The sequence below is a fragment of the Mustela erminea genome, chromosome 7 (assembly GCF_009829155.1).
Source record: "Mustela erminea isolate mMusErm1 chromosome 7, mMusErm1.Pri, whole genome shotgun sequence".
In the NCBI taxonomy this organism is placed as follows: domain Eukaryota; kingdom Metazoa; phylum Chordata; class Mammalia; order Carnivora; family Mustelidae; genus Mustela; species Mustela erminea.
Window position 1 is genome coordinate 32,832,224 of NC_045620.1, and position 72,089 is coordinate 32,904,312.

The following is a 72,089-nucleotide window of genomic DNA, read 5'->3' on the forward strand; positions in this document are numbered from 1 at the left end:
AAGTGTAAAAGTATAAAAATAAATAAAAGTATAATTAACATATAGCACATACATCCATTTAAAGATAGCAGTGTTTGGGATAATAACTTGATTACAATTTGATAAAATGATCTAAGAAGATCAGTGAGTTAACTGAAGTTTTAAGGAGTTAAATATATATATATATATATATATATATATATATATATATATAACTTGAGTTCATATATATATATGAACGTGAGTTCATATATATATATATATATATATATATATATATATATATATAACTTGAGTTCATAAGTTATATATATATAACTTGAGTTCATGTCCCAGCTTGTCTTGCTCATAATTCTGGTTGGGGAATAGGTTCTGATACATAGTAAGTGTTCAATTGATATATCTGAAAAAAAATAATAAATGACCTCTTAAGAAAGTGTAGTTAAGCCTTTCTGAACCCCAAAGTCTGCATTTCTATTTTCCTAATTGACAGTTTTTCTCTAAGTTATTATCAATATTAAATGAGATAGGAGATATGGACTTGGTCTACAGAAGTTAGCATCTAAAATTGCAGATTTGAATCTAAAATTGCAGATTTTAGAGAGAGATTTTAGAGATTCTCTTTAAAGAGAATCCTTTCCTTAGCCTGTTTAGTCGTTTTTCAGAGGTCTCTTGCTATCTTCTCACACTTGGATTTAACCCAAACCTGCCATACAGCACCAGTGATTCTTCTTAAAGGGTTGACCTGTTATATTTACACACACGTAGTCTTTGAGGTAATCTTGAGCCAGGCTCTTGCTGATTACATTTCAGCTTTTCATGCTGTTGTCCCAGAAGATGTTGACGTCATCTGGAGACATAGTAGCGCCGTCCGTCCTCAGAGGTTCAATTCATTCTGCTATCCGGAAACTCTGTCGACAAGGCGGCCAGTGTTAGAAATTAAGCTTGTGACATGCAGGACATGGTGGAGTGCAAACATTGGTCAGTGCTTCCTCTCCCAGCCACAGAGGAAAGCCACACTGATTGGTATTCAGGAAAGGGACCTCCTGTTTCGAAGGATTCCTTCATGCTGTTCAGCAATGCTGTTTAGGGTGGATTTTCCCATTTGAACTGCAAAGCTTAAACACAAATATTAACTACCTGAAGCTGCAAATAGCAGCATAGTACATTAAAAAAATAATGAATATTTTAACCAGCCTTTGCCCAACCAAGAAAAATATTATGCAGAAATGAGGCTGATTTTAGAAAAATGCCCAAGGAAACATTAAAAAAAAAAAAAAGTTGAGTTTCCTTTCAAAGTTTGTTTTTGCTAAACATTCACAGTTTTGCTTTTTTCCAATCCAATTTTATTATAAGAAAGGTCTCCCACATGTGTACCTGGCATTCCTTTCAAAATAATCAGTAATGCACAAAACCTTTGGAAATGGTGGGTCAGTTCCTAAATGTGGCAGAAAGAAAGGACAAAATGTATTATAAATAAGCAAAGGCACTTCTTTGCAAGCACATATGTTTGTCACCCCTTCAGTTATAGGCAGACTTTCATGTTCTCATCATTTTGACTATTTAATATTTTTCTCACCTTGAGAATCCAAGTTCAACTGATTCTTCCCTGCAGATTTTCTTCACAATTAAATCACTGAAGGTACCAATCACGGTGGTCATTGGAAGACTGACACTTTGGAGCTGTAATTCTAGGTAAAGGCAATGAATAGACATTCTGTTACACCTGTTGGAGAGCTTCCTTGGCATTCATTTCTGTCCTTGGGGAAGATCAAAATGAAATTATCAAAACACACTCTTCACGAATTCTCATCTCAATCCGCAAAATAGAAATTTTAGACCAACCTTAGTGAGTAACAAAATGCTTCCAGAGCATTTTCCAAAGCTTGTTTTTCTTAATACTTAACATTAGCTCATTAGCTCCTCATTTACAATCCTGTGAAGTTGGTTAGTATTAACCCATTTTCCAGATGAGGACAACATCACACAGAGATTAAAAACTACCCAGATGGGTGCCTGGGTGGTTCAGTCGGTTGGACATTCAACTCTTGATTTCATCTCAGGTCATGATCTCAGGGTCATGAGATGGAGCCCTGCATCAGGCTCTGTGCTGGGTGTGGAACCAGGTTAAGATTCTCTCTCTTCCTTTCTCTCTGCCCCTCTGTCACCCTCTCTAAAAAACAAAACAAAACAAAACAACCTACCCAGATGGTCAAACTAGGATTCAAATATCAGCTGCCCTAGTCCAGAGCCTATACTTTTGTAAACTCCCTGCTCTGCTGTAAATGAAATTCAGTTTCATATTGGTTAAAATGGCTTTCCCTGGTTTGCTATTAATCCACCATCATTCAGGGTTTGGGCTGGTTTTGTTTTGTTTTGTATCTGATTTGTGGATTGTACATTTTATAGTTATAATGGTAATAAAACATGGGTCAGGTTACCTTGATTCTACTCACAGCTTAGCTGCTGGCTCTAAATGACTCTGGGTATTGCATGAACTCAGTTTCTCTCCTATAAAGCAGATACAATGGAGCATTCCCACCTGCCTCAGGGTTTTATCCTCCAAATCCACTGATAATAGATTTAAAATGTTATTACTGATGCTTTTCTCCCTATGTAAGAAAAATGTACCAAGCTAAAGTTCCTAGCAGTTCAAGTTAACACTTGAATATTAAACTTCTAAATTTTTTTTACCTTAGAGGATGTTGAACCTTTTGGGGAAAGAGAAATTTTAAATTATTGATGAGTTTTTATCAAATTTTCTGCACCACATCAAGAATTACTACCAAGAATAAATTGTAAGGGATGCCTGGGTAGCTCAGTCGATGAAGCCTTTATTTCGACTCAGGCCATGATCTCAAGGTCATGAGATCGAGCCCCACATAGGGCTCCACGCTCAGTGGGAAGTCTGCTTGAGAGTCTCTATCTCTTCCTCTTTCCCCCAAAACAAAACAAATAAATAAAATCTTTTTTTAAAAAAGAATAAGTTGTAACATGCATTTGGAGAAATAAAAGCCAATAGCCACCTACATTTCAGTAATATCAGAAATGTAGGAACCATCAACAATGATAGTCCAATGGTGAAATTAATTTCAACTGCCAACAGATTCTTCATGCCACTCTTTAAGGATTGCTAAATCTGTTTACAGGGAACCACACCCAGAAGAGTGCCACAGTTGGAAGGGTCATCACAATATTTGTGAATCCTTGGCATAAATGAATTTTCAGACTATTTTAAGGCAATTTACTATTTTTATTCCTGAGCACTTATTTGGAGATCTTTTTCTTCTTACCCACATAGGAATGTTTATCTCTATCACTGAGTTCCTGTTTTTTAGTTCCATGCTTATACAAGTTTCTTCTCACCCCAAGCTTGGATTCAAATTCCTCTGTTTTACATTGTTTGAAATAAGCCTTTATCCTGTCCTTCTGTCTCTTGACTAGTGTTGTTCCATAAAGATGAAAATGTACTATAAATGAAGGAAAAACTCAAATTTAAATATCCTACTCTATTATTTGAAAGGGATAATTCCTCTCTTTTTCCCTTCAGTACAAGCATCTGAAAGGATGTGGTCTTCATGGCTGGAAAGCCAGAATGGTTTTATTTGAAAAATTGGGCCCCCACTCAGTTTGTGTTACTAAGCACTGTGCTTGTGGTTTTTGTAGTTCCTTCCTTTGGGGATTACCTGAACCCTGCCATACTTAATAAATTTAGTCTTTTGTTCCCTTCTCTGATGTTTTATGGTGACAATGGAGCAGGAACCACCATAGTGGACAAAATGATTTGTTTATTAAATAATTCTATGAATATTTAGTGAGCACCTTCTATATGCCAAGATCTCTTTTATGTCCTAGGGATTTTGCACTCACAGGTCAAATACTACTGCTCATACAGCACCTACATTCTAAGGATATTGGACAGAAAAAACAATTGTCAATCTTAATATTTGTCTATCTGAATAAGCAAATATATAAATTAATGAATAATTTTGGATTATGGTATAAAAGTAGAGGAAATTAAAATGTGATAGAGTTGTTTGGGTTGAGAGAGAAATGCCTTATTGGGGTCAAGGTTCTGAGAGAGGACTTTTAGAGGGCTACTATAATGATGAGAATGACTAGCCACATGAGGAACATTCCAGGGCAGAGAGAGCACCACATGCAAATGTGGTGAGGTGACAATTACTTGGAATGTTAAGAATTAGGAGATGAAATGAGCAAGGTGGAGATGACACAGATGAGGTGTAAGAGGTAGAAGAAGATCATGTAGCATATATGTGGCTTTGTAGATTGTGGAAAGGAGGTGTGGATTTTAAGTATAATGGTACAGAACAGTGATTCTCAAACTTTGTTCACATCAGAACCACCTAGGTGACTTGCTAAAGCATGCATTAATGGGTCCACCCCCAGAGATTCTGACTCAGGACCTCCAGGGTAGAACTTGAGAATTCGCATGTCTAACAGGTGATGCTGACACTGCCACTTTGTGGGCAACACTTTGAGAACCATTGTTATAATGGGTATCTATTATTTGTGCAGGCTCAGAATAGATTCCACCACTGTTTTGTAACTGAATTTTATTTTCTTATGGGAAAAGTCCCTTTTCTATTCTTAGTCAGACTTATGTATTCCATTACCTTGGTCACAGTAATGACATTCAATGATGGACATATGACTTGGCAGTCAGTTGAAACCCACTCCACAGACACTCTTGCAACTATTGGAAATGAAAGTTCCCAAGCCACTGGATGAGAAGCAGGTAGGCAGGGGAAATTTCCCTAGTAGTTAACCCAATGTAGAGGAGCACTGAGCTAAAAGATAGCAAGACACTGAGCTTTGATATTCTCAGCTGAGCTCCTGGATCCAGCCATCCCTAAATCAACTCTATTCCTATACTTTTCAGTTACACGACTCATTTTCCCGTTTTATACTTCTGGAAATTTCTCTTTGGTTTCTAAAACCTACAAGCCAAAAGTAAATACAAATAAAAAGCTATTATAGATATACCAATTATTTTATTTAGATATATGTTAGTTCATCACAGAGAACCAGATAAGAGAGTTTAGATGGCTCAGTACTACTCTGAATATTTATGACATAAAAAACCTTTGTACAAGCCAAACTTGAGCTACTTTAAAATTGAAAGGACAATAAATATAGTACAAAAAACATTGGAGCTCAAAGAAAAAATACAGGACTTGATGGCACCACAGCCCTGCCAGCAGAACTGTCATCCCCATATTTCCATAATCTCACCCTAAATAAAATTTTTAATTTTATGGAAACCTCATGGTCTTCATTAGTCAATGCATGCTTTTTATTTTTTATTTTTTTTATTTTTTGTTATTTTATTTTATTTTTTATTTTTATTTATTCATTTTGTTTTTAATGCTGGTCCCTTTCAGCCATGATTTTCATTATAATTATATATGGCAGCTTCCCATTCAATCTTGGTCTAAATATGATCCCTTCAAAAGCCTTTCTCGGCTGTCCTATTTCAGGTAAAATTTCCATACTCTTTCAAGTCCAACTTTGTCTAATCATTCTATCTCAATACTTTCTGAGAATTTAGTATTTCCTCAAATTATCTTGTTTATTTGCTCATTATCCACCCCTTATAACACAACATAAACTATGTAAAAACAGTAGTATCTCCTGTCTTATTTATTGGTGGGTCTCTGTCAACCAATTGATGAATGAATTAGTTACACATTTGGTAGAGTGGAAAAAATAATGAACTCATTGCACGGTTTTGCTTTTCTTTAAATAGCCTTTAAAAATAATAGACTTTTTTTCATTTTGGAAAACAGGTTTACTAGTGAAGTTATTATGCATATTAATATCTAGAATGATATTATTTTTTAAAAAAAGATACAAAAAAGTATTTATTATTTTTTATTATGTACTGTATAGGGACTAACATAATAAACTATGTTTTTTTGAGCAGTTTTAGGTTCACAGCAAAATTGAGAGGAAGGTACACAGACTTCCCATATACTCCCCACCCCCACAAAAGCATAGCTTCCCCATTATCAATATCTTGTACCAGAGTGGTACATTTGTTACAATTAGTGAACCTATATTGACACATCATTATCACCCAAAGTCCAAAATTGACATTGCGGTTTACTCATGGTGTTATACTGTCTGTGGGTTTGGACAAATATATAACGACATATATTCATTATTATAATACCATATAGAATATTTTCACTGCCCTGAAATCCTTTCATATTTCTCCTATTCACTGTCCCCCCACCCAACCCTGGCAAACAGTGATCTTTTTACTGTCTCCACAGTCTTGAGTGTCATGTAGCTGGGACCATACAGTATATAGCCTTTTCATATTGGCTTATGTCACTTAAGAATGTGCATTTAAGATTCCTCTGTGTCTTCTCATGGTTTGATAGCTCATTTTTTTTAGTGCTGAATAATATTCCATTGTCTGGATGTACCACAGTTTTTATTTAAACATTCATCTACTGAAGGACATCTTCATTGTTTCCAAGTCTTTATTCAGTCAGGTGAGTGGGAAAATATGAAGACTGTCTATAATTTTGCAATTACATGTTACCTTTATGATTTCAAGATGTTGCTAGTGGCTCATTGGCCATATGTGGATCAAAGTGTTTTTCTGCAGTGGTAAAGGATTTGTGCCAACCTGTCTATGCTTCCTCTCTTGTTCAACCTCAAGACCACTTTGGCCTTGGCTTGTGGAACAGGGTGTGGGCATTGGCAGACCTCAGACATTTTGGAAAGGAAGTTGTTTTTTGGGGGCAGTGGTAAATCTATTTTTAGAGATGTTATTTCTGAGGTGACAGAAGGCTATTGAGCATGACATCTACATGTATGAAATTGTATGTAGTTAGAAACATGGTATTGCAGATAGAGAGAACATAGTTGGTCCTAAATATTTCAGAGTCATAAGAATGACATCTTAAAGAAAAAGTGTAGATGAACACAAAATACAGGTTGGTGAGCATTTTGAGGAGAATAAAAGACAGATAGGATTATATGTAGAAAGGGTCACTGAGGGGCAGTCTTAAAAATTATTGGTAATCTTCTCTTCCATAATCTGTGTGGTGTGTTTTCCATTATTTTCAAAAGTCATATATTTAAGTTAATAGAACATTTAAAAAATAATATGGATTGCCTTTCTAAAAAATGTTCAATGACAAAGAGTGAATTTTTAATACTTCAGATGTCTTTTTTAATTTCATAAAATGTGCTTGAGGCACTTAGTTGAGAGAATTCAAGTGAGTACAATAATTTTCCTTAGTTTCCAGCTATTTCAGGAACACTATTTTAGTTATGAATGAAGTGATGATGATATTTTTCTCAATTCTGTTTACTTGTGTGTAAATAAGCATAACTCTTTGAGTTTCCTTTCTCTTCATATTAATGCCAACTCCTCTATGAAAGATGATTTCCCACAGCATAAAGATACCCACAGCATAAAGAATGGAAGAACCTGTCCTCAAATTAGAGCCTATATTGATGAACACATGATTTAAAGCATGACCTATGTATCCTTATCACCATAATAATGCTGCATAGCACATCACCTCAAAACGTATTGGCTTGAAATATAAGCATATTTGTATCCTAGTTTGTAGCTTGGCTGGGGGATTCTTGAAGTCTTGGATGGGACCGTTCTTATGCTTGTGGTGTGCTGTGGATGAGCTAGGGGGCTCTGCTGATCTTAGCTAGGTTCTAGCTATGTCTGGGATCCACCTACTGTCAGCTAGCTTGTCTGGAAGGAACCCCGCTGGAAACACTGGGACAATTCTGCTGTGCCTTGCCTGTCTTATCCTCTAGCAGGTTAATCTGAGCATTTTCTCATAGCAAAGGTAGAAAAGGAATGTGGAAGAGATGTTCAGGGACTTCCCTAGAGTTCTAGTATATTTGTACAGCCTCTACTGACACCATGTTTACTAACAGTTTGCCAAAGCAGGATCAGGAGATAGATCGGAACATTCTGCCCAGAGTGGGAGAACACTACACATGACAGGGCAAAGGGCACAGATTCAGGAGAGGGTGAAAAGTGGGGTTATTGATGCAATGCATATACCACCACATGGCCTTGACCATCCCTTCCCCATGCCTTTCTGTATCTTCTCCCTGCCTATCCAGCTCCTACATCTTAGCTTTCCTCTTAAGCTCAGGTCATGTGTCCCTGCCTCTGTAAGTGATCCGCTAACCTTTTTTCCATCCAAGACCTTGTGGTGCTCACCATTAGCTTCCATCATTACTCTTTTTTATCTACATTCTTGAATGTTACTGCATAAAAGACTATGCCAATCAGACAATGAGGGACTGGTGTATTAACTCCTCCCTGGACTTCTGGTATCTTAACATTTGTTTTTGCTGGTAATTGGATATAACCCATCAATCCCTCCCTTCCTTTGATTGCCTTTTTTCCTTCCTCCCTCCCTCCCTTGTTTACTTCCTTCATTAGTTTTTTTTTTCTTTTCCTTTCTTAATTTTTAAAAAATTTTTATGTAGAAAAAAATTTTTTTTTTCTGTAGGTACATGGATTTTAACTTATCAAGGATAAAGACACTCAAAACTCTTTTCATCACAGTTAATTAGATTTCTGACTCACTCTCCATAGCTAGTATTTCTCCAGGCATATTACTTATGCATACCCCCCAAAACAGGTGTCAAAACACATTAAAGGCACAGCTTCCTAAAACATCAAAGACTGGTGTTCTTTATTTTTTTAAGTGCCACCACAAAGCTACAAACCTGTCTAAATTAGTCATGTGAAGTGTATTACTGTCAAGATGTAGTTAATTCAGGTGCCGCCCTTAGTATTGATCTTATTATCACATTTATATATAAGTAAAATTCTGCTTTAATCCAAATTCTGAATCTGAATAATTTATGCAGAGACCAAAGTTATGGCAGGCTAGCAAATAATTTCAGGACCAGAGATGCCAGGTAAAAGCAAAGAGCTGGAAAGTAGAAGAGAAACAACACAAGTCTTGCTAGGTGGAATGTTCAAGACTCAGGCATGTTAGATATCAAATACAAGTCTTCAGTTTCTCCGTGGAAGGTCCAGGGTCTAGACTTTCCACCGTGGAGATGACCATAGCCTATGCCAACAGAAATAAAGATATGAAAAAAACAAAAACTAAAAACCTAAAAACAAAACCCATATGTACTTTATCACAGTTGAGCTGTGTGTTAGAGTGGGAAGGGTAACTCTAGAACACACTTTTGGGGGTGCTTGGATGGCTCAGTTGGTTAAGTGTCTGCCTTAGACGCCAGGGTCATGATCCCAGAGTCCCTGGACCCGTCCCTGAGTCAGGTTCCCTGCTCAGCAGAGAATCTACTTCTCCCCCTTCCCTGAACCCTCCCCCTGCTCCTCTCTCTCACACTCTCCCTCTCAAATAAATAAAACCTTGAGGAAAAAAAATGATAAAACACACTTTTGAACCTAAGTTCAACTGGTCAAGAAATGTACTATTTTTATCCTCATTATACAGTTGGAGAAATGGAACCTATAACAAATGAAGAAGTTGAATGCCTTGTCCAACCAAGTTCACACAACTAGCAGGTGCAAGAGAATCTGAACTATCTGCCTTTAGAATCACTTTCTTTTGCTTCCTCAACAGATAACTGAAGGCATCATCTTGTCATATATCATAACCCCGACCCCCAGATTTACTGAGAAAGGATTTCCTCACAAGCAAAAGTGAGTCTACCAGAGAGTAAATACAGAGAGCTTTCCTTGGATTTTAAAGATTTGTAATCCAGGTTAATTAGGTATCTCATTACAACCTGTTACAGTTTCTTGAGACAAGGAGGAAAAACAAAATGAAGGTGATGAACTTGGGGGGAAATGGGGTGCATTTTTAAGCATGCCCTCTTTTTAAAGAATCTTCTAGTTTACTCTTTATTCTCCCACTTAAAGCCAATGGTGACATTTAACTTAGTGCCTGATGAGAGAGGATCTCTTTTCCTTCTTTTTTGTCTTTTGATTTCTCCTTTTTCTTGAATAAACTGCTCCATGAGCAATCCACCACCCCCCTCCCGCCCCCCGCCCCTATGTCCTAATACAGCCGGGATATTCTCTCACATGAAATCAGCCAGGTTGGTCCGTCTGCTCTTGCTCCCACTGTTCTCATAAGAAAAGAGAGGAAGGGGGCTCGATGCCTGGAGTGTGTGAAAATGGGAGTAAGGTGAAGGCAGAGTGTGGCAGGTATTGTCCTGAGGGCATGAATGGATAATCACTCCTGTCACGGCAAATAGACTCTGTCACAAGGAATTCCGTGGTTTTCCAGAGGAAATGAGCTTTCCCTGCAGGCTGCCAAGCCCAAATGAGCTCCTTACAGCACCTGCAGATCTGAGCATCAAGCAATTATTCCACTATCTTGCCTAAAAACAAAGACTGTGCTACCCTTTGACAACCTCTGACCTTTTCCAGCTAACATAAACTAATTATATTTGCAGCAGGAGGGGAGGAAGGCTTTCGTAGGCCTCCGTGGGAGTTGTCCTTCATGCTTTGTGCCATGTTGTCAGTTCTGGCAATCCAAAAAATGACCACCCTTCAATCAAGGGAGGTGCTGGACGAGCGCTTAAAGAGATACAGGGAGGACCTTATCACAAATAAATCTCACTGCCCAGGATTTCGCAGTGTGCTTGAGTGGTCCACACTGTCCATTTAGCAGTGGTACAAGGGAGCCATTGTTAAGTGTCACTTAGCAGCAATTACAGCCTGGTCGAAACAGTTTTTTTGTTTTGTTTTGTTTTGTTTTCGCACAACTTGTTAATGGGCCTGTGATTAGGTGTAAGGAATAACCCAAGCCACGGGCACTGAAATGAGGTTAGAGGTTAATTGAGACTTTCTATTCTCCACAGCCTGAGATTTTGCAACCTTTCGCTGAGAGGACAGTCATGAACAAAAAGGAGATAATATGATACAATTAGTTGGAAAGCGGGAGGGTCAGAATTCCCAGATGAAAAAAGAAAACTGGCCAAGGGAATCAGGCCAGAGGGACCACCTGGACCACTTCGGATGCCAAGAATATCTGTGGCCATTCATCTGGTGGACGAGGCGGAAAGTGGTGTACCCGCCATTCATCACACGGCTCCTCTCTACCAAAGAAAATACAAGGTCAATGCTATAAACAGTAGGCACCCCAGAGTAATTGAAATTCCAGAAACTGCCTCATTAGAAGGGCTCACAGGCAATCAGGTTTTTCTTTTCCTACTGTTGGTATATTGACGTCTTTGAAATTGTGTGGCCGGTCTTCTTCATGGTGGCTGAAGATGCAGGGGGATTTTCTGGGAGTTTTTGAAAGACTGTGTCTAAATAAACTAGTGCCTTCGAAGGTGAGAGGAAGTGGCCCATCAGGACTTCTCTGACATGCGTGCGGGGGCAGGGCACACCCAAAGTCCACACCTGCTCACTCCCTCTTCACTCTGTCAACAGGGCCTCTCTTTTTCTATTCCTTCTATGTCGTAATCAACATTCTGTGTCTTAAGTTCAGCAGCAACTCTTCTTTATCTAGAAGCCCAGGCCCTTGAAACTATTGTTGGAGGTCTCTGGGATTTAATATTTCTTCGTTTTTCTTTTAAACCTCCTCCCTCCTCGCCCCCGCCCCCAACACAAACTTTGACACATCCAGCTGGCAGACCCCTCTGACTGGAAGTTGACTAAAAATTGCCAACTCATTTTCTTTCTTTCATTTTTTTTTTTTTTTCTTTCCAGTGCAGCTGGTGCCAAAATGTGATGATTTGTTTTGCTCCAGTCACTGAAGTTTTTGTTTTCTTTTATTTCAACCCCCTGCTGGCTTCCCAACTTGGTGCTGAGTCATCTGGTGCAGGTGTTCTGAGCGGCTGGTATTTATGTCACTCGCAGATGGTTTGGGTAAATTACACGATGTTCCTGCAGCCCCGTCGAGGCTCTCTCGGCTCTCTTTGATCCAAGGGGCTTCCTGTGGCTCCTGCACATGTGCAAGACTTCAGGGCACTGGGTGAACTCTTGGATGGATTCTATCCAAAGATGGTTAGGTTGCTCTGGGCCCCACAGACTGATGGGCTCCGACTCAGGCTAAGAGAAGTTGACTTGAACAGAGAACCCTGAAATCACAAGGCACCACAGCTTAACGTGCACAAGGAATTACATGCTCAGTGTTCAGTAGAACATGAGTAAATTAATTCTACATCTGTCTAAGGAAGTTGGGATAAAAGAGCTCCGTTCTGTCTCTGAAGAAGGGGAGGGTAGTCATGTTGAAAAACTTGGTTCTCTAGTAGAACTATCTTAAGTCTTAGAAATATATAGTTAGTGATTTTTCTTGCCCATTGTCTAATCCAATTGTCTCTAGCTTCCATTTCCATGCTCAGTGCAAGGGCCGGTCACATAAGAATCTCAAAATCTCCTTCATTTATACTTTAGAGACAGAGCACCAGTGAGGAACTTGTGAATCCTTGCTTCTTTCCATCTAAGAAAGCTGCCCTTTATCATAAAGCAGTACACTCCACTTGGAAAGGCTCCACGAATTACCTTTCTGTGGAGATTTACAGCTTAGCAAGGGAAGTCTCTGGCCATTGCCAAAGACATGAAGTACTAATAGTATTTCAGAAGTATTTTCAGAAATAGGCATGGGGAAAAGAGTGCCTTCCCAGAACTGCAGAAATCTCATCACTGTAGGATACTACATTGAATCTCCCAATGACCAGCCTTCTGAGGGGTGTCTCGGAAAGAGTGACTTTCAGTGCTAAAACCAAAACAGTCCTGGGCAAATGGTGACCACCTTAATGTGTGGGGAGCATGTACCGGAAAGCATGCTAAAACACAAATTTCTGGGCCTCGTCCCCAGAGATAATGATTCAGTGGGTCTGGAGCGGGGCCTGAGGATTTTCATTTCAAACACACACCAAGGTGATGGTAAAAGTGCCAGAGAGGGGTTGTATTTTGAGTTGCAAGCAGCTAGAACATCCTTTGCGACCCTCTAGCGACATCCGAAGAGGAGATTACACGTATGAGAAGATCAAAGCGAAGAACACAGTTGCTAGAGCAATGCATAGTCTACAGAAAGGCATTATTATTTTTTTTTTTACATAGTGAATTACCCTGAGTATAGCAGGCAGTTGTTGCCATAAGAAACAACAGCCAATCTTGATGGCATAGGACAGTAAATATATTCTCACATTCCCAGAGCGGCAGGCCCAGTATGGCTCAGCCAGAGGCACTCTGTTTCACTCTGTAGGTTGGGTGCAGGTGTCTTCAGCATACCTCATTCTGGCCACCTGGCACACGTTTTTCTCAAGGGAGCGGTCACAAGTGGAAACTTGTGATGTTTCTGAACACTCGGGCTCAGGACTGGCACAACAGTTCTTTCACACACGTTCTCCTGGCAATAGCCAGGCAAGCCCCAAATTGATGGAGTGGGGCAGGGCTTTCTCCCATTGAAATGGGTGAGGGAGTAAATATTTGCCAAATAATAATCTAATCTATGACAGTGATCTCAAAGTTTGAGAATGTCCAGCCTAGTGACTGAAATATAATTGGTACATGATATACAGAATATACATCCAACTTTCAGATTCTCTTAACAGAGAGAAGAGACATAGTTCCCAGGTAGCTGAAGTAGTTACTAAATACTATAATACAGATCCCAGTTACCCTCATTTTTAAAAGCAATCTCCTTGATATTTCACTGTATTTCATTGCTTTGTAGGAAACCAACAGTAATATAGAATACACAGTGTTAACCTGGTTACAAGTTTTGTATAGGAATAAGGGTATTGTAATTTATTTTATTTTAGTTTATTTTATTTGTAATAATCTACATCTCATATTCAATAATATCCTTTCCTCTGAAGTTCTTAAACAGTTTGCATTCAATTAAATAAACCTACAGATTCAATGGCTTTTCCCTTCTTAAACATTACAAAATATTTCATGTTACAGTAAGTATCATGCAAGGAATTTCCAGAGAAAGCACAAATAACTACCAAAATAAGTAGATGGATTATTTAAGAATCATGTCGATTACAATACAACCATCTTGTTCTTTAAACAGGTGAGCTATTCTTGGTTTTTAATGAAAGGCTTTCAATGGGATTTACCCATATGTTGGGATTAAGGGGTATTTATTATTATTGGCCAGACCTTCTGGAGGATTGATATTTTCAGAATATCGGTGGTATCATCCATTGCTCACTGATTAGGACTTTTCCGGCAGAACAGCAGAGCATTGGTCTAAGCAAAAAAAAAAAAAAAAAAAAAAAAAAAAAAAGACTTTATTAAGGTTAAGGAAATAAATGTGTTATTTGTATGGCTCAAAATACATAAACATTCATCACTGAGCCCCCCCAAAATATCTATTATAAAAAGACTAGCTAATTTTTTAAACTATGCCTTCAATCAGGATCCAGGTTATGCACCATGGTATCTGTAGCTTTTTGGCTGGGTCACAGTGACCTGCACATAACCCTGGCAGGAAGCCCCTGGACACAGTGTTTTCATCCCTTTGGTGTGCCAGTGTATCAAGAATCCACAGTTCTCATTGAAACGACCAGTGGCAGACTAGTGCAAATAGGTCATCAATTGGGATTTTTTTTCTCCAAAAGGGACTAATCTTGCAACTGCTATAAAGGATGAAAGGTAAATTCCTGTTTGTGCTGCTAATCACTCCAAAAATTTTATGCAAGAGAAACCTGCTTAAAATGAATGACTGTAGCAGCTTTGAAGGGGAAAAACAAGGAAAGGATCATAATGAAAGTATAATATGCAGCCTCATTAATATGCAGGGAAGGAAGGATGGATGTTGTTAACAAGTATCTGCTACTCAAGATGACTCCCCTATTCAATATCATAGTCCTATTCGTTTGGAACTATTCAAATTAAAATTTAATTAAAATGAAAAATTCAGGTCCTCAGCCAACATTAGCCACCTCTGCTCAACAGCCACAAGTGGCTAGTGGCTACCATATTGGAAAACACAGATATACAACATTTTCATCATTGCAGAAATTTCTGTTGGACAGCAATGAGCTAGAATGTCTTGTTACTTGGGAAGTGTTGCACTTGCACTTAGTGCTTGCATACAGAAAACTGTTTTTTTTTTTCTTTTCAGTAATTCTGTGAAACTCTTTTCTCAGTTCCAGCTCTATAGTAAGGATTGCCCTAAAATTTGAACCTAGAGAATTGCCTTATCATTAATGAATAAACTGCTCATACTGATATGAATATCTCTGCTCCTAATGGTCATTATAGAACATTCATAATGTCCAGGAGAGGAAGCTGGAACAGGCTGCTATCTGGAAAGACGACGATGTACCATGCTAACTATGTCAACAAGGGTTTTTTTCCCCCTGTTTAGGAGATCTGAGTTTTAATGAAATATGGGATATGACAATCTAAGGGTACCAACTAGTTTTTGTTTTTATTATTTCTGCATCTTCCCTGTATTCCTTCTTGGATATATAGGGTCAGACCTCTTATACTATTTCTTTTCATCTTCAAGAATTGTAATGTTGTAAATGTTTACTTGACTCCATCTTTATGATACTTGACAACTGGAAAAGCAAACCAATTCTTAAATGCCATGACTCCCAAGTCCCAAAGGATTCAAGTTCTGATTATGGCCTTTAGAGTAGACAGACTGGGACTCAAATTTAGTTCCTACCTGTGTCAGAGGGAGTATGGTTCTTGTTACTCTTCTGTTCCAGAATATGCTCTATCAACCACCGCTGAATTCTAGGCGTTTTACAAATATTGTATCATTTGATTCTCACTTTAGGGAGTAAGAACTATCTCTGGATTACTTTGAGAAAAAAAAAAAAAGGGTTAAGAGAATAGAAGAGCTGACCCAAGATCACAATTAAGTAAATTTATTTAAACCTAGGGTAACTGTTTCTGTTCTTCATTTTTTTTTTTTCTTACTGAAAGCTATTTTTATTAAGACAACTACCTGGAATTAGACAGTAGACCCTGCCAGAGACTGGGGGCAGGGGAGGATTTGGGAACAAGAATAAGGACCATGTCCAAGAAGAAAGTGGAAATGAAAGTACAGGGTATTTGAGCCTTCACCAAAGAGGCTGAGATTCAGTAAGAACAGTTGGAGCAGACTCAGGAAAGGCAGGTATTCAGTTAGAGGATCCAAGCAGTCAGAGAGAGGTTGCACTTAGGAAATTCGTGGGTTCCCCAGAAACAAGGCTTAGGACCACAAGACTGGTGTTGAAACCACTAAATGGGTGTATTAGGCTCCTAGTTTCCTTCTGAGATTAAGTTAGATTCTACAGTTTGGATATGGATTGCCATTGGAATAAAGAAAATCTATACTGTCTTCATTTCACCTAGTGAATGTCAGTTTAGCCATAAAATTTCAGAGGAAGAAGATGGCAAGCATTCATTGTTCTGAGTGAGATAGCCCTGTATACAATCAGAATTAGAGAAAGTCACAGAAATACAAAAGGAACATATAAGGAATTTTCGAGTATTATACTTCAGGATTGTTGGTAATGAAAATATCCTACCCTACTCAGTTCATAGTAAATTACTCTCATATAGGACATGGGACCAAAATCTCAGAACACCAAGGAATGTCCAGCCCTGTTTTACTGCAGGAAAAAAAAAAAAAAAAGTTGCCATAGTGTTTCCATTTGGAAACTTTTTCTTACGTTACTTACACAAGGTAAAAATATAAGCTCTTTAGCACCTGAAATTGTTAGTGAGGTATAACTAGGGTGACAGTATAATTTATCGTCCAAATAGAGATACTTTTGAGAATGAATGTAATTATTTATGATTACACCAGAACCACAGGTGTAAACCAGAACTGTCCAAGGCAGAGTGGGGCACATTGTCCCTGCAGGTAGAGACCCCAGCTGCATTCAGTTGGATTCATAACATTTCCCCACCTCAGTTGCGGAATATGACCCAAAGGCTGCTCTTGTCTGTCAGCTGATTTACAAGCTGATTGAAATAATGATGTAAATGCACAGTGGTGAAGATGCCTCAAACCCATTTTAAGTAGAAATAACTAGTGTAAAGAAATCTGTAATTGATCATTGTTGTCGAGTTTTTGGGTTTTTTTTTGAAAAACAGTCCCTGGATTCACTATGTCTAAAGAAAAGTGTCCAGGAACCAACCCTCCTTTTGCATGGAAAAGTATTTCTCTTTAATTCTTTAAAAACTGATCAGTTTCCCACTATCGTCAAGGCATTGTGTTTGATATTCTATTTCAGATGCGTCCTTAGTTACTAGGGGAATTTGGGAACATTGTCACAATGTTTGGCGTGTATTTAGTGGGTGGAGATCTGGAATTGTAGATGTCCTGAAATGTGTTGGATGATCTCCCGCGATGAGGAAAAAAGAAACATCTCAGGTCCCATTTGACATTCATGTGCATGAAAAATGTGGTCATAAATACCTAAACCTAAAATTTAACTCCATTCTATATATAAATACAAATACCTTTTTTACAGTGTTTAAATTATAACTATCATACACATTGAGGGAACGTGCCCTTTGTTTTCTCTGGCATTTCATCAAGAATTGTTTAGTGTTTCAGAGACTCACCTCACAGAAGGCAACACCTTTCATCATAGCTGAGTGGCAACATAACACACCTGCATTTAACTGATATTCAAGGTGACCCTTGAAGGAATATAAACATTGGCGGTTTAATTATATCTTATCATGTAGTTATGCCTAAGCATTTACATGTTGAAATACTTATTTTATCACAAATTATTTTCCTCTTAATTTCTTTTACAATTTATTTTTGCAATATATTTAGAGCATTATATTGACTTAAAGTAAGTGTGTGGGGAGGTTTATATTATCTATGAATTTAATTTCAGTATAGTAAATGCTATGTTATAAAATCTGTGGTGTAAATAAAGACCTTTGAGTTGGATAGAATTGTGGACCAGGGCTCCAAGGTGGTGTTAACCCACAGTATAGCCCCGGAATTGGCAGCAAGGTGTTCATTAAAAACGCAGATTTTTAAGCTCTACTCCAGATCAACAGAATCAGTTTCTCAGGTGGCATCCAAGCGATCTGTGATTTAACAAGTGTTCTAGGTGATTCTTACACATGCTCTTATGCATGCAACAATTTGAGGACTATTGCTCTAGGTAAGACAAAGAGGAGTCATAACTTGTCTTCAAAGAAGTCTGACAGGAGGCATAACTCCTACTTGAGTTAGTGATACACTGAAAATGACATAGCAACAGCAAAAAAGCTGGGGTCTGAGACAAATTTCAACTACACAACCTCGATTAAAATGAGCAGGACTCATGCTGTTAAGACTCGGTACAGTCCTAAAAACATACCCAGCAGAGTACTTGAGCTGTTCCAAAACACGTCATTCTCTACTTTTTAACAGGGAGCGAACAGCTGGGATGTGTTATTAGTAAGCCATGTTTTCATAGGCTTTCTGGTTTTCTTTAGCCAAAGTCTTACAACAGTCCTCGGACAAATTAGTGCCTGAAGCTATAGGAAGTCTTTAGTAGTGTTGGAGAACTGCTGAGTAAGTCAGGTCTCAAAGACAGCATGCCCACACGGACTGACTTTGCCACCTTTGGCCTCTCCGCCTTGGAAATGCCTTCACAACCAATTACACTATTCTCAAATGTCTATTTACTTTTAATGACTCTAGTTAAATGTTAAGAGTTATTCCGATGACCCAGTTCAAGACCAGCAGGAAAAGCTTAAACAAATCAATAGATTAAACTACGAAGCTCTCAAATAAATGAGCAAGAATCAAATCGACATTTTAATAAAAGAGCAACAGATTGTTGAGTGCCTATACGCCTTGGTGGTACCAAGCCAGACCTTACCTTTCAAAAGATACTAAAGAGATCAACATGGAAGCAATGTTAGAACGTGGGATATGGAGGCTTTCTGTTTCTAGATGGACTCACATCCACTTGTGCTCCAGGGCACTGTGTATTTTGTTCCAAATTGTCAGCCCAGTGACCTCGCCTCTTGTATGTTAACCAAAACAATTCTCAGAGATATTCTTGTATTTTGTTGTAGGGAGAAATCCTGAAACATTATCTCCTGCCACACAGAAGAATGCGGACTGCCCAAGATTCTTCCTTGGAGTGCCTCTTACATCGTTGGGACCTACATGGGTATTTGGTTTTAACTTTTATTTTCAGTGTCACTGGCCAATTATTATCAAATCTCAGCAAGTCCATTTACATCAGATTTCAAACCATTGTTTAACGCCTGTCGTTCATACATGACCATGGTCCATATTATCTAGTATCCATTTTTTATGGCCCATGGGCAATTCCTATAAGTGTACAATGCCCACTTGGGAGTGAGAAGAGAGAGAGAATGGTGCCAATTCTTTTAATAATTCAAGATGCAGAAATCTACACGCTAAAGTCATTTGGATAAAAGCATAAACTCCTTACCTTACTTTGGCTAGAGACAACCTCACATTAACTTTCACATCCCCTTTGGTACTGAGAGCTGCTCAGGGAAGCATTTAGCAACAGGTGGTCCTGGTTGCACTTAAGCAATTGCCCCGAAGGAACGACACATGCTTACACTGGAGATTCCCAGGCCAGTAAACCCAGGACAAAATTACAACTCCCAGTGGTCAGCTCATTTAGTTTTACACAATGGAGTCCATCCTCTTTGTTGGGGATGGAAAATGTATTCCTCTTAGAAAAAAAAAGTATAGTGTAATGGAAGGAGGGGTGGAGAATCATTGAAAATTAACAGACTCAGGAGATAATAAAAGTTCTGCCAATGATCAGCCCTGGGATTTGGGTCATGGATTTAAAATCTCTGTTCATTAACAGTGTCAGTGTGTATAAAAATTAAAAAGTTTAAAAATCCTACATGGCCCATGAAAGGACTTTAAGAGTGCACACATGCATTCATTTGGATAAAAATTTGGTGCTTCTCCACATATGCTTTCTACAGATTTTTGCAAGGGGAGATATGACCCCCAAAATTAAAAATCATGGAATTAAACTTCTCCAATGAAATTTTACTACCCTAGTGTTCTATTTAGTTCATTTCAGAAAAAATTTATTGAAAAGTTTTTAAAAGCCAGCAGACTATATCAGGCTCTTGAAATACGTGGACAGACAATACATAGACCTTGCCTTACAGTTTACTCTCCCGTGGATGTTCAATCCCCAGCAAAGAGATCCCTTGTACCAGACTTCTTGTCTTTTATAATCTGTGTTTCATCTTCATTCCCAACTAAAATTTTGTATTCAGTCCACAGGTGACTCTTATTCACAAAATCAAATATATCGCCAAAAATTACCTGCATCCTCTGATTGTTTATTACAAATCCAACACATTGTACTTGACCCCAGACCTCTTGAACTGGAATTTGCATTTTAACAAAAAAAAATATTCTTATACATGTTAAATTTTGAGAAGATCTGTCTATAATACTAAATAGTTCCATTTTACTCTTCTAAACTGAAGAAATAACCGTTACAATCCTTATTCTAGAGAAGCCTTAACTTTAAGGTCATCATTACTTTTGTCAACATAAAGTATTCAGATTTCTTATAATCACTTAGAATAGTAAAAAAGTGGAGCTAGATTATAGAAGGGTGGGGAAACTACCTCCTTATTCCTGTGTCTAATTTCTGGGCTTAATTTGTCAGGTTAAGGAACCGAATCGATATCCTTCGCATTACTGTGATTCATAGCAATTGCTCAGTAAATTTTGAATGAATGAATACCAAGAACAATACAACAAAAGAAGTTATCGGGGATATTGGTTAAAAAGAAAGGAAGTGACTTCCACTCCTGGCCAAGATGAATAACAGAGTAAACACGATGTTTACCCTCCCGTCTAGAATAAGAGAAAAACAGACAAAATGTATGAGACACCAGTTTTCATGACACTGAACATGAGACAACATCAGTGATGCCTGAGAGCTGGTGAAAAAATTAGATGAGCTTTTCCATTACCCCCGATGACTGCCTTAAGATAGTTTCCAGGCCACAGCGCAGTGAAGCCTGTTCAGGAAGAGCCCAGCAGACTCTTTACTGTGAGGAGACATTGCTGAGAGTCTGCAGAGGACAAGGAGGTAAAAGTGACAGGACAAAGAGCCAGAGAGGAGAGTTGCACAGAGAGCCCTGGAGGTCTCCTTGTGTACTGATCCATTCATGTGTATGTGGAAACTACTTGACACTATGTAACTGGACTCACAGGAACCGGAAATACTGCCCATTCCCATTAGCCAAGGTAGAAAACCTCAAGATTCATGGGGTGGTGCTTGGCATACACAGGAAGATCTTGCCTCAGTAGCAGGGAATAATCAGCCTTGAATTGCACATGGTACAAGTCTCCCCTAGTATGTCTCAGAAACAAGACAGAAAGATTAAACTGTTTCCAAGTCATTATCCCTAAACAAAATTCAAGAGTATTTGAGAAATACAAAATTGTTTCATTATTAAGCGCTTGAGATGGTAAAATTCACAATGTGTGATATCCAATCAACTCTTAGTAGGAATGCAAAGACTAAGGAAGATATAGCCAACGGGGAAACAAATAAATCATGCCAAACCAACCAAGAACTGATCCAGGTGTTAGAATTAGCATACAAGGACCCCATTAAATTTGAATAAACTAATTAGTATCTTAACAAAACAAAACAAAACAACACAGGAAATGTCAGAAATTTCTTCTTTTAGAAGAAACATCACCACCTGGTGGTATTTCCAGGTTTTGCTGATAAAGACTTAAAAACCGGAAGCATGGTTTTTCTTGGGGTTCACAAATACTTGTATAAATGATACAAACACTTGTGAAAATAAACAGAAAATATATATATAATTATATAGACTATTTATACAAGTAGCGTTCAACCACTTGTGTAAATTGTGTATACATACATTATTGTATGCATACACACACGGGTATATATAGACACATTTATAAATAAGTATTCATTCAGAACTATGTAATTCAGAAATGTAACAAATAAATAGGCTTCCTAAAATAATTGTTTTTCTGAAAGTTAAATGTCATTCGTTATCCAGTGGGAAAGACATTGTCTTCTTTGTAACAATTTTATTTATTTTTATCTTTTAATGTAATTTAAATATCTTATTATAACTACTCTCTAACCTATTACCTGGCTTAAGTGATTTCAATCTCATTTTCTCATATATTCATTTGTGTGTCCATTGTTTATCTTTTGCTATTAAAAAGTATGTTCCTTGAAATTTTGTCTTCCCACTGCATCCCCAATACCTAGAATAATCTCTAGTATGTTGTAAGCACTGAATAAGCAACATTTAAATAATTGCTTCACATTCAAAGATGAGTCCTGGTGTTTCAGTAATCAGATATAACTAGGATATATATAAAACAGGGGTGCCTGGGTGGCTCAGTGGGTTAAAGCCTCTGCCTTCGGCTCAGGTCATGATCCCAGGGTCCTGGGATTGAGCCCTGCATCAGGCTCTCTGCTCAGCAGGAAGCCTGCTTCCTCCTCTCTCTCTGCCTGCCTCTCTGCCTACTTCTGATCTCTGTCAATAAATAAATAAAATCTTTAAAAAAATTTATATTATTTTTGTGCAGTTATGTGTATATATTATAATCCCAAATCCATTATATAGTAAATTTAACATAATCAGATATCAACTTTGTTGGCCAATTTTAGTTTCTAGCCAGGCAATTTTTTATTTGGCAATTTTTATACTATAAAATAATAGTTAAAAATATGCTTGTGGAAGAGGGCCTGGGTTGGCTCAATTCACTTAACGGTCTGCCTTCTGCTCAGGTCATGATCCCAGCTCCTGGGATCGAGCCCCAGGTCAGGCTCCCTGCTCAGCTGGGAGGCTGCTTCTCCCTCACCCTCTGCCCTTACCCCAACTTGTGCCAGCTCTCTTTCTCTTTCTCAAATAAATAAATAAGTAAAATCTTAAAAAAAATATATGCCTGTAGAGCCAGCCTGAGATCAAACTATTTGCTATGTATATTGATCCAGCCTTCTACTGGGCAACATAAACTACTCTAGTATTTTCAGCAGGGAGAGGTTTTTTTTTTTAATTTTTTTTAAAGATTTTATTTATTTGACAAAGAGAGAGATCACAAGTAGGCAGAGCAGCAGGCAAAGAGAGAGGTGGGGGGGGGGAGCAGGCCCCCTGCTGAGCAGAGAACCTGATGTGGGGTTCGATCCCAGGACCTGAGATCATGACCTGAGCTGAAGGCAGAGGCTTAACCCACTGAGCCACCCAGGCACCCCAGCAGGGAAATTTTAATACAGGTGTTTGATTACCCTGGGAATAGATGGTTTAAGAAGCCAAAAGAGGAGCTAAGTTCTCCAAAAGATCAACAAAAACAGGAAGACATGACCACAGTTCAGGATGAAATTTCAACATACAGACTATGTTGCAGGAATCCAAGAGTTAAGGTAGAAGAGAGAATTATCCTGACCACCTGTAGAAGACAAGCTTATTTTACCTTTGGGACCATGGGCAGAGGGCAGAGGGGCTGTCAGATAAGAGCTGGAGCCCTATGGCTCTTACACAGCTTTTGACGGAGATACAGTCAAGGTAGAGATAACGGGAGAAATCACACTTGTTTGCTCCTTTCTTTTGCCCTCCATTCACTTGCTCTTTCATCCCATTGGACATAATAGCTAAAAGCCATTTGGCAAGGAAATCTGCGAAGATTAGTTCTCAGGAGTTCACTCTGTAGGTTCTAGTTATCCATCTTTAAGTTGGCTACATGAGCATTTTGTCCTCTAGCTTTGATTCAGGGCCTTTCCACAAATTTTCTCTTGCTCTAGAGTAATCTTATTCAACCTCTTCTCCTGGTTATACCTTATCCTCATCCTTCAGGTTTTACTCTATGTGTAGTAGAAGCTTCCTCTGCTTCCTCAGAAGAGATTAAGCTTTTCTATTAGACATACTTTTGGAGAATTTACTACATCCTTGAAAATAGCACCAGAATTTAGGATTATGAATTTACTTGAGCACTTGTGTCGAAAATGTCTTTCTCACTGGGTAGCATGTTCCATGAGATCATTTTTTTCCCACTGTGGATTCCTCAGAATCTAACACAAAGCTGGCAGTCATGTATTTGTTGAATGATATTTCTCTACCCATATCTTCTTCCCTGTTCTTTAGCGTGATCAGGTCCTAGGCTTCCCAGACAAGCCAAGTGCAGCCTTGAAATTTTATCTCAAATTCCTAGACATGCAGAAGTACCAAATTACCATTCAAATCAGCTTACTTAATGGAAATTCCAAAAGGGAATCCCTCAAACACTTCACAACTCCATAGAATGTTTTCTACAAAAATCCCAACTAAAATATTTAATTCCATCTAATTCAATTTCAAACATAATTTTGACATCTGTATTAGAGCTCTCCAAAGGAACAGAACCAAAAGTGTTTCACATATAGAATTTAAATGTATTAAATTTTGAAACATATTATAAAGGCATTGGCACCCATGATTACAGAAGCTGATAAGCCTCAAGATCTGCAGTTGCAAGCCAGAGACCTAAGAGAGCTGATGGTGTAGTTCCAGACCAAGTCCAAAGGCCTGAGAACCAGGAGAGCTGATGGTGTAATTCCAGTCTGAATGCCAGCAGGCTTGAGATGCAGGAGAACCGATGTTTTAGTTCAAGTCCAGAGGCAGGGAAAACAAAACAAAACAAAACAAAACAGTGTCTCAGTTTGAAGGCAATCAGGCAGGATGGTTTCCCTCTTACTCATGGAAGGGTCAATGTTTTTTATTTTATTCGGCTTTCAACTGATTGGAAGAGGCCCAGACACATTAGGGAGGGTAGTCTGCTTTACTCAATTTACTGATTCGAATGTTATCGCATCCAGAAGCACCCCCGCAGACACACCCAGAATGATTTTGATTAAATGTCTGAGTACCTCATGACTCAGTCGAATAGGTACATAAAATTAAACATTTTAAGTCCATTCCTTGTCAACTTGGCACCTGTATGCATCTCTTTAAACCATATGTAATCTCCAAATAAGGACAATAGCAAGGCCCTAATTTGACCTAACATGATTCAACTATTCTAGGTACAACTAAAAACATACCAACCCCTACCCAAGTAGAGGAAGTAAAATCCTTCATGACTTAAATACTATGATGTGAAACTAATAATCCTTAAGTACTAAGATATAAAGTCAGTACATCTTATGTTACATGAGGGAATAAGAGAGAGAAGGAAACAAAGACATTTCCTCTTCTATTCATACACACAAATATATTTATAACAAAAAAGAAGGAAATACTCATAACAATTACTGTCCTCATTTCTATAATTGGTCACAAGGTCGTAGCTAGTATTTATAGGTACTTTCTTCCACTATCAATTCTGTATTCCCTTTGTCTTCAGCAAGCACCTCAGCGGATTACTGTCCTTTACCTGATAGGGTGAAAAGAAACTTCATTCCTAAAGGGTCTGGGCCATTGGCTCTCCTGCCTAGATTGAAACATTGTACTTTTCCGTTGAACTTAATCACAGGGCATGGTAATATTGAGTCACCCTAAGAGCTCTCCATCATGTAGTAGTAGTCCAGTCTCCCATCATGATCTGGATCATTCACCCAACCAGCACAGGACTTCCCTTTTTTGCCTGTTGATTAAGAGGCATGAAGAATCCAACATGGCCAGGTAGGAGTCTTCATTTCCAGTTCAGTAGAATCGTTGTGTCTCCTGGTGGACAAATTTCTCCTGAGCATAAAGTCATAGGAACAAGAAGCAAATGCTTTTGGCAGTGGGTCACTAGAGTAATAGTGAGCAGTACCTCTTCCATTTTCACTTCTTGACTTCTGGAGAAATAGTAGTATATTCAAATATTAGATACTGATTCAGTCTTTTGGGGGAAACAGATGTATACATGATTAAATAGTGTGAAAATCACAGAGTACTCTGTGAGTACACATTCTTGATGAAAAAGTTGGTGAGACACTTCTCAAAGCACATGACATTTGAAAATGACTGAGAAGACTAGGGCCTGATTACAAATGACATTAATGCCACATTGCTTTATCTTGGCTTCTCCCAGAAGTAGACTCCCAACTAAGAATTCAATTACAAGTGTTTATTTAAAAAGTGATCGAGAAACAGTAATGATATTGTGGGGAAGTGAGACTGGGAAGAAGGAAAAGCCACTATAGGGTGAATGCCAAACTGCTCTGGGCAACTAGAGCCTAATCTCACTGGGGATCTCTGAGAAACAATGCTGAATATGTTCCTCAAGTATATTGCTCCTGAGAAGTGGAGGGCCTGAAGTAATTAGCTTCAATAATTCTTTGAGGAATTCACTGCTTCTGCGGGCAGTGCTAATTCCCTGGCATTTCTGCCTTCCCTGTGTACCAACAGAGATGAATCTGGTGGCTAGAAAAAATGGTCTTGGGCAAAGAGATGCAAAGACAAGTATTTGATATTCAGATATGCATTCTGAAATGGTGGAGTTGGGGAGAGGGATATCAGAGAAGGACCAACAGCATTTTCTACAACAAAGCAGGGAATTTGGACTTTATCCATATTGTGTGGTACATGCAATAAACACTTGCTTAATGAAGAGTATAAGAGAAACTAGATGCTTTCAGGAGAGAGTTAATGAGTCCAGACTTACCGCTGTTGATCCTGAAGTAACTGTGTCACCCACTAAAAAGTAGGAGCAAGACATAGGAAAGGAGACTTTTGATACCAGGAGGAAAGTGAGGTCTGAAGCAGCATGCACCTGTTCCAATTTGATTCTGAAAAAAGAACATATGATTTAAATCACAAAGCACATGAATCTTCTTTCCTGTTGCCCCCACACCTTGTTCCATTTAGAAAACAAATAATTACTTACAAGAACAAGTAAAGACACGGATAGTGGTAAAGGGTAGACTATTGTAGGGCATCTTCAACGTGTAATAATTGGGGAAGAAATCAAAGAACTGGAAACTGAAACTAAAGAAAAAAATCCTCATCTTGCCCCTTTGAAATCTTCCATATTCAAGTTGGACCAACTTACAAAAGCAATAAAGATTCTTCTTTCCTTCTTTCTTCACTTTCCACTGATATTCCACATAGATCCCAAAGCTGGACTGATTTTATAAGTTATAGGCCACATCATTATTGGGTAAACTAAAAGCGTATATTTCTATAACTAAGGAACAGTAACAAAGAATGGCTTCTTCATAGAACAATATAACCCTACTAGGCAACAACTTTGGAGTAAAGCATTACTGTGTGATCAATAAATTGGATATCTGCCTGTCTACCATTTCATGGTCCAAAATGAGATTCAACATTTATCTTCATGAGGAAGTCTTTTGAATTTTATGTCTTATCTCATAGAGGTAGCCTTTCTTGAGCAACACAGCAACAACCAAGCTTCATGACAAGAAGACCACACACCAGTTTTCTTATGTTCTTCTTGGACGTTCCAGAAACAGTCCTTGTCCAGTGACTTAGTTTGTCAGTTCCCTCTACCTGACTTGGATGTACCCATATTTCAAGTAAAGAAACTACCTCCAAGGGTCAGAGTGTGCTGGGATATGAACTTACTGAACCAACCATCTGATTTTCAGAGACAAATACAAATAATAATACATTTCTTCTTGTTGTTGTTAATGGCCAATAAAAAAATTCCAGGATTTGAGAAACACCTAGATCACAGATCCTAACATAGAAAGACTTCTAGAAAATGGGGCATACTGGGAAGAAGAACAATAAATTAAGCCTAACCAAGAGCAATGTGAGCAGTCGGAAGCACAACTGTATAGGAGTGGGTTTCTCCAATGAAAGGACATACGGGAATCAAGAATGGAGGCAGGAGATGCCTCTGATGAAAAAGATGTGGGAGTCTTTAGTTTACTAACAACTGTGAGAAGATGTTATAAAGATGCTTTGATAATAAGGGGAACCATTCTCAGAAGGGCTGGTCTTTTGGTTTCAGTATCAAAGCTCACACATAATTCTTTAGAAATTGGGAGAAAATCTACTAAATTAGGGTCAAGGGACTAAGGATGAATTTGTACTATCAGCAGTAAATGCTGGAAGCTACTTTATGCTATCACATGAAGATCTATTAAGAATATGCTTGTTTGAATGCATTTCTAACTCAACATAAGAATTTTCACATGGTATCTATTAGTCAGTTGGTCTATCAATTCCAACAAGGGTGACATTTTCTCTCCATTTTATTTTAAGAGAATTAACTTTTTAAAATACGCAGAATTTTTGGCTCCAAACATCTCTTTCATTTTATTTTATTTTATTTTTTTAGAGAATGAGAGAGAGGAGAATGTGAGTAGGGGCAGGGGCACAGGGAAATGGAGAGAGAGAATCTTAATGAGGCTCCAAGCTCAGTGTGGAGCCCAACATTGGGCTCACTCCCACGACCCTGAGATCATGACCTGAGCCAAAATCAGGAGTTGGACACTTAACTGACTAAACTACCCAGGCACCCCACTAAAGATCTCTCTTAGAGATTTTTATTTAAGACTATAATGTTGATTACTGAGCAAATAAGGGGTGAATACTAACAGGGTTTTCATACTTTATCTCATTGAGAAAAGTTAATGAACATTTCATGGTACTGTTAGTTTTTCTCTCTGTAGAAGTAGCTATTCTCTTTGCTAGTAGTCTTAACTTTTTTATCCATCAGCACCACAAGGTTATGGTACAATTGATCAAACATGTAATGAAAAATTAGTTCCTTAGAACTCTAGTCCCTTAGAACTCTACTTTCATTGCTTTTGAAGGTAATGATCCAGTAAATCCTTGGGATTGCTAATCTGTGTTCACCCAAAACCAGCTTAGTGGACCAGTGACCAGGTCTGAGCTGACCAGCTGACATAGTAAACCAGCCAATTTGTCTTGTTGTCTGAATTGACCAATTATTTGACTGGTATCATTGGACACTGAGGTAGAACGTGAAAGACTATGCATATAGATGCAAACTCTGAGTTTACAATGGCATCTCATATACGATTCTCCCCAGCTATATCACACCTTCATTTCATCCCTTTGTACCATTTCAGACTCAGTTCTGCTTTAGGGAAAGGAGCTGTGTTGACACAGAAGCCCACATTCCTTTATCTTGTATTTACTAAGTGCTCACAATATACCAGACATTTTGCTGGGTCCATTGAGGTACAGTGGTGAGTCAGAAGAGACACATGGACTACACACCCATTCTCAAGTCTTTTTCTCTCTTGCTCATCTCCATCTTTCTGCAATCCTCAGTTTCCCAAAAGAAGAAATGTCTTTCTCATTTAAGCATGCAGCTCTTGTTTTCTTCCATCATACACTGGTCAGATTATTCCCCTACAGAACCAGCCCCTTCTAAAGGAGCTGATTTCCAACACTGTTAAATCCCATATCACTTTCCCCTTTGCTATCTGCCATGCCGTAGAGGTGGGCATTGGTGAACCACAAACACACAGTTCAGAAGAAAAGCTGCTTCCCTCGTAAGCATTAGAAAGAAGGGGAGATTTGTGGTTGGTTTAGTGAATTTGATCCTTTCACACCAATAATTTAATTGTTATCTTTGTGAATGCCCTAGAAGTTATGACATCATTGAATTCAGGGCAGGAAGGGCTCCTATGAATGTCTACTCCTTTACTTTTTCACACAAAGAGCTTCAATACCAAATGGTTAAGTGTTTGTCTTCACACAGTCTGCTTGCTTGGGAATAAAAAAAAAAATCAGTGAAAAAAGTAGAGATAAAATCTAAGCATAACTCGTATCTAGACTCTAATTCATTATTATTAAAATCCAAGTTTAATTACAGTGATAAATTATTATTATTCTAAAGGGTCAAGCCTCTTTAGAGTCCTTCAATTACTTCACTTAGGAAAATAACTATAATTTCTTCTTTAAAATACCAAAATTAACCAAAATACTACTAATTCTCTGGGAACCAGGGAAAAGGGAGTCTAGAGCACAATCACATATAAGCATGTGTAGTTAATATATTTTTAGCATCTATAAGGAAGTAAGTTTTTTTTCTTGGACAAAAGAGTCTGTATGATATAATCTGTTTCCACTTTTTCAATAAAAATATGTTGGATTTTTTTTTAACACTTTTACCTTCTTTCTATTTCTAAAATTGTCTAAAGGCAATGTGACTTTTGTAAAATGTCTTAATGGTTCAAAAATCACTTGACTGCCAATGTCTAATTCTAAACCTGATGTTCTGGAGAAATGTATGGCCTAAACCATGCCAGAATGTCTTGTTTTATGTTTAAATGGTCACAGGTTTAATAATGGGCTACAAAAAAGGGGGGGCTTGCATTTAACTACATCCTTTATTTTTCAAGCACTCATCCAAGCATGCACAAACACAGGGGAATGCCATGCACTTTAAATCCATGAACATCATGGAAAAGGCCCACTCTGGTCTCTGTACACATTAACAAATTATTACCCATTAGGTCAATGCAGAAATTAATTGTGGGATTCTTTTCAAATCCACATTGTTTCCTGGCTCTGTTGCAGGCCACTCAATTAGACACCTCTCAAGGCCTTTGTGCTGGACTAAACGCAGCTAATTGTTCTATTTCTGCATGGAGTGATTCATCTCCCAGATGTCTCAGACCTTTCAGCAGCTCTGCTCCACCAATATCTCGACATATGAAAATAGAGTCATTTGGGACCTAGGCAGAGGGGAGAGATTGGGAAGCAAATAGAGCAGGGTATTCTTTACCCCTGCCCTTTGGTATGATTAATCTTCAGTGAGAAAGGACTCCTGAATCATTCTCTTGACAGGACAGCCCCCTTGCCCTATCTGGCTTCCCATGTGAGGAGAGATGGATGAATGCTTCCTTTTTTCTCTTCCTCCAGGTGCAGCCCTATTCACACTCAAGCCTGACAGCACATAATAGAACAGTTTCTACTTGCCCGTTGCCTTAGCTCTGTATTCTTTTCTCCTCCACTGATTCTCATTTGTTCAATCCCAGTGACAAAGCCAGCCACACTGAAAATGCACAAAGACCCAAAGACAGTCACTCAATTCCTTGGAGCACTGGAGTAAATGTGTTTGTGTGTTTTCTTACAGGGAACGTTAACTTCAGAGTAAATCAATGGAGAAAGGTCCTTACACCTCTAAGTTATTGGGTTAACTTGTATTTTTTACTCTGACTTTCAACTTTCACCTTATCTTTGTATTGTTTTCCTCAACTTTCTTTACCTTTAGCGAATGCTGTCACTCAACCATTTTAATAGTTGGATATACAGTAATGAAGCTCTGCAGAGAGAGGAGTCCAATAGAGAGAGGAGTCCAAACAGGAGAGGAGTCCTGTTATTTGTATGGTTTCAACCATATTCAAAAGAACCAATAACTTATCATCATGGAATGTATTTTTTAGTTTTTACCCAGGTTGTCAAAAACATTCTGATTCAAAAACTGATGTGAAATTGGTACTTAAAACAATGTTTTAACTTGATGTGGACACATATCTAGATTTAGGCTGAGCCCTGCCAATAATAATTAAGTTAAATATTGGCCTTAGTTTGAGTTTCCTGAAAACAGACATTGAGAGTAGGATATGAGTGTACCTAGTTTATTTGGGAGGTGATCACAGGAGTGAGGTTGGAATGATTCATGGAAGGGAAGGCAACCTAAAGAACCATATTAAAAATCTAAATTACCACTGTGGGCAGCTTGAGCTAAGCCCCAGTAGGGAATTCGGGGAGCCCCTTTGCATACAAGTCAAGAGTTATCCCATCTACAGAGCAGGAGAGCTGTAGTATTTTACACTAATTTCCATCAGCCAGTGGTCAAAAGTTGGTCCTACAAGACTGAATTAAACCTGTGTATCAGGTAGAGTATACTTGATCATTAAGTAGTCTTCAGGCTCATAAATGGAGATGTGGCTATTGACAGGCTTCTTAGGACTTACCAGATGGCAGGGCACTAAGCAGAGTAGTGTCTCCCTCATCACTGCACTTTCTAAAACTTGGGCAGGAATGATCACTGGCTTTGAGCTAATTAAAATCCTCCACTGCTCTTGCATCTATGAAAACTCTGACTTTGACCTGTAAGGTCCTTATTGACTCTTCATTTTGTTTCATCCACATTTCTGGCTGAATTTCTCTGTCCTCTACTGAACTAGACAAACACCATGGCCAATTAGTCTAAAATCACAACTTTAAGAGACTCTATTTATTTGTTTATTTTTGCAAGTACAATACAAAGATTTTTTTCCCCTGATCTGTTTGTGAGCAATTACTAACCTGATGTCCCAGAATCCCTGAGTATTTTAGTTTTATTTTATACAAATAAGAACATTCTCTCAAATAATCGCAAGATACCTATCACAATCAGGAAATTAACACTGATGCATTTCTACCATGAATCCTCAAATCTCATTCAAGTCCCAATTGTCTCATTAATGACCAAAATCCATCCCTGCCAAACATCTCTTTTCCCTGAGATATTGAGGTCATCAAAGGCTTAAACACACATTGGTCAATAGTCAATGGAAAATAAGAGTACATTTTGATCGATTCAATTGCCAATGACTCACAAGCAAAGAAGCTTGAGAAAACTGAGTCTCTTGCTTCCCACCTACCATCCCAAATCTTAAGAATAACTGGCTGTCTGCTTGACTTATTTCGCTAAGCATGATAAGTCAAGCAGACAGCCAGTTATTCTAACTATCATATGATCTCCCTGATATGAGGAAGTGGTGATGCAACATGGGGGCTTAAGTGGGTAGGAGAAGAATAAATGAAACAAGATGGGATTGGGAGGGAGACAAACCATAAGTGACTCTTAATCTCACAAAACAAACTGAGAGTTGCTGGGGAAGGGGGTTTGGGAGAAGGGGGTGGGATTATGGACATTGGGGAGGGTATGTGCTTTGGTGAGTGCTGTGAAGTGTGTAAACCTGGTGATTCACAGACCTGTACCCCTGGGGATAAAAATATATGTTTATAAAAAATAAAAAATTTAAAAAAAAAAAGAATAACTGGCTGTCACAATGGTGCCAACTATATGAAGCAATGGACAGCATATTGCAATAGATAGTGAAGAAAACGAGATGCCTGGGCTTCAAGAGTTATTGCCTCCTTTGCATAGAGTAAATGAAGAGAGAAACAGAGCCCCTACTTAACCTCCAGTTATGCTGCCACTCATAACAGTAGTCCAGTAGATGTCCTGAACTCAGCATCCTGATTAGCAAATCTTTCTCGAACTTTTGGGAGGGGGTGGTGCATAGCGCTGAACTGAGAGATGGACAGAAAGTGCTTCCTTTCTACATACTCATTTTGATAGAGTCTAAGGGAGTTACGGCATGGTTCATTCATTCCTGCCTTTAATGGAGCAAAACAAACTTTAGTTCAACAAATAAAACATACGACAGTAAGTGTAAAGTTCTGGGTGAAAGGGACAGAAAAATGGGCAAAATACAGTGCATGAATAAGTTCCCTTTAAAAATTAAAAAGAGCTTTACAAATGAGATTTTTTTCTTGTTGACCTCCCCGGCATGTAGAATTGGGAGTTTTATCTCAGGTCATTACACAGAGACCAATTCTCACCAGGTGCTTAGGGTCATGGGTTCAGTTCATTCATTGGTTCCACTTCCTTTGGGCTCAGTCAACTAAAGCAGTGCAGAAGAGAACTTAATAAAGGAAAGGAAATCCTACCAGGACCTGCTCTACGACATCTTAAGGTTTTAAACCTAATGCTTGGCCTCCTTATGCCTTCAGGTTAACCATATGTAAACAATTGCTACTTTTCACACAAGAAGCAGGTTACCTTTCAGTGGTGGACTGATTCCTTGGCCATAAAGTTTATAAGTCCACTGGCTAAGTTTATGAAGTACTCAGGCATCCTTTGGAAATGAAAGGTTCTGTGTAGTGGCAAGGGCTCTAGGGTGCAAAAGAGAGGAAACACAGCCAAGGAGCCTAAGTCTTATTAGCCAGATACATTACTTTTGCAATGAAATTAGACACATTCTAAGAGAATTAAGACTGACCCACAGCACTTGAGCTGGTAAAGCAGATGCCCTTGAGCTGGTAAAGCAGAGAGTCATTACATGCTCTGCCTCTGAGGGCTCTTAAGCATAGGAGAGCCTAGAGAAAGGCTGAATGGAGTAAAAATAAAACATATTCCATCCCAAAACTAGTGACTGAAACTAACAATCTTTTTTTTTTTTTTTTCTCACTGCAACATAAGTTGATGTTTTGGGCTGGGCTTAAGTAGGATTGCTCTTCTCTGCTCAGTAAGGTGTTGATAGAGTTCACCCATTTTTTTGGGTGATGGTTGGATGGTTGGTGATTTGGTTGGTGGCTGATGGCCGCATTCACATGCCTGATGATGAATAGCTTCTTCAGGGTTAATGGTAGTAGCTGGGTGCTGGGTCACTCATCCTCCAAGGCTAGGGGAGGTTCATTCACTTGGTAGTAGTAAGAGTTCCCAAGAATAGCAAGACAGGAAGAACCCCAGTTCTCAAGTACTTGTCATGCCTCTCTTTCTATCAGGTTTTCTAATTTCTCCTTGGCCATCACCTGTCACACGTCTAAATCTAGATTCAAAAAATAGAGAAAGAAACTCCCTTTTCCTTGAAAGAAGCTGCAAAGTCTCATTGCAAAAAAAGGCATGGATGCAGGAAGAGAAAGTATATGTGGTCAGCCCTGCAACTGAGCATATAAGATTAAAAAAAATGAGAAGAAAGCTGAATATGTTCTCACCATAAATGCATTCAGATCCAAAGAAAATTCTGGAAGATAATACCAGTGGGAAATAGGGATGCCATATTTATTTTGGTATACAATTGCCATTATTGGAATCTTTCAGCTTATGTGGGGAGAGATTTTTGAGTCTCACACATGATTTTTTTGTTCTTTAAAGTTTCTCTCTCACATTATGTGCAGGCTGAGGAAGCATAGTTATTTCTGAACAAAGAAGCCCATTATTCTCTCTCTCTTTCTCTCTTACACACACACACACACACACACACACACACACACACACACACAGACACACACATGTGCTCCTGTGCACATAGTGGTGGGGGGAATAAAGAAAAGAAGATAAAGGAAAGGAAAATGCTCTTTTTCCTTTCTTTCATTATTCTTTGCACTTGCCTATAAAACAAAATGAAGCATGTGGTAAACCTGTCACACTTTCTCAATTTTAGTGAATAACTTCATACATTTATTTCTGTATGGTGATGGAGTTCAGGACACACTACTCCAAAACATGTCACTTTGGCGTACTAACTATTTTAAACTGAAGGAGTTTCAGAAAAGAGCAGAGGAAGAAGGTCAGCGACCTTCCCTCTGTCCTTCTTCCCTGATAGAGGTCCTAAAACCCTTATGGGAGAGGTGCCTTCCTTATACCCAGAAGAAGGAACATACTCACTTCCAAAGACAAAGGGAGACCAAGAAGAATCCTAACAGGCCTTGCTAAATCTCCCCCAGTTTTTTACACTTACCTCCTATACCTTAACCTCTCTTTTTTCTACACGACAGCCCACTCTTCATCAAACCTAGCATAAAAATGCATGTCTAACTGTGTATTTGGGTCTTCATTTCCTTATGAAGCCTCCTGGGTCACTTAAAGCATATATTAAATAAATTTATATGCTTCTCTCATGTTAACCTGTCTTTGTCAGCTCAAATTTCAGACCCATCCAGGGACCCTAGGAGGATCAAAAACTTTTTCCTCCCCTATAATGTCAGCTAATACAATTATTCCCATTCTACCACTTAGAGCTAACTTTGGCAAGTTACTTAAGTAACTGATGTCTCAGTTTTCTCAATCAGAAAAATGAGAACAATGAAGGTATCTCCTTCAAAAGTTGTCATAGGAACTGAAAGACTTGTCATTTTTTAAATATGTTGAACAGTGCCTAAAATATAACTAAGGTTAAGCCACTTTACTTAAGTGTTTATTGAATAAAAGCAAGAAGTTTGTGTTTATTATAACCATATCAACCCAAGACTGATGAGGTGACCAAGACATTATCCCAATTTTAACACAATTTCAATTGTGTTTTTGAAACTCAATTTAGACAGACCTACCATCATTGCCTACTCTTAGCTTGCTGTTAATGGGAAGCAGTGTTGTTAGGATGTAGTAATAATAATGTTGTTAGGATATAGCCTTGCAGAATGTTCTCCTGCCTCTAAAGCACTTTCCCACATACTGTATTTGATCCTTGCAATAGAGTATATGGAGATTTACCTCAGTGGTATTTGAGGGCTACTTTAAAATATTGGTCTTAGGACAGAAAGAATTGATGGAAAGAAAAGGGAAAAGGAAGGAAAGAAGTAATTCTTCATCTTTTGGAGACTTAAAAGCTTTTGAAAACTGCCTGAATTTTTTCTAGCAGTTTAGAATCAGCAACTTTACGTACAGGAATCAGAGGAAGCCACAATAATCAGAAACAATCACATTTCATATAAAACTCATGAATTGTGATATAACCATTGTAAAAGAAGGAAATTACCAGAAATTCTTCATGACTGTAAAAAGGCCTACATTTCATTTATATCATCAAAAAAGGACAATGCCCTTGATAATTTTGAATTTTTTTTTTTTTTTTTCTAGTTGGGAGCTTTGGTTGTCTGACAGATTTCTGGAATTTACGTTCAGATGCTTCTGCTGCAAATAACAGAATGCCCAATTCAAAGGAGCTTAAACAATGGAAGGTTCTTTTTTTTATCACATATCAAAAACTATGTAGGAAGGTATTTCCTGGAGTTCCTGGCTCTTTCCCTGATTTCAAGATAGCTGTAGTAACTTTAGGCCTCACAGTCTTACAGGAGAACTTCCACACACAGAAAGGATGATAGGCCTTCTCATACATTTCTCCCTTCTAGAGAGTTCATATTTCCCCCGAGCCACTGGATTTCCCCTCTGCTATCTCAGTGACCCAGAGTGGATCACATGGCCATGTTAACAGCAGCCAAGGAGGATGGGAAACAAGTTTCAGCTATCTTTGCATTTACTGGTATAGAATTGGGAGGGGCAGGTGACAGGGTCTGGGTTTCTCTGACTAGTAAGAAGGAAAGAGGAAATTCTCCCAGTCTGTCACAGTTTGTTGGGGAATATATGTTGATCCCAAAATATATGAGTTTTCTCATTCCTCCCCCATCCTCAGTTGCATCCACATTCACAAACAATGCACAGTCTTTATAGCATTTTAGAAATGACTATGTCTGACTTAGCACAAAGATAAGTGGATTTTCTAGGCTTAAGGAAGCTCTGAGGACCACCTCAAAAGTGGTAGAAAAGGGGCACCTGGGTGGCCCAGTCTTTTAAGCATCTGCCTTGGGCTCAGGTCATGATCCTAGAGTCCTGGGAACAAGCCCAGCATCAGGGCCCTGGCTCAGCGGAGAGTCTGCTTCTCTCTCTGCCCCTCAACCTGCTCATGCTCTCTCTCTCTCTCTCTCTCTCTCTCTCTCTTGCTGTCAAATAAATAAAATCTTAAAAAAAAAAAAAGTGGTGGATAATTCAAGCAACTTATTCCTCTAGTGCCCCATGGCTTAGCTGGATGCTACCCTCTTCATGAAACAGTTTCCGTTCTTGTTTTTGCCCATGAATATTTTGATTCATGTCTCCATGTGAATTGAGTAGAAAACTACTCAATTGAGAGTAGTAACATTTTATTACTATCTTTCAACACTTTAAATTATATTAAACCATTTTTACATTTTTCAAATATAATATGGTATGGTATCATGATTTTTTAAAATTATTTGTGGTGCCCTAAGATTCTGTTGAGGCCAAGTGGGTTGGGGGGGACCTGAGGGCAGCCCCGACTCTGGCACATCCATCCAAAAAGCTCTTCTTTCGTCATCTCTTTGATTTGAAGCTAAGAGAAGTCTGCATAAAATTTACTGTAAAATGAATGCTACAGCTAAGAAAATTTCTTTAGTAAAAAGAGTTTGTGATTTAGAGTTCTACAGAGTTGGGTTTGAACCTTAATACTGCCATTCATTAGCATGCCATGCAGCTATGGACAAGTTAGATTCCTTCCCTGTAATGGTATTTTAATGATACTGAACCCATGAATTTTGAGAGATAAAATAGTTCACAAAATCATCTATGCCCTCTAAGTACACATTACATGCTCAGGAGCTATCGATATCTTTACTTATTCACACTTTTCATATTTTGATCACAGCATAGTACCCCCTTAAGTTCATTTTCCATACATTTCTTAGTCAAGGTAGAGTGTTTCAATGCCTTATTATAATAACCATCATTCGTACAGATGTTATTTGCTTTACTGTAATGTTCCCATGGAATAAATTCTAGGAAATTAGCTTATGGATCCAAGGATGTAAACATCTATTCGCTACTCATAAAATTTTGCCAGATTTTATTTTTTTCTAACAGAATCATGAATTATATTGCCACTAACAATATATCATTGTAGCAGGTTTAAAAAACCTTGCCAGTTTGGGGCATTTCTTTTATTTAATTTTGGCATATGTAGCAGGTGTAAAATACTATCAAAGAGTTATTAACTTTGTAATGGTTTTATTATTAGGGAGAATACACATTTTTCTTTACTCTTAAGAATGACTTTATTGTTTCTGTAAAAATGAGACAATGGCCATTATACAAATGAAAGCAATGAATAAACTTATAAAGAAGAATTAAGAAACCATTCCAAATCCCACCATCCAGATATATTTCATTTCAATATCAGGTAAATATTATTCCAGAAATCTCAAAGATCTTACCTTCTTACTGTCTGTCTTTCTCTGTCTCTTTCTCTGACATGTCTTCACATAAAATATTGATTGAGGATAAATAAAAATATAAAGAGAGATATTATAAACATCAAATCTTATATCTAACTTTTATAATTAAAAGTATGATTTTCGATGAATGGTGAACAATAACGAATGATTTCCAGTTTCATCAAATTTAGTAAAGACCCGTTTTTCACCATTGCTGTAAATTAAATTTAAAAATTACAAGGACCATTATTATTCCTTTTAAATCTATACATTTTATTATTAATTTTTGGTTTTGTATGTTACTTTAAGTTTTAAAGCTTACAAATACTGATATTTAAATGATAACGTGTTGCTTTATTACTTCAGATCACTTGTTTAAGGAATTAAACTAATATAAATACAGCTTAAGGCCAACCTTTGAATCATTTCCCTTTCCTTCCTCCCTTCCTTATTAGAGGAAACCATTATTTTGAAATGAGTGTTGTTTTTTATTTCCATACAAATGTTTGTAATTTTATTACCCACATAAGGCCATAAACAGTACACCATTGTTTCCTGTGGATAGTGGACACTGGCATGCCCCTTCCAGACCCCTTTCACTGCCGGTACACTCAAGTTCCAGCTCCAGTGGGTGTTGGCTACTAATGGTTCTCAGCTGTCCTATTCTCTGAAAGACTGTCCGAGGCTAAATGCAAGATGTTCGTTTGGGAGGATGTTTCCCACCAGTCAGCATTTAGCCAATGATTGATTGGCAGGTGTGTGTGCCTGGGTCGGAAGCGGGGGGTTGGGGAGGTGAGTTAATGAGGTCAACCCCCTTGCTTCAAGGTAAGACCAGCCCTGTGGTTCAGTTTGTTCTCCAGAGCTCCTTTTCTTCTTGCCCTTCTTCTGAGAGTTGTCCCCTGATAAGTCACATGTACAACAATCCCTGTACCAGGCTCTGCTTTTAGAGAGTTCCCCCAAAGAGGATGTGATACCTAAATTTACATGTATTATAGAAATTATATCTGGGGCACCTGGATGGCTCAGTTGGTTAAGCATCTGCCTTCGGCTCAGGTCATGATCTAGGGTCCTGATATAGAGTCCTATATCAGGCTCCCTGTTCAGTGAAGAGTCTGCTTCTCCCTCTACTCCTCCCCCCTGCTCATGCTCTCTCTTTCTCTCTCTCTCAAATAAATAAAATCTTTAAAAAACCAAAATTGGGGACGCCTGGGTGGCTCAGTTGGTTAAGCAGCTGCCTTCGGCTCAGGTCATGATCCCAGCGTCCTGGGATCGAGTCCCGCATCGGGCTCCGCAGGGAGCCTGCTTCTCCCTCTGACTCTGCCTTCCACTCTGTCTGCCTGTGCTCGCTCTCACTCTCTCTCTCTCTCTCTGACAAATAAATAAATAAAATCTTTAAAAAAATAAAAAAAATAAAAAACCGAAATTGTATCTTAACTTGTTGCACTTGTTTGGCACCTGGATTTCTTCCCTTTGTATGATATTTTTGTGAGATTTAGCATTACTGATATTTGAAAGTTTAGTCTGTATCTTTTAACTCGTATTGATTATTTTATTTTATTTTAGATGTGTTTATTCCTCCAGTTCCCTTCTAAGAAGCTGTTAGATGTTTGTTGTTTGTTTGTTTATTTTCCTCTTCCTCTCTCTTTTTCTGATATTGCAAACATTGAACAATTTCATGTATGTTCATCTGCATATGCACTAAAGTTTCTCCACGATTGATCCCCAGGATTAGAATTGCTGGCTCATAAGGTGGGTGGATCATCAACTTTCTTAGGTATTCCCAATTTACCCTATAAAGTGGGGATCCCAAATAGTCAACTCGTAGCTTGCATTACTAATTTGTAGCATCCTTGCCAACTTTGGAGGTTATCAGATTTATTGTTAGTACTTTTATTATTACCACCTAGGATCTGAGTTGGTCGATTATTGTTTTGATATCCATTTCTTCCATTCCCAGTAATACTGTGTTTCTTTTAGTACATGAATAAGCCATTTAGATTGGTAGCTGAGCTGGCCGTTCCCCATTTCCCTTCTGAATCTGTTCTGTTTTCTACTATGTTCTCTACCTGAGAGGCTGACCTTACTGAGGCTGATCTACAGGGATATATCTTCCTATTTAATTTGGCCAATGGGAGCAGGGTTGAGATAAAAAAGAGGGAAGTAGGGATATTTATTTTGGTGCTTTGTCTGTACAGTTGCCACCATCTGGCTCTGTCTCTTTAATGAAAAGTCATTGCTCCTGTTAGACACTTCTCTTCACAAAACTAATATCCCCACCCACCTTTCTTGGCTTGCTGGACAAATGGAACCTGGTAGGAATGATGTGAAGCTTCTGATACTAAACTTCAAGAGGTGTCCATGCAAGTAGGATGGTATAGGAAAAGAAAGTTTGGGAAGCAGCATAAATACTGGAGAAAAAGAAAATCCCTGAGGACCTTAGCTGGAGCACCAACGTGGGCAATTCCCAGAAACTTCCTGGGGAAGACCTACAACTGTCCAGAGTCTCTGGCAAAGCTCCCCTTACTCTCTAATCCAGCAACATCAAAGAAGGTGTTTGTGAAAAGGCTGAAGCCGGTGAAGACAGTGACCTCCCTTCTGTCTTCCAGATGTCATGCCAGTTTCCCTCAGGCAGCCTTCAACCCAGAGACAGACAGTGTAGAGCACCCTTCCCAGCAGCTGTTCCAAAAATGGCAGGTGACAGGGACAAGGAGAAGTGTTGTTTTATTGTTTTGTTAGATTTTATGTTTGGCTCGAAAATGTTTAGACTGTCAGAGTTCAGCACACTTTTTCTGTACTGGGCCTAAGAGTGAATATTTTAGTTTCGAGGGCCCTGGTTTCAGCGGCGGCTCCTCTTCTATCTCTGTCCTCCTTCTTTTCAATAACTCCTTAAAAATACCAAAATCCATTCTTTGTTCTAAGGCTGTACAAAAATCAGACTGAAGACCTTTGACCCAGGCCATAATTTTCCAATCTCTAGCCCACATCTGGTGTCATTGTTGATACATTTAGATCAACTTTGCACGGGGTTTTTTGGTGGTTGTTTTTGCTGTTCTTCTTCTACTTAAAAAATTACAGTTTTTCATCCTTATTGATTCCAAATGGGTCATATTTTAGTAAACGGTCCTTCAGCTAGTTTGAAAGTTATATGTTCTATTTCTATTATTTTAGTTAGTGCCTTCGATTCATTTTTTAAAACGAGATTTAATTCACATTATCATAAAATTCATGACTTTAAAGTGTACAAGTCACTTATTTTTAGTATATTCACAAAGCTAAATAACCATCACAACGATCTAATCCAGAAAATTTTCATCACCCCCAGAAGAAACTTTCCCTCAACCAGCAGTCACTCCCCATTCCTCTCTTTGGAGCTCTGGAAACCAGAGATTTGCCTGTTCTGGACATTTCTGGACATTTTGTATACATGGAATCATATGTAAAGTTTTCTCTGTCTGGATTACTGTATTGCTTTCAAGGTTTGTCCATGTTGTAGCATGTAACTTTGTTTTTATGTCTGAATGCTCTTCCATTGTATGGCTATACTACATTTTCCATTCACCAGTTGATGGACTTTTGGGTTGTTTTCAGCTTTTGGCTATTGTGAATAATGCCCCTGTTAAGATTGCTGTACAGGTTTTAATGTGAACATACGTTTTCACACATAGGAGTGAAACTCCCAGATTATATGGTGGGTAACTTTTTAAGGAACTGCTAGATTACTTGCCGCAACCATAACATATGATGTCTCCATCAGTAATGACTGTGTTTCCCAAATCTTCTACATCTTCACTAACACTTGTTACTGACTGTATTTTTTTATTATGGTTATCATACAGGTTGTGGAGTGATATCCCGTCTGGGTTTTGAATTGCATTTCCCTAATGACTAATGATACAGAGCATCTTTTCCTGTGTTTATTGGCCCTTTGTTTATCTTCTTTGGAGAAATATGTATTTATGTTTTTTGCCTACTTTTTATTTTTTAATTTTTTAAAATATTTAAAAAAATTTTTTTATTAACATAGAATGTATTATTAGCCCCAGGGGTACAAGTCTGTGAATCGCCAGGCTTACACACTTTACAGCACTCACCATAGCACATACCTTCCCCAATGTCCACAACCCAACCACCCTCTCTGTACTCCCCTCCCCACAGCAACCCTCAGTTTGTTTTGTGAGGTTAAGAGTCTCTTATGGTTTGTCTCCCTCCTGATCCCATCTTGTTTCATTTATTCCTTTCCCACTCCCCACACCCCCCACAACCTCAACTTCCTCATATCAGGGAGATCATATGATAATTGTCTTTCTCTGATTGACTTATTTCACTCAGCATAATACCCTCTAGTTCCATCCATGTCGTCGCAAATGGTAAGATTCCATTTCTTTTGATTTTTGCCTACTTTTTAAATTGTGCTGTTTGTCTTTATATTGTTGAATTTGTATGTCTTTTTTATATATTCTGCATCCAGGATCCTGATCAGATATATGCTTTATAAATGTTTTCTCCCATTATATGGACTGTTTAAATTTCATGATGGTGTTTTTGATCATAAAGGTTTTTAATTTTGATGAAATCCAATTTATCTCTTTTTTATGGTTGTACTATAGTGTAAAATATGTGTGTGTTTGTGTGTGTTTTCCCAAACCCAAGTTCATATGTTGAAATCCTAACCCTCAAAGCTCATGTTTTTAGGTGGGTCTTTGGGAGGTGATATGGAGAATGAAGGCAAAAGGGAATGTAGATAAAATTAAATTTCCTTATAACTTGTAGCCCATTGACAAATACTTGACACAAGCAGAATGTGGCATTCCTCCAGATCCCAACTGTCTTAATGTCAGCCTCTTGCTAGAGGAAAAAACCTTAGTTTGACAATAGCTAGGCCTCCAAAATCATGTAAATCTTCTTCAACATAGGAAAATCCTTTTGGAAACCTCCTTTGTCTCTACCCCTCCCAACTTTAAAGTATATAATCAATCACTCCTCACAATCCCAGTGCAGCTCTTTCTGCGCACAGGTCCTGTCCCCATGTTTTAATAAAGCCACCTTTTTTGCACCAAAAATGTCTTTCTTGATCCTTTGTTCTCAGACTCTACATTAAATCACATCAGGAGGTACTTAAATCATGAAGATAGAGCCCTCATGTTTGGAATCTCTGCCTTATAAATGAGACTTCATGGAGATCCGTTGTCCTTTCCCATGTAAGAACACAGTGAAAAAGTATCCTTGTGAACCAGGAAGAAATCCTCTACCAGCCACCACACTGGTATCTGCTAATGCCATGATCTTGGACTTACAGTCTACTGAACTGTGAGAAACAGATTTGGTTATAAAGTACCTAGTCTGAGGTATTTGTAATAACAGCCCGAATAGACTAGGACAGTCATATAAGAAACCTTTGCCTAATCAACGTCATGAACGCTTAGACCTGTGTTTTCTGTTCTAATATTTAAATCTTTGATCCATTTTGAGTTAAATTTTATATATGATGTGTTAGCACTCCAAACCCATCCTTTACACACGGATATCCAGATATCTCAGCACCATTGTTGAAGAGACTTTTCTTTCCCCATTGTATAATCCTGCTGCTGTTGATAAAAATCAGTTGCAAATAGATAATAGTTTCATTTTTCTTTTTTTTTTTCTGCTTCAAGTATTTATTTACAATTACATCTGTTGTGATAGTTTTTTTTCTTTTCAGCATAACAGAATTCATTGTTTTTGCACAACACCCAGTGCTCCATGCAATATGTGCCCTCCTTAATAACCACCACCTGGCTCCCCCAACCTTCTACCCCCCGCCCCTTCAAAACCCTCAGGTTGTTTTTCAGAGTCCATAGTCTCTCCTGGTTTGTCTCCCCTTCCAATTTCCCTCAACTCCCTTCTCCTCTCCATCTCCCTGTGTCCTCCATGTTATTTGTTATGCTCCACAAATAAGTGAAACTATGATAATTGACTCTCTCTCTGCTTGACTTATTTCACTCAGCATAATCTCTTGCAGTCCCATCCATGTTGCTACAAAAGTTGGGTATTCATCCTTTCTGATGGAGGCATAATACTCCATAGTGTATATGGACCACATCTTCCTTATCCATTCGTCCATTGAAGGGCATCTTGGTTCTTTCCAAAGTTTGGCGACCGTGGCCATTGCTGCTATAAACATTGGGATACAGATAGCCCTTCTTTTCACTACATCTGTATCTTTGGGTTAAATACCCAGGAGTGCAATTGCAGGGTCATAGGGAAGTTCTATTTTTAATTTCTTAAGGAATCTCCACACTGTTCTCCAAAGTGGCTGTACCAACTTGCATTCCCACCAACAGTGTAAGAGGGTTCCCCTTTCTCCACATCTCCTCCAAAACATGTTGTTTCCTGTCTTGCTAATTTTGGCCATTCTAACTGGTATAAGGTGGTATCTCAATGTGGTTTTAATTTGAATCTCCCTGATGGCTAGTGATGATGAACATTTTTTCATGTGTCTGATAGCCATTTGTATGTCTTCACTGGAGAAGTGTTTGTTTAACTCAATTCTATTCCATGAATTTGTTTGTTCTTATACCAGTGCCATCCACTTTTTTCCTATTTATCAACTGATGCATTTTTTTTTTAGATTTAATCTTACTTAATTTTTTTAATTTATTTTAATGCCAGCATAGTTAACATACAGCATTATATTTGTTTCAGGTGTATAATATAGTGATTCAACAATCTTATACATTACTCAGTGCTCGTCATGTTAAGTGTGTTCTTTAATCCCCATTACCTATTTCATTCATTCTGCCACCCACCTCCTCTCTGGTAAGCATCCAGTTTGTTCTCCATAGTTAAGAGTCTGTTTCTTGTTTTGTTTCTCTCTTTCTCTCTTTTTTTTTTTTCTTTTGCTCCTTTGTTTTGTTTCTTAAATTCCAAATATGAATGAAATTACATGGTATTTGTCTTTCTTTCACTGACTTATTTCACTTAGCATTATATAATCTAGCTCCATCCAATCATTGCAAATGACAAGATTTCATTCTTTTTTATGGCTGAATAAAAATTGCATATATATCACATCTCCTTTATCCTGCATATATACCACATCTTCTTTATCCATTCCTCTGTCAGTGGACACCTGGGCTGCCTCCATATTTTGGCTATTGTAAATAATGCTGCCATAACCATAGGGGTGCATGAATCCCTTTGTATTAGTGTTATTGTATTTTTTGAACAAATACTCAGTAGTGTGATTCTGGATTGTAGGATATTTCCATTTTTAATTTTTTGAGGAAACTCCCTATTGTTTTCGATAGTGGTGACACCAGTTTGCATTCCCACCAATAGTCCAAGAGGGTTCCTTTTTCTCCACACCCTCACCAACACTTATTGTTTCTTGTGTTTTTGAGTTTAGCCATTCTGACAGGTATGAAGTGATATCTCATTGTACCTTTGATTTGCATTTCCCTGGTGATAAATGATGTTGAGCATCTTTTAATATGTCTGTTGATATCTGGATGTCTTTGAAAAAATATTGGTTGATGTCTTCTGCTCACTCTTTAATTAGGTTATTTGTTTTTGGGCTGTTGGTTACTGTGGCTTTATAGTAAGTTTTGACATCAGATGATGTTGAGTCCTCTAACTCTACTCTTTTTCAAGATACTTTTGACCATTTTTTGTCCCTTGTATTCCCATATGACTTTTGGTATCAGCTGTCCAATTCTTAAGGGGAAAAATCAGTGGAAACTTTGATGCATTAAATCTATATCTCAATTTGGGGAGCATTACAATCTTAACAACATTAAATCTTCCAAACCATGAACACTGGAAAGCTTTCCATTTATTTATGTCTTCTTTAATTTCTTTCTGAAGCATGCACACAGCCTTGCACATGTGCATGGCCCTCTAGAGTCCTAGAAATATGTCATAGCCTTTCAAAGCCCCTATGGGACATGTCATTGCTCAACTTTTCCTTTTATGCTTTTTCATTAGTCTATGGTTTACCCCAAATGTTATGCATTGCCTCAGGCAGCCATGACATTAAAACATTTGCCTGTAAATGTTTCTGACAAATGCCCCCCAGGAGGAGTATTTAACATGGGATGAGCATTGAATCAGGTTAGATAAAGACAGTTCTTTCAAGTGGGGTCTTTCATGGAACCATTAGACAGGTCAAATAATGGCAATTCTTAGGAATGATAATTTGAAAGAGCTATAGCTCTGTTCTGTTCCCATCAGTACTGAGAATGTGAGCTTGTTTTTTCAAGGCTACTGTGAGTTGGAGAATGGGAAATGGGACTAGGGTAAGTTACACTAAGAAACTCGGCTCTTACTGAGATTCAGCTGTTTTTCTTAAATGCTCCCTGGATTGCTGCAAGCCTTTGGCTAACTTCCAGAGTTCTGAAAAAAAACAGATTCTGACAATTTTGCCAGTTTCTCATTGCTTTTATAGAGAAAGAAGTTTCGGAGGTCCTTACTCTGCCATTTTTACTGACATCAGTTGCCTTTAACTCACCTTAATTCTCAACATGATTAATTTTCTGAACAAAAATTTGAAGTAGTGAAAGACTTTGTCTTCCCAATATTGTAGGAATTTTATAATGCTTTAACTAATATCATCCTTTTATCTTACATGGTATTGTGAACATTTTGTATATATTGTTACATATAAAGCTAGCCTCCTAAGATCTCTCTTGACCATCAAAGCAAAAATTTTCTTTAGCTATTCTGGTTACATCTCATCCTTCTTCGATATCCCATCTTTCTTTTTTTTTTTTTAACTTTTTAATTTATTTTTTACATTTTTTTATTAATTTATTTATTTTCAGCATTAACAGTATTCATTATTTTTGCACCACACCCAGTGCTCCATGCAATCCGTGCCCTCTATAATACCCACCACCTGGTATCCCAACCTCCCACCCCCCCACCACTTCAAACCCCTCAGATTGTTTTTCAGAGTCCATAGTCTCTCATGGTTCACCTCCCCTTCCAATTTACCATCTTTCTTTAAAATATAATTAAATTCCTTTTTATGTTGGGGCATATTCTGGATCATTTTTTTTAAAGAATACATAAAAAGAAATTTTTTGAGAACTAACACTTTGAATATTTTAGTTCCACCTTGCTTTAATAATCACCAAATTTGTTATTATTTTATCCTGTTTTCCAATAGTCAATTCTTTAAATTTACCTAGTAAATGTCTTTGGCCTCCATTCTTTCTTCTACCTTCCTTTTCCCCTTTTATTTTCAGTTTCTTCTTTCCTAAATGTATACTTTACTAGTTTCTATATTGAAAGTGTGTGTATAATGAACTCAAAGTTTTTGCTTCCAGAAAATTCTCAATTTGCCCTCACTGTTTGGTATCTTCTCATTTCCTTTTGTCTATATGATGGTATTCTAATAATGGCTTTCTTTGCTCAGTGTAAATTTTTTTTTCATATTCTTTTTTTGTTTGTTTAGTTTAAGTATTTAGACATGTTTAATTTTAATATAAGTTACTGATTGCTGATCTAAAAGTCTATAAAAATTACACGTCCACCTAGCCTGTTGGGGGTGATATGGGAAAGAGATGAGCCATCCTAGTTGAGGACAGCCTAGACCAACCCGCACTGAAGCTGTCTTCAGATACAGCTCAACCTAGACTAGAAAACCCCCCTAGCTGGCAACAGACTCTTAAGCTAACAAAATGTTTAATGCATAGTCACTGTTAAAAAAGAAGACAACAGACCCAAAATGGAGTCATTTATGCTAAACCCCTTGTTACCAAATTAAGACCTAATTACAGTTTCAGCTCTCCCAGAAATGGCATCTTAAACTAGTCAGTCAGGAATTACCTAATCAGCACTAGTTAAGTAATCTGCCTGATATACCCTTACCATTCCCTAAAGTAAAGTGGCCTTGCCATAACAAATCAGCTTTTTTTGTCTAGTATAACTTTCTTGTTTCTGCTCCCTTCTGCTTATAAAAGTCTTTCATTTTGTACGGCTCCTCTGAATTCCTTTCTGTCTGCTGGATTGGATGCTGCCCAGTACATTAATTGTTGTATAAAGCCAATGAGATCTTTAAAATTTACTGAGTTAATTTTTTTAACACCACTGAGTTTTGAAGTTATTTTTTATGCAATATCAAAATGACACATGTGGGCTATAGTAAAGCATTTCAAAAGCAAGATTGCAACTTAATATTTCAAATTGGAGAATAATGCCACAGTTTGTCTATAAGCATGACTATAAGCACGGTTACCAGTGCTGAAGTACAGATTTTATAGTCCTTTTGTCCTTGGAGCTGAGCTTGCAAGTTGTGGGATAGGGTTGGACACTTAGGGGACAAGCGAAGACTGATTCCTCCAACTATCTAACTCCTTGTGGGTTTAATGGATACGTCCTTATTGCCAGGCATAATGATAGTGTCCTAAATAAAGAGAGGAGTAACAGATCTTCAAAACTGGGATCAAAACTATCAGGTAAACATTCTATCCCAAGCATCTGGTGCACATAGCTACAGGAACTCAAAAGTCATCCAGAAAAGTTTAAAGTAGGCATATACATAGACATACTTAATAGTTTCTATGACAGTCCCACCTAAAAGATAGATAGATACTCTACTTTTTACCGAAGTACACTTAAACTATGCTCTCTTCTCTAAGCTTACTGAACTCATTATTTCAAAGCAGATGGAGTCTTCCTCCTTCTCTGGATCCATGCAGACTGCTCTTGACTGATGAAGGTTTCCCCATCAGGATTTCCATCTTCATAGACCTGAGAGTACCACTGGGGTTGAGAGTGGTAGGTGTTTGTTCCCTGTACACCATTGTGGACTGGTTGCCATGTCCACCTAAGATTCTGGAAGACATCCATGGTAAGTAACTGTGAATCTAATTGGTCTAGATTTCCTGACCTAGTATCTGTCTGCTTATCATACCATGTAGAAAACATAAGATCAGTATTGATTGATTAACTTTTATAATTATGGTTACAATAATATGCAAACTCAAAGACTAAATAATATATACATTTTTAGGTTAAGAAAATCATCTCCTACTTTGTCATTGCTATAAAAGAAAATATCCTATCAATAACAATAAATAGCAAAGGTAAAGATATCTCATGTTGGATAACTACCATTACCTAAGATGCTTTCTCTTTTTTTAGTAGAAGCTTTTTTCCCCTTTCCTGCCAACTATACTATTATGAGTATATTATATGCACTTAATTACATTTCCACCAACGTCATGTCTAATGTGTGAGCATGCCAAAAATCCATGAGGGTATTCCCTCTCTTGTTGTCATGCCAAGTCAAGTATAAATTAATTTTCTGAGGATCTTGCAAATGTCTCATTTAACATGCTTTCAGCATAAACCTGCCTAATGTAAACATACACAAGTGGTAATTCTCTGTTGGGAGGTGGATTGAGCAAAGATGTCATTTTGGAAGGAACTCTTAACTTTAAGTGATTCCCTTTAAAAGTAGGCTACATATTACCTGCTCTGGTTAGCCTTCGAACAAATAGCCAGCAATTTCGAATGACTACTTTCCAAAGCAAATTACTCACACCTTCCTACTCATCAGAAAGTCTCAGCTGAACTAACATTTTAAAAGACTGTTCTCAATTCACAATTCTTATGGAACAAAATTGGATTTTTCTCCACCCCTCATTTTTGCTGTAACACTTTGGCTACCTTTACCACATGTCACTGTAATATGCTACCAAAAATAAAGTCTTAAGTTGGTGACGTGAGATCAATTCTGGTATTCATCACTGTTATTCTCTAATGCTCCATCTATTACAAACCATGGAATGTTAAATAATCAAACTTTTTTTTCCCCCCTTTTTTGCCTATCTTATTTTGGCATGATGTTTTAGTCTTTCAAGAAAAAAAAAAATGAAAGCCATGTGTTTTGAATGGGTTCCATTGCAGCATGATTACTGCAATGAAGACATTTTATTGTGCTAATTTTCATTAAATAAAACCCTGTTGAAAGCCAGTAGTTTTCCAAAACCCATATGATTTATGACATGCTAATGTTTGTAGGAATACACTCTGTTTCAATTATATGGAGTAAGTAATGCCTTTCAGAACAACTCAGAAATAATATCACCTAAGACAACTTTAATTTTAGACCTACAGCAGGGGTGTGAGACCTAGGAACCTATCGACAAAATTGTCAGCTTCTGCACAAATTTAATCTTCATCACCTCTATGCTATGTTTAACATCAGATGGTTGTGCTTGCCAGAGACTCCAATAATATGCTTCCAGAAGTCAGGCACTTCATAAACATTAAAACCTGAGTTTTCTATAACTCAAACATTTTTTTAAACAGCCAGAAGAATGAGAGGTATTAGGGCCCTAAAGGAAAAATGGGTGTACCTGTAGGAAATGGGCTGGATATTCTAGATATTGTCTCCCTATATTCTTTCTTTCTGTTTGATTTATCTATTTCCCATGCACTGATTTTTATCTCTTCCTGAAGACCTAGATTCTAAGTGCAAGTACCTGAAGTAAAAACAATATATTTTTCATTAATTTTATGGGAAAAATGATATTTCTATTCCAATCACAAAATATGCATAAATTTCTCAGCGATAAATATATCAAATGACCAAAGAATCAAGTCCATGCAATTAACAAACAACAGTTTGAAAATATGTAAATAGTGTGTATGTGAAATTTAATGAAACAAAGATTTATTTTACTTTCCAAAATATGAAAAGTTGAGAATGGATAATAGCAGTTGAAGGTAGGCTCCAGGAAGTCCTCTTTTTGGAAGGCTTATTCTTTCTGTACCATTATTTTCACTAATATTGGAACCTTTCTGAGGCTCATTATTTTCTCACATTCAAACTTAAATTTAAAATAAAAATTGTAACACAGAAGAATATCTTTAGTCCGATTAAATGCCAAGTCTTTCATTAAAGGGCTCAAAATACATGATAAAAGGGAATACACACAATAGCCTGGAGAGTTGTGGATGCTGTTTCTTCACTGCTCCCTCTTGGTGTGGGTACTCAAAGCTCCTGGTGTTATCTAAACTCAACATACAATTCTAACTCATTCCATTTGATATCCTCTGACTATTGTGTTAAGGAAGTGCATGTGATTTTGCCTGAAACTGTAATGTCAAATGCCATTTTTAAAGATCTATGATGGTGAAAATTCATTACCTGAGCAACGATTATTGAGGTAAGTCTGCATTTAGAGAGAATATGGTACCCTTGGCTGTTGCAGGTGTGTGGTAAAAATGGTTCCTCTGCTTCTTTTCTCTTCTGATTGGTACTGTGCCTGAATGATGGATGCTTCGGGAAAATGGATAACCCAAAACATGTAGGGAACAACATTCTAACTCTAGATGGAGAAACTGGACATTCCATTAAGCATATTTGATATATAGTAAGATTACTTTTGTCCTAAAATATGCTATTGCTATGAGAGGGCCAGTAATTAGAATCTATTTGCCACTCTACGTGAATGACAATTTCTTGGTTATGTGTAAAAAATGAAGAAGATTAATTCTAAAAACTGCTTCTCTTTACTGATCGAAAGGTAATTCCAAGAAATAGTGAATTAATTAATAGCATGTTAACCAAATGAATAGAATAAAGATTCATTTTAAAATTTGGATGGTAAGGGTCACCTGGGTGGCTCAGTCAGTTAAGTGTCCAACTCTTGATTTTCAGCTCAGGTCATGATCTCAGGGTCATGAGAGGGAGCCCTGCATCTGGCTCAACACTGGGCATGGAGCCTGCTTAAGATTCTCTCTCGCCCTGCCCCTCCTCCGTACTCTCTCCTTCCCTCTCTCTCTCCCAAAAGAAAAAATTGGCTGGTGAAATGGAGTACATTATATTGAAGTTAAAAGAAAACACCAGATCTTCAGCTTATTATTATAATATTCTTACCATCTGATTTAGCAGTCATGCTCCTTGGTATTTATCAAAGGAATTGGAAACTTATGTTCATATAAAATATATGCATGGATGTTTATAAGAGTTTTATTCATAATTGCCAAAACTTGGAAGCATCCAAGATACCCATCAGCAGGTGAATGGTTAAGTAAACTGTGGTACATCCAGACAATGGAATATTATTCAGCACAAAAAGAAGAGAGCTACCAATCTCCAAGTCCATGGTCTCCCCCATAAGACTTTACAACCTTCATGCTCTCCAGAAATAATAGAAGCTGAAATAGTTATTCAGAGAAGATAACTGAGTGGTACCTAAAGGAAATGCTATATATGAGGAGAGGAGGAATGAACTCAAATAATCCTGATTGATCCTCTGAAATCAAATTTCCAAAAATTTTATTACATTATGCTTACTCAGCTATGGATATAGGCCAGTGGAAACATCAGTAGCTTTCAGCATTGCATTTGAAGCCAAATAAAACCTTCTGTGTCTTTTACCTCCTTAGAATTAACTTTCCCAAAGAGAAAAATAATCAACAAATTAGAAACATCACATTTATGCATTCCAAGCAATAAAAAGAAAGGAGCATCAAGTTAGTCCTAATAATTAAGGACTAACACCTAACCACCATATCATTCTGACTTCATAATTAAAAGGATGTGTCTGAACCTGCTTAATGTGAGTCATTGCTCTTTCAGCCCCTATATGCACTAATGGTTATCAAATGGGTGGCTGTTTATTTTGCAAGGGAAGGCCAACCATACAGACTGGGTTGTTAAAGTATTTTAAATAAACATTCTCTGTAAACTCTAAAATGGTGCATTTACCATGACTTTTATAAAGGGCTCATTTACATTTATGTGGAAAAAAAATAAATAGAACAAAGGATCATTTAAACCTAGTCTTCACTCAAATTCAATCTCCAAGTTCAAGCCCCTGGTGTTCCCTTTCAGATCAGGTACTTTGTGGTCAGAGTATAAATTGAGGCAGGCTTGCTAAGCCTGCAGTCAGATTACATAGGATTTCCAGAATCTGTTGGGAATCCCTTTGGATTCTAAGCACCCCCAGGGTAAAATTTTTATATTTCTCATTTCTCACACCATACAGCCTATTTGCAAATATTTCTGGTGCAGCAAAAAGATAATAATTTGTAGAAACAAGCAATATAATTTTATCCTGAAAAGCCCTATAGAGAGAAAGCCAGATTGACCCCACTCTTACGAGCTTCTGGGCTTCACACCCATTTGTCAGTGAGTAATATTGATATTGTTAATAGGTCCCTGAGATCTACCTTTTTCAGGCACTAAAATGCTCCTGGGGACAGAATACCATTGTGTGAAAATACCATTCTTTCTTTCGAATTGGAGGCCCTTTGCCTGTGTATACAAATTAAGAAGGAGGTTTGAAATGGATTTTCTCCCTAGGCCATGCCTATGGTGGTGACAAACTTGTCATTTTCTTTCTTTCTACATTGAACAGTATTCAGCCTTTTCTAATAAGTTGTAGGAGTTATTCTTTTTTTTTTTTTTTTAAAGATTTTATTTATTTATTTGTCAGGCATAGAGGGAGAGCGAGCGAGTGAGCACAGGCAGACAGAGAGGCAGGCAGAGGCAGAGGGAGAAGCAGGCTCCCTGCCGAGCAAGGAGCCTGATGCGGGACTCGATCCCAGGACGCTGGGATCATGACCTGAGCCGAAGGCAGCCGCTTAACCAACTGAGCCACCCAGGCGTCCCAGTAGGAGTTATTCTTTATTTTGACTATATAACATTTTATGACATACTAAAAAAAAAGTCATTTTTTCATGGGTCCCTTAAGAAAATAAAATCAATATTGTGATTATGTATTTTAAAATACCATATATCCATCATAATATACATACAATATCTGGCATAACAAAGAGATTTCAGTTGGATAAGAGTTTATGAGGTTTGTTTTTTTTTAAAGATTTTATTTATTTATTTGACACACACAGAGAGAGAGAGACACAATGAGAGAGGGAACCCAAGCAGTGGGAGTGAGAGGGGGGAAGCAAGCTTCCCGCAGAGCAGGGAGCCCCATGCAGGTCTCGATCCCAGGACCTTGGAATCATGACCTGAGCTGCAGACAGATACTTAATGACTGAGCCACCCAGGTTTCCCAAGAATTTATAAATTTACAAGTATTTGGAAATAAAAAGCACTGTCATTATTTCTCTAAGAGTACTCTTCTTGGGTTGAGGCTAGCTAACAGCTGAAAAATGAAAAACTCCATTAATGGATGATTTTGCCTATGCAATATTAATAATTAGCTATGCCTTTTAAAAAAGATTTATTTATTTATTTATTTATTTGCCTATTTATTTATTTGAGAAAGAGAGCAAGTGGGGCAGGGAGAGGCAGAGGAAAAGGAAGAGAGAATATTTAAGCAGACTTTAGGCTTAGTACTGAGTCCAATGTGGGGCTCAATTCCATGACCCTGATATCAGGACCTGAGAGCAGGACCTGAACTGAAACCAAAAGTCGGATGCTTACCTAACTGCACCACCCAAGAGCCCCAGTTAGTTATGGTTTCTTAACTCACCCAAGTAATTGCTTCTGTGTTAGGTGGGCATTGACAAAGAGTAGGATGGCCATACAGGAAGAGTGCTGAGCAGTGATTTGTTCAAACTTTGCCTTAAAATATTAACGTCAAGATAGTTTTGTATTATAGAAAAAAATCGTAAAAATAATGTAGAGTTCACATATTCTCTTGTTCATCCAGCTTTTCCTAATTTGAATAACTCATATTAGCCATAGTAAAACTAAGAAATTAGTATCAGTATAATACTAATAGACAAATAAAGGATTTTATTAGAATTCCAATAGTGTCTCATTAATGTACTTTTCCTGGTCCAAGATCCCACATTGCATTTAGTTTTACGTCTCTTTAGTCTCTTCTATGTACAGTAATTCTTTAGTATTTCCTTGTTCTTTATGACCTTGAGGCTTTTTAAAGAGTGATTATCAGGGGCGCCTGGGTGGCTCAGTGGGTTAAGCCGCTGCCTTCGGCCCAGGTCATGATCTCAGGGTCCTGGGATCGAGTCCCGCATCGGGCTCTCTGCTCAGCAGGGAGCCTGCTTCCCCTCTCTCTCTCTCTCTCTGCCTGCCTCTCCATCTACTTGTGATTTCTCTCTGTCAAATAAATAAATAAAATCTTAAAGAGTGATTATCAGATATTTTGTAGAATGATCTTCAATTATGATGTGTTCTCATGATTAGGTTGAGCTCCTGCATGAGATTGAGATGTCTCAATAGTAATAGTATTACTTGATCATTTTTCTGTACATCTACTGCATTTCTCTTTGTAATGAATAAATATTTTGACTTGATAGTTTAGACTATGACAGGTATCCTGTTTCTTGAATATTCTGTTTCTTTGTGCCCACTCATTTTAGAAGTCCTTGGTGGATGTTGCCTACAACAGTTATGACCTCGGTGTGCACCACTTCTTTTTCTACTTGGGTTGTATTATATATTTGCTAATGAGCTTTCATACCTTGATCTGAGTACTGAAGCATAATATTTTCCTGTCAGATTATGACATGATGAGTTGAATACTAGAAATGCTTGCTCTAAGTTATTGAATGTTATATTCCTACCAGAGTTTCAACAGGAATAAGAACATAGCCATCTAACAAAATCTAACATAATCTAACATAACGGCTGCTTACACAAGCATTTGATCAGACAGCTGCCAGGTATCTTCAAAATTAAGGTATTTTCCCTTAATTTCTGCTCTAGAAATTGGGTGAACTAAAGTTTTCAACTAGGCTGAATGTGAGGTTTTTATTCTTTTTAAATTTATCATATCCTTTTAACAATAAGAATTTAAAACATTTCTATTTAGGTAATAGAGAAAGTGAAGACAGCTAGGAAATATACTTTATCAAATTAAATGGAGAGCTTTTGTATTGCTCAGTACAGTAGCCACTAGCTGCTATTGAAATACGACTGAGGAAATCAAGATATGCTATAAATATAAAATACAGACCAGATTTTGAAAACTTAGTATGAAGAAAAGGATGCAAAACATTTTCATTAATTTTTATGTCTCTTATATACTGAAATGATGTTTTTTCTATATTGGATTAAATGAACTATAATTTTGAAATTAGTTTCTCCTTTTATTTTAATTCCTCTGTTTGAAAATTTTAAATTACATATATAGCTCACGTTGTATTCCTATTAGACATGCTTGATTTGAACTTTACATGGCATTCTCTTAATTCCTTGAAATACTGAAAAATGAAGTTCAAATGTAATGGGCACTGTACTTAGGAGAGCTGAGTTCAAAACCAGGCTTTATTACCCAAGTAACTGTGGGAATTGGAAAGTTACTTAATCTCTTTAAGATTTACAGTCCTCATCCATGACATGAAAACAAGAATATATACATCATATGGGTTTTGTGAGAATTAAAGACAGTTTATGTTCATTTTGTAGAACCCCATTTGACATACACCATGTATTCATTGTTACTAATCGAAAAGAATTTTAGAACTTTGAACTGATGACCCAGGCACAGATAATGCATACTCTATTTCTTTGTTGTTTGTTGTTTAATCCCCTGGGAAAATCACAGTTCATTGTCTACTAAAGAGTTTAATCAAAGGGTAACATAAACCCATTTTGAAATTATTTTAATTTTCTCTTTTAATTGTACCTAACATAATATTTTCCAGAACAATCCACTTATTCAACAGACATTTTCTTGAGCAAAAATTACAAATTATAAAATGTCAAACGGGTTGGGGATCCTGAAGATATGATACTTAACTTAAAAGAAAAATTCCCTGTTTTCTGTTCCCTGTTTAGTTGGGGAACACATATAATAAATAAATTAATAAATGTAAAGGAATGATATATGTGAGAAATTAAAAGGTTTCATCCACTGAAAGACTAAATTTAAAAATAATAATATTAAAAATAATCACTTACAGAAAAAAGGATCTAGCAGGGTGGCACAAACCACAGAGGGAAAACCAAAGGTGAGGATGTGAGGTAGGAAGTTTTCTTTAAAGGAGGGACAATAAGAAGACTAGTGTTCCTGAAGCAGAATGGCAAAGGGTAACAAGCAATAGATGAGGTTTGAGAGGAAATTGTGGACCAGATCTGAGGGTGTATATGACACGATAAAGACTTTTTATTCTTGCATATTGTACTTAATTACTCATCCAGCAATTACTACTAGTAGTAGAATTCAGAGGATTTTATGTCCATGGTTCCAGTTCATCTAGATATGATATGATTTACTTACTAAAAACATTTCCCTGAATGCTTTATGGAGAATAGACAGAAGCTGGTCAGCAATAGAACTGTGGGAATTAATTAGATGGTGCTAATCATTAGTAGCTGGGAGAAAGAGAGAACTGGAGAGATCTGAGATTCACTTTGAAGGTAGAGCAGGCATGACTTCCTTTTAAATTTCACATGGGTTATAGAAAAAGTGAGGAATCAAGACTGCCTCCTTTGACCTAGGAAACTAGAAGAATATTCCCCATCTGGTGGGATAGAAAAATTAGAGAGAATTGTCTTGGGTGGGTGGGTAAACAAGATTCCTACTTGTTCACATCTTATGTTTGATACTCTCATTAGACATCCAGGTAAGGAAGATAAATAGAAAGGTGTCCAGGTTAGAGATAGAAGTTTGAGCATTCTAAATGTCTAATTGGAATGTGTAGCCATAAGACATGGAGTAATAACATAAAATAGAAGTGCCATGAAAGATGATTCCCAGAGAACTCCAACACTGAGACATCTGGAAGAGAATGTCAGTTCAGTGCTGGGAAATGAGGAGTGGCCATTGAGCTTAAGAAGGAAAGTTAGAGAGGGTATGGTGTCCTGATAGTGTTCAGAGATGATGGAGTGAACAACTGGAGTAATCTCTACGGGGAATTCAAGTAAATTGAGACTGAAATTGATCATTGAGTTTGGCAACACCTGCCTAGCTTGTTGGATAACTTTGACAAAGGACATTTCAGAGGAGTGAGAGAAGCCTGTGGTATTCCTGACACTGGGCTACATTTGTGGTGAGTGTCCTCAGGGAGATTACAGTCAACCAGGAAGAGAGAATCTGGCATAATGAAGAATACATAGCATCATGTGAAACCACAAATAATAAGTAGTGAGGTGATCTGGTATCAGTCAACAATTTGGGATTAAAATCCCATAAGGGAATTTTGAGATTAGAAAATACATCTACAGTTATTGTGTTTTAATAAATACCCACTTATTAAAATTTAATTATGAAATGTAGTTTTCCTAAGCCCATAATTTATAAATTTATTTTTACTCATAAGAAAACAATTACTTTCAGGGGTGCCTGGGTGGCTCAGTTGGTTAAGTGTTGGACTCACGATTTTGGCTCAGGTCATGATCACATTGGCCATGAGATCCAGCCCCTAGTCAGGCTTCACACTCAGTAGGGAGTCTGCTTGAGACTCTCTCTTCCTCTCCCTCCCCCTAGTCACACACTCTTTTTCAAATTAATTAATTAATTAAAAGAAAATAATTACTTTCACTAGTTCAGTTAGTTTATCTTATTAAATAGCCTATAAATATTTAGCAATATTTACCTAATCATATTTTCCAGGCATTTCAAACCATAGTTACAAATACATGTTTTTTTCTCAAATATTAAAAATAACCTATAGGTCAAACTTAAAATCAAAGAAGTAAAATCTTCCCAAGCACTTAAGACTTGTATGTGTAATAAATCCAATTTAGAAATGTCACTAATTAGCTCTTTAACTTGCTTTTAAATATCTTAAAACAAATGAAACATATACAAAGTGGCAAACTGGTTACAAACCTTTACTAAATTTATATAAAAACAGTTATACAAACCCATAAATACTATGTTACATAAAGCTGGATGTACCAATAGAGATAGAATATTATCTATTAATGTTATTGGAAAATTTTATATTTTTTTCTAGTATACTTCATATTATTCACCCCCTTTTAAATATCATTATGTATCCTGTGATCTCCCTTGTTGATTTGGATGCCTTTTATTTCTTTTTGTCTTCTGATTGCTATGGCTAGGACTTCTGGTACTATGTTAAATAAGAGTGGTGAGAGTGGACATCCTTGACATGTTCCTGACCATAGAGGAAAACCTCTCAGTTTTCCCACCATTGAGAGTGATACTGGCTGTGGGTTTTTCATATATGGACTTCATTATGTTGATGTACATTTCCTCTAAACTACCTTGTTGAGGGTTTTTATCATGAATGGATGTTGTACTTTGCCACATGATTTTCTGCATCTAATGAAATGATCATATAATTCTTTTCTTTTGTGGTGTATCATGTTGATTGATATGTGAATATTGAACCACCCTTGCAAAAAACAACACCACAAGAAACAACAGGTGTTGATGGGGATATGGAGAAAGGGAGCCCTCTTGCACTGTTTGTGGGAATGCAAACTGGTGCAGCCACTCTAGAAAACAGTATGGAGTTTCCTCAAAAACTTTAAGATGGAACTACTCTGTGATCTACTAGGCATTTACCCAAATAATACAAAAATACTAATTCAAAGGAATACTTGCACCATGTTTATAGCAGCATTATCTATAATAGCCAAATTATGTAAATAGCTTGGATGTTGTCCATTGACTGATGAATGGATAAAGATGTGAAAAAAAAATATATATATACATATATATGTATATATATATATGGAATATTATTACTAAGCCATAAAAAAGAATAAAATCTTGTCATTTGCAATAACATAGATTGAATTGGAGAGTATATTGCTAAATGAAATAAATCAACCAGGGAGATTCAAATACTATATGATTTTACTCATATGTGGAATTTAAGAAACAAACAAAGGGTAAAAATGAGAAAGAGAGGCAAAGCAGGAAACAGACTCTTAACCATAGAGAACAAACTGATGTTTACCAGAGGAGAAGTGGGTGGGAGAAATAGGTGATGGGGATCAAGGTGTACACTGGTTTTGAACACCATCTGTTGTATAGAAATGTTGAATAACTATATTGTACACCTGATATTATACTTACACCAACTGGAATTTAAATAAAAACTTAAAAAATAAATCATTAGGGTCTTGTGACTTTTCATAAAATTCTATTTTCTTTAGAAAACGACATCTTCACAAGTTGGTAAAGGATAATCTCTCTTGAGCTAGCTCTGGTTCTTTCAATGTCTGTGACAATATTTCTGCTCTCTGGCAACAGATATGCTCTCTGCTTATCTTGGACTTCACTACTCCAATGCAGTCAATCAATACATTAAGTAATTAATGGAATTAGAGAACAATATCTAGGTGGTAACAATATATGCCACAATATTTTATATGAGCATTGGTTGTGGGTGACAGTGCTTATAGATGAAGTTCTAGAAAGATATATCTGTTTTAAAGGTCATATATTTGCTTGGATTTACCAAGTACAACATAACCCCTAATGATTAAATGCTTGCTTATCAGATATTGACAAAAAATATTTTCAATCTATTTTCTTTGATTTCTCCTTTCTCTGTTATATATGACATTTTTAACACATTTTAATAGGCCATATTATATAAGGTCAAGCCAAATGTTTCCCTAAATTATTGTACTATATAGCTTCTCTGTAATTTTTTTTTTTTAAAGTAAGCTCCACACCTAGAATGGAGCCCAACTTGGGGCTTGAACCCATGACCCTGACGTCAAGACCTGAGCTGAGATCAAGAGTTAGATGCTTAACTGACTGAGCCACTCAGGCACCCTAAACCTCTCTATAATTTAAGTGAACTGCCTTTACATTTGGTTCCTTTCCTTTGTTGTTATCAGTTGTCATCAAATATCTTATTGGACATTTTTCTGTAATCCCTTATTGACATCAATTTTAAGAGTTGAAAGAATTAGGATGGCTCATCTCTAAAATGCTTTAAGCTCTTATTCTAGAAACAGCATTACCATTAAAGCATTCATATTTTAGGCTCAAATAGAAAGCACACTTTCCATCTTTTTGACTGAATTGCCTTTCACCCAATGAGATAACAAAAAATCTGTACATAAAATAACACTAAAATAATAGAAACAGTAAGGAATTTCTTTTGGAGATGTTTTTTATTTGACACAGTGTTTCTAGTTACTAAAAAGAAACATTGTATGCATGGTTAAAGATGCTTAGCAGTTTGTATCACATCATAAATGAGCTAAAAGGAAAAGAGAATTAACTTTATCTTGTCATAGGACTATAGGGAAAGTGGTTCATGGAGGCTCAAGAGGGAAAGAGGTATGTGAAATGCACATCATTTTTGTTCCTATCCATAGTGTAGGCTTCACTTGTACACAAGATCTATGAATATTGATCCAGCTTTGTGTATCCTCAGTGATCTTGCCTTAAAATGTGGGGCTAAGGGATGCCTGGGTGGCTCAGTTGGTTAAGCAGCTGCCTTCGGCTCAGGTCATGATCCCAGCATCCTGGGATCGAGTCCCACATCGGGATCCTTGCTCAGCAGGGAGCCTGCTTCTCCCTCTGCCTCTGCCTGCCATTCTGTCTGCCTGTGCTTGCTCTCTCCCCCTCTCTCTGATAAATAAATAAAATCTTAAAAAAATAATAATAATAATTAAAAAAAATGTGGGGCTAAGTCATCAGTCTATATAGTTTGGGGAAGAGGCAAGGCAAAACATGGCTTAGGAATTCACGTCTTTGTAAAATATCCAAAATAATTACTCACAGTTGACAGAATTAAAGAATGCAAAGTTTTAGCAGCCTAAATCATACTTTAAAAATATTTGAACCCAGTAGTTGATAATTTAAGTGAAGCTGATGAACCCTCTATCTAGACTTTAAAAAAAATCATTGGAAATTAATTACATGGAAAGTGTAAAAGAAGAGCCTGGCTGTTTTTTGATATTTGACTGTTAACAGATTTTAAGCCTCACCCCTCCTCCCCTTCTGCCCCATATTTGGGTAAACTAACAAAAACCCTGGAACCCTGGATATCCCCTCTTTCCGAGCCAGTGGGCATGAACCCCTGCTGCACATTGGGATCCTCTTCTCGATCCCACTATAAAACCTCCACCAGCCTTTCCTTGTTTTTTTTCAAGCTATTTTTGGACCTGCTTGAGAGGACCATTCTATATCACCCGCAACATAATCACTATATAAGCAGTAAACATTTCCATACCTTTCACTATTGTGGTATTATTAGTCTCAGTATCTGAACCACGTTTTGGTGTAGGTCCATTCTGTTCACATAGGATGACTGTGGTAGAAGTCACACTTGTCAGAGAGATTTTTATGGCTATAGGAGTTGGGCTCTAATAAAATAAAACCATTATAAACTACTCAATGAAATTGCTTAATGGAAACCATAGGATATATTGGGAATCTAGATTGAGAGACATCTTTTTTTAAAGAATCCCTTTCTTAAAAGTGGATTAATAATTATGGATACACAACAAGGATCGTTGGCCAACTTAAAGCTAATTATTTCAGGGTTCCTGGGTGGCTCAGTCAGTTAACTCACTGACTTTTGGTTTCACCTAGGGTCATGATCTCAGGGCCATGGGATTGAGCCCTGCATCAGGCTCCATGCCCAGCACAGAGTCTGCTTGAGATTCTCTCTTTTCCCTCCTCCTACTCCTCTGTCTTCCTCCTCACTCATGCACAAGTGCTCTCTCTCTTTCTTTCTGTAAAATAAGTCAAATCTTTAAAAAATGCTAATCCTCTATTTCAAAGCTTCTTATAAACAAAGGACATTTTGTATTTACTTAGAGCTATAATTATTCTGTGGAGATTACAAGATACATTACAGGGTATTTATTTATCTATCTGAAACTTATGAAATCCTTGCACCTGCCTTGGCCTTTCTTAAAACACCCATTACCGAAAAACCGAGTGAAGATGCTTGGAAGGCTTAAATCTCCTGCAATGTGTTAATGCATTTATCCTGTTTCAGGTCTTGTTTTTATTGTCCAGTGTTCCACCAATTATAAATTCCAAGTCTAAAAGAAACACAAACTGTGGGATCTAGAAAGATGTCTAATCTCTTTTTAAAGATGAGACCCCAATACACAAAATCACCTGCCCCATTTCACACAGCCAGTTAGTGATAGAGCTGGGACTGCTGTCTGGCTTCTTCAGGGCTATTTGTCTTCCCCATAACAATTCCTCTACTTCATCCCCAACATTATCACACACTCAGCCTTCATGCCTCGCAGTGACTAGAAGACCGGAGGTGAACTGCTCATCTCGTCCTTACGTATCTCAGGCAGACACAGACACTGAAATCTCAGTATAGCTTTTGAGAGCTGAGAGATTTCATCCATGTTCTCTGACTGAAGACATAAGTAGCCATTTTCCACATGCATAGTTGAGGTGGTGGAAGCTGAGTATGAACATAGAAGAGGGTAAAGTCTGCAGAAGTACTTCTGTGTCTAAGAGAAGGCCAAGTCTAGGTGAATCTTTCCTTTCTCTGTCAGAAAAATTAAACCAGAGCTATTAAACATATGGTCCCTTGTGCAGAAGTCCAAAACCAAAAACCTCCAGGTCTTACAAATAGTTTTTTGATATGTTCATTTTGATGGTAACATGCTACACTATGAGAAGCCTTCTTTTTTTTCCCTTAAAAATAAAAATTTTTAAAATCCACATCTTCACTGAAAAATCAAAGAACTTTTGATTCACTATCAACGACATTAGTTTCTGTTAATGGCTAATTTTATTTATTTTGGCCATAATAAACAGAGACACTAGAAGCAATAATACAGACAATAAGATAATATGCCAAGTGTGGTGTTAACCTTTTCATAGCTATCATTATCTATTATTCCATTGGTCTCTCCCTAATAAATCTCCCTATAATGAAGAACTAATTATTCTCCCAATTTTATTTTATAACAATATTCTGAGAATACAATATTCTGAGTCCCACAGAAATTACGGTTTATGTAGAATCTGGCTACAGAACCAGGGAGGCTGGCTCTAGATCTCAGGGCTCCAATATTTGTGAATTCTGTCTGCCTGCTTTAATATCCTGCCAGTCTTGTTTACTATTTTAACTCCAAGAGCTCACATCATACCCAATATATCATAGAGGCTCAATAGTTTTGTGTTACATGAAAAGATGAATGGACAGCTATCATTGGTTTTCTGCCTGAACTGAACAAACAAGCCAAACCTCACTTAGCAGGCAGACGTAATTGAGATGAATGCAAGAATCCGGTGTTTGTTAACATACCTGAGAAAGACAATACATGTACTTGGATGAGGCAGATGGTGTAATGCAATTCACCCTGAAACCAGTGGGAACTGAGCAACAAATCATTATCGGCCTAGGTTGGCTGTTGAGAAGTTTGCATAGTTCCAAGACGATGCGTTAAAAAACACCCTCCATCTGATTGTTTTAGTTAGAATTCTATCAGTTCTCCTACCTCCTGCCACATCCACACCACAGGATATTGGAAAGGCACCCTCCAGGGCTCCTGGGTGGCCTAGTCTGTTAAGAATCTGATTCTTGAATTTGGCTCAGGTCATGATCTCAGAGTCGTGAGATCCAGCCCCGCATCAGGCTCTGCACTAGTCGCAGAGCCTGGGGAAGATTCTCCCTCTCCCTCTCCCTCTGCCCTCCCAAACCCTGTCCACCTATTGACACAGCCAATCTCTCTCTCTTAAAAGAAGGAGGAGGAGGAGGTGGAGGAGGAGCAAAGACACTCTCCTTGCTTATGCCTCGATATCGATGCTGTTTTAACATGAAAATGCAATTAACTTACTCTGCTCCTGTGAAGGGATCAGATTTCTAGGAGTTTAAACAAATTAATCAATTTGTTGATTAAAAAAGAGAATTTACCAGCTTTCTCTGTATGTTTTTATTCAGTATGATGCATACAGAGAGCTGTGTTGTTATTTTTGTCTACTGACTAATGGGAAGGAGGATGATTGCTCGTTGTACTCCATCGTCTGTGGTGATAAGAGGAAACAAGCTTTAGCTCTCTAACATGAAGTCATCAGGTTCATCACAGGGAATCTTAACTTTTCTATGGAGTTTTTAAGACTTTGGAATGGACTGGTGAGGGGATCTTTGTGGCTCAGGTCATGATCCCTGGGTCCTGGAATTGAACCCCACATTGGGCTCCCTGCTCAGTGGGGAGTCTGCTTCTCCTTTTCCCTCCTTTCCTCCCCATCCCCCATTCTTTCTTTCTCAAATAAAGACAGAAAATCTTCCAAAAAAAAAAAAAAAGGAATGGATTGGTCAAAGAGTTGGAAAATTTTGCCAGGTAAGGAAAATGTCTTTTTTTGTTTGTTTGTTTTCCTGAGGTATCACACAAGAGGTATTCCTTTTCTGGAATGGCAATCTTCTGCTTCAACTCTCCCACCTCCTTGTTTATACCTCAGTAGTTCTCAGATGCACAGAGAAAAATTAAATCCTTTAGGGAGCTCTTAAAAATTCCAAGGTATTTACCCCAAAGATACATTGTCGTGAAAAGAAGGGCCACCTGTACCCCAATGTTAATAGCGGCAATGGCCACGGTCGCCAAACTTTGGAAAGAACCAAGATGCCCTTCAATGGACGAATGGGTAAGGAAGATGTGGTCCATATACACTATGGAGTATTATGCCTCCATCAGAAAGGATGAATACACAACTTTTGTAGCGGCATGGACAGGACTGGAAGAGATTATGCTGAGTGAAATAAGTCAAGCAGAGAGAGTCAATTATCATATGGTTTCACTTATTTGTGGAGCATAACAAATATCATGGAGGACAAGGGGTGTTAGAGAGGAGAAGGGAGTTAGGGTAAATTGGAAGGGGAGGTGAATCATGAGAAACTATGGACTCTGAAAAACAATCTGAGGGGTTTGAAGTGGCGGGGGGGGTGGGAGGTTGGGGTACCAGGTGGTGGGTATTACAGAGGGCACGGATTGCATGGAGCACTGGGTGTGGTGAAAAATAATGAATAGTGTTTTTCTGAAAATAAATGAATTAATAAAATAAATAAATAAAAAATTCCAAGGTCTATGCCATTTCCCAAACCAATTAAATCAGAAATTCTCGGGAAGAGACCCAGTCACCAGGACTTTGTAAAGCTCCCCTGGTGATTCTACACGGAACTGTAAACCAAGGGAAGCTGCTTAAAAGGACATTACCCGAAACCAACTCTGGGGACTGAAGATTGTTATAAAGGACATTTCAATTGAGCTATGAGCCTGCACGTAAGGCTGTGAGTAACCCTGGGGACTGCAAGAGCTCTGAAGCCTACAGAAGAAATTACAAGAGAAACCACTTCTTTTTTAAAAGAGTTGATTATTATCAGTTTAACAATATACCGGGAATAAACTGTCCAAGGTCTGTGACCCACTAAGAAATTTGGCTAATGTCAATGGATTTATTGGGTCAATATTGTTCCTCAAACATAAAATAGGATTTGGGGTTCAGCAGCCATCTAGCACCAATTTCCACCAAAACCAACCAATCTTGAGCTGACAGTCCAAGTATGAGTCCAAGTATGAGTTATCTTTTTTAAAAAATTTTATTTCTTTTCAGTGTTCCAAAATTCATTGTTTTCTCCATGCAATACATGCCCTCCATAATACCCACCACCAGGCTCACCCAATGACCCTCCCCTCTCCCCTCCAAAACCCTTGGTTTGTTTCTCAGAGTCCACAGTCCCTCATGTTTTCCTGTGAAATTCTGTGGCATTTTCCTTTGTCAGTCTCACACTTGTCTTAAGTCTAGGACACAGACTTCACAGATGTTGTTCTTCCTCTTATGAAACTATATATGAGTAAAATTTCACTATTTTAAACTAATTGTCTCTGGTTTAATTTTTTAATGTCTTTCCTTCCTCTTTTTTAACTTTTTATTTTGAGATATTTTTAGTTTTTTTATTGTGGTACAATGTACAAAACATACAATTATCCATTTTAAAACCATTTTTCAAGTTTACAGTTTAGTGGCATTAAGTACATTCACATAGTTCTGCAACAATGACTATCGTCTATCTCCAGAACTTTTTTGCTATCCCATTTTAAAGTTCTGTGTCTATTAAATGATAACTTCTCATTACCTCCTCTTCCCAGCCCCCAAGAAACACTACTTTACTTTCTATATCTATTAATTTCACTCTTCTAGTTACTTTACATAATGTAATCATATATTTGTCCTTTGTCTCTATTTAATTCAGACTAATGTGTTCAAAGTTCACCCATGTTGGAGCATGTATCAGAATTTCTTTCTTCTTTTTCTTAAGGCTGAATCATATTATATTATTTGTATATATGAAATAATTGTAGATTCACGTGCAGTTTAAGAAATACTGCAGAGGGGCACCTGGGTGGCTCAGTGGGTTAAAGCCTCTGCCTCCGGCTCAGGTCATGATCCCAGGGTCCTGGGATCGAGGCCCGCATCGGGCTCTCTGCTCAGTGGGGAGCCTGCTTCCTCCTCTCTCTCTGCCTGCCTCTCTGCCTACTTGTGATCTCTGTCTGTCAAATGAATAAATAAAACATCTAAAAAAAAAAAAAGAAAAGAAATACTGCAGAGATCAGGGTGCCTGGGTGGCTCAGTTGGTTAAGCAGCCAACTCTTGACTTCAGCTCAGGTCATGGTCTCAGGGTGGTGAGATTGAGCGCCACATCAGGCTCCACACTCAAGCTCACGGGGGAATCTGTTGGAAGATTTTCTTCTGCCCCTGTCCCCCAGCAATCAAGCATGTTCTCTCTCTCTCTCCCAAATAAATAAATAAATAAATAAATCTCTAAAAAAAAAAAATACTACAGAGATCATATGTAACCTTTATTCAATTTTCCCCAAACTTAACATTTGCTATACTTTAGTACAATATTACAACCAGGAAATTAATTTAAAAAAATCCATTGACTTTATTCAAATTTCACCACCTTACTTATACTCATCTGTGTGTGTGTGAGAGAAAGTGTGTGTGAAAGAGAAAGAGGATATGCAAGTTTTATAACATGTAAACATTTGGTGTGACCAACACCAGAGTTCCAACATAAGGATCCCTCATGCCACACTCTTAAAACCACAGCCATCTCCTGACCCTTCCTTCTCACTAACCCCTGGGAACCATTAGTAAGTTCTCCTTCTCTGGGATTTTGTTATTTCAAGAATGCTATGTAAATGGATTCATACAATATGTGACAATTTGAGACTGACTTTTTCTAGGCAGCTAATTTCCTGATGATCCATCCAAGTTGTCACATGTATTAAGAGTTTGATCCTTTTTTATTTTCAGTAGTATTCTATGGTATGAATATACCACATTTTGTTTAACTATTCACGTGCTGAAGAGCATTTGAGTTTCAAGTTTGTGGTTATTTAGAATAAAACCACTTTGAACCTTTATTTGTGGGTTTTTATATGAATATAAATTTTCATTCTTGAAATAAAAGCCCAAGAATGCAGTTGCTGGGTTGTATAGTAAATGTATGGCTAGTTTTGTTAGTAAATGACATATCTTTTCAGGGATAGCTGTATCATTTTCCATTCTCACCAGCAGTGTGTATGTGATCTGGTTTCTCTTCATCCTTGCCAACATTTGGCTTTACCACTTTTCCTTATTTTATCCATTTTGATAAGTGTGTAGTGATATCAGACTATGGTATTAAACTGAATTTTCCTAATGGCTAATGACGTTCACCATCTTTTTCTGTGCTGATTTGCCATCTGTGTATTCTCTTTGGTGAAATGTCTGGTTTTCATTTCCTTTGACCATTTTGGCATGGATTTTCTGGTTTGGTTTTTCTTCTTAGTTTTTGTTTGTTTGTTTTATTCTTAAAGATTTTATTTATTTACTTAAGAGAGAGGAGTGAGTAAGAAAGAGAAGGAGAGCACAGAGAGAGAGAGATGGAGAAACAAACTCCCTGCTGAGCAGAAAAACCAACAGAGGGCTTGATCCCAGGACCCTGAGATCATGACCTGAGCCAGAGACAGACACTTAACCAACTGAGCTATGCGGTCATCCCTAATTCCTAGTTTTGAGAGTTACTTTTATATTCCAGATAGAAGTTTTTGTCAGATAAAATGATTAGAAAGGAATATTATGAAAACATCACTTTGATAAATTATTTAAATGGACTAATTCCTAGAAAGTCATAATCTACCAAAACTCATACAAGAAGAAATAGATACTCTGAATAGCTTCATATTTATTAAATGTATTGAATCAATAATAACCTTTTAGGGGCACCTCGTATCTCAGACTGTTAAGCCTCCAACTCTTGGTTTCAGCTCAGGTCACGATCTCACAGTTGTGGGATCAAGCCCCATTTCAATCTCTGTGCTCAACACGGAGTCTGAGTCAGATTCTCTCTCTCTCTCCCTCCCACTCACTTTCTCTCTCAAATAATAAATAAAATTTTTAAGTAATAATAATAACAACAACATTTTATAACAAAAGACAGCAGGACCAGTTGAGTTCACTGGTATATTCTACTGAACATTTAAGGAAGAAAGTATACCAACTTCCTATAGTCTCTTCCAGAAAATAGGAGCAGAGGGATACTTCCTAACTCATCTATAAAGTTAGCATTACCTAAACACCAAAACCATGCAAAGGCTACAAATAAGAAAACTACAAACCATTATCTTTTATGAAGATAGATGTAAAAATTCTCAACAATATATTGGCAAATTGAGTTCAACAATGTATAAAAGGTAATTATACACTATGATCAAGTTGAATTTATCCCAAGTATTCAAAGTCAATCAACATTCAAAAATGACATCACAACAACACATAAACAAGGTAAAAAAGAAAAGTTCAACTAAAATTCAAAAGCCTTTGACTGAAGTTTTATTTTGGGGGGCTCCATTGGTGTAGGGCATGTGAAGATATACCCTCTAAGGTAAAAGATAAATTGTTGCATCTACCCCTTCTATAACGACAAATGCACATTGCTTATTGGGCTTCTTCAGATTTTAGAAGAAACATATTATTCATTTAGGTGTGATACTAAGACATATTTGCTGAGTGACCCAAAAAACTACAAGTTTTGAGTGGTATGCAGAACAAGAGAAGACTATATCACAAGTCCAAGTTCTGCCACTTGGGCAATATGATCCAGCAGATCCAATGGTACTTGAAGTGCCAGTGGCCGATAGAGATGTCTGGAGCTTTGACAGATCCCTATATAGGTGAATCAGAGCACAAGAGCTTAATATTTGGCTCAAAGCCCTGCCATTCCTGAAGATAACTATTCTCCTTTTGAGGAACAGCTTTTGGCCTGCTAATGGACCTTCAGAGGCTACACACTGATCTATGGATCACCAAATTACCATGAAAACTGAACTGCCCATCATTAACCTGGTGTTATGTGACAATAACTGAGCCATAAAGTTGTGTAGGTACAGCAGCACTCCATCATCAAGTGGAAGTGGTATATACAAGATCAGACCCCAGCATGCCTGAAGATAGAAGTAAGCTACATGAAGTAGCGCAAAGGCCATGGTATCCACTTTTGTTAGACTACCTTCTCTCTCCCATTCTGTACCTCTGGGTCAGTTTTCAGAGGAAGAGAGAAGTCTTGTCTGGTTTACAGATAGTTCTGTATGATACATGGCACCACCAGGAAGCTATGGCACTGCAACCCCTTTCTGAGATATTCGTGAAGGGCAGTGGCCAAGGGAAATCCTCTCAGTAGGAAGAACATTGATCAATACACCTGGTTTTTAAATTTGCTTAGACCAAGAAATAGCCAGATGTATGATTATATGTTGATTCATGGACTTGACCAATGGTTTGGCAGGATGGTCAGGGACTTGTAATGAACATGATTGGGAAATTGGTGACAAGAAAGTCTGAGTGGGCAAAAAATATGATGATGTTTGTGTCCCATGTCAATGCCCACTAAAAGTTGACCTTAGCAGAGGAGGATTTTAGTAATCAAGCAGATAGGATGGCTTATTTCATGGATATCAGTCAGCTTCTTTGTCCAGCCATGCTTGTCATTGCCTACAGATTCATGAGCAATGTATCCAAAGGCAGGGATGGAAATTGTGCACGGGCTCTGTGACATGGGCTTCCACTTATTAAGGCTGATCTGGCTATACCTGCTGGTGAATGCCCAATTTGTCAGTAGCAGAGATCAACAGGAGTCTCTAATATGCCACCATTCTGTGTTGATCAGCTAGTTCTCTGGTGACTGGTTGAGTGCATTCAACCAATTCTGTCAAAGGAGAAGTGTTTTGTTCTTAGTGAAATAAGATAATATTCTGGATGTGGATTCCCTGCCTACAGTGCTTCTGCCAAAACTACCAACCCTGGACTTACACAATGCCTTGTCTACCACTATGGTATCCCACACAGCATTGCTTCTGATGAAGGAAATCATTTCGCTGCAAGAGAAGTGGCAATAGGCCTGTGCCTATGAAATTCTCTGGTCTCACCATGTTCTCCTCTGTCTTGAAATAGTTGGCATGAAACAATGATAAAATGGCTTTTGAAGACTATTACAGTGCCAAATAGATGGCAGTACCTTACATAGCTGGGGCAGGATTTTTCAGGAGGCTATATATCCTCTGAATCAGCATCTAATATCCTTCTCCTATAGCCAGAATTCATGGGTCCAGGAATCCAGGGATGGAAAAGGGAGCAGCACC